At 34.8% G+C, this 72,089-nt stretch overlaps 3 protein-coding genes and 3 pseudogenes across 8 annotated transcripts in view; 3 read left to right on the top strand and 3 right to left on the bottom strand.

The window, feature by feature from the left end:
• Positions 1–15,813, top strand: part of LOC146909806 (Insulinase (Peptidase family M16) family protein) — a 17,504-nt gene extending 1,691 nt beyond the window's left edge. The window contains exons 3-26 of one of the 2 annotated variants that reach the window (XM_085726167.1): positions 21–88; positions 1,294–1,385; positions 1,478–1,551; positions 1,641–1,684; positions 3,177–3,228; positions 4,182–4,304; positions 4,392–4,504; positions 4,599–4,761; positions 5,649–5,741; positions 5,961–6,046; positions 7,965–8,051; positions 8,161–8,264; positions 9,144–9,246; positions 9,400–9,495; positions 9,582–9,771; positions 9,860–9,921; positions 10,870–10,974; positions 11,937–12,138; positions 12,277–12,485; positions 13,162–13,286; positions 13,388–13,439; positions 13,521–13,607; positions 15,144–15,266; positions 15,429–15,813. In XM_085726167.1, the coding sequence (XP_085582293.1) occupies positions 21–88; positions 1,294–1,385; positions 1,478–1,551; positions 1,641–1,684; positions 3,177–3,228; positions 4,182–4,304; positions 4,392–4,504; positions 4,599–4,761; positions 5,649–5,741; positions 5,961–6,046; positions 7,965–8,051; positions 8,161–8,264; positions 9,144–9,246; positions 9,400–9,495; positions 9,582–9,771; positions 9,860–9,921; positions 10,870–10,974; positions 11,937–12,138; positions 12,277–12,485; positions 13,162–13,286; positions 13,388–13,439; positions 13,521–13,607; positions 15,144–15,266; positions 15,429–15,671 (2,696 nt within the window). In that variant the 3' untranslated portion in view covers positions 15,672–15,813. Of the gene's footprint in view, positions 1–20; positions 89–1,293; positions 1,386–1,477; positions 1,552–1,640; positions 1,685–3,176; positions 3,229–4,181; positions 4,305–4,391; positions 4,505–4,598; positions 4,762–5,648; positions 5,742–5,960; positions 6,047–7,964; positions 8,052–8,160; positions 8,265–9,143; positions 9,247–9,399; positions 9,496–9,578; positions 9,772–9,859; positions 9,922–10,869; positions 10,975–11,936; positions 12,139–12,276; positions 12,486–13,161; positions 13,287–13,387; positions 13,440–13,520; positions 13,608–15,143; positions 15,267–15,428 lie in introns of both variants that reach the window. The other variant, XM_085726166.1, reaches the window with a different exon arrangement.
• Positions 15,814–20,747: 4,934 nt separating this feature from the next.
• LOC146909805 (disease resistance protein RGA2-like) lies at positions 20,748–29,023 on the bottom strand (annotated as a pseudogene). Its single transcript, XR_015018866.1, has 3 exons — positions 27,898–29,023; positions 21,352–22,907; positions 20,748–20,897 (listed from the first exon to the last, which is right to left on the bottom strand). The product of XR_015018866.1 is annotated as a disease resistance protein RGA2-like (transcript).
• Positions 29,024–36,261: 7,238 nt separating this feature from the next.
• LOC146909804 (putative disease resistance protein RGA3) lies at positions 36,262–39,604 on the bottom strand (annotated as a pseudogene). Its single transcript, XR_015018862.1, has 2 exons — positions 36,906–39,604; positions 36,262–36,469 (listed from the first exon to the last, which is right to left on the bottom strand). The product of XR_015018862.1 is annotated as a putative disease resistance protein RGA3 (transcript).
• A 2,337-nt stretch (positions 39,605–41,941) lies between these two features.
• On the top strand, positions 41,942–54,654 carry LOC146909803 (disease resistance protein RPV1-like). 2 transcript variants are annotated; one of them, XM_085722903.1, is made up of 6 exons: positions 49,291–49,877; positions 50,084–51,188; positions 51,468–51,743; positions 52,135–52,883; positions 52,946–53,248; positions 53,981–54,654. In XM_085722903.1, the coding sequence occupies exons 1-6, from the start codon at positions 49,303–49,305 to the stop codon at positions 54,177–54,179; spliced, it is 3,207 nt and encodes a 1,068-aa protein (XP_085579029.1). In that variant the 5' UTR covers positions 49,291–49,302; the 3' UTR covers positions 54,180–54,654. The 2 variants fall into 2 exon arrangements, with proteins under 2 accessions (XP_085579028.1, XP_085579029.1); XM_085722902.1 differs by lacking the exon at positions 53,981–54,654 and adding an exon at positions 41,942–42,059 and having other exon boundaries at positions 49,197–49,877; positions 52,135–53,252.
• Positions 53,986–60,331, top strand: LOC146909802 (uncharacterized). The gene is made up of 2 exons (XM_085722904.1): positions 53,986–56,423; positions 59,448–60,331. Exons 1-2 carry the CDS (start codon positions 56,274–56,276, stop codon positions 60,081–60,083), a joined length of 786 nt encoding a protein of 261 aa, XP_085579030.1. The 5' UTR covers positions 53,986–56,273; the 3' UTR covers positions 60,084–60,331.
• A 9,350-nt stretch (positions 60,332–69,681) lies between these two features.
• LOC146909801 (putative disease resistance protein RGA1) lies at positions 69,682–71,675 on the bottom strand (annotated as a pseudogene). Its single transcript, XR_015018861.1, has one exon. The product of XR_015018861.1 is annotated as a putative disease resistance protein RGA1 (transcript).
• Positions 71,676–72,089: the final 414 nt, after the last annotated feature.

Raw genomic sequence — 72,089 nt, 5'->3', positions numbered from 1 at the left:
TTGTGTTTTTTTGTTGACAGAGCACATGCTGTTTTATGCCAGCGAAAAGTACCCTGTGGAAGATAGCTACTCCAAGTATATTACTGAGGTACCGTAAGTTTTATATGTCCGTTTTTTCCAGGGAAAGATATTTCACATTGGCATTTTCTTACCACTTTGCATGGAGGCGTGGTTGCCAGATTTTTAGCTTTTTGTTCTTTATAAACTTCAGCTCTTCGATTATTGATACTTTGGGGTAGGATGTTAGTTACTGTTGAAATTTTCCAGAAAAAATTATTTGAAAAAGGAAGATCAGGTTTCTGATTTACCTGAGTAAATTCTCAGAATGATTCAGTGTGCACAACATTTTTACGATCTCTAGTTTCAGGAAACTTGGAAAATAATTCAAAATATATGCAAATCATATTTAAACAGTTTTGACAATAGCATATTTATAAGGAGATATTTCCCTCGATAAGAGAATTTTTTAACACTATCCCTCAAGCCAGAGCGGGTATACAATATTCAGTAATATTTATATTTATTACAGATAAAGGGGCTTTGAGGACCATAAAGAGATTTCATGAGGATATTTGCATGCCGATTTCTAGATTTAAATGATTGACATACACAATAATCATTTTCTTGATAAGAACTTTTTTATAGACCAAATCACAATCAATTTTTGTATATTTGTTCTTTTCATGAAAGATTGAATTCGAGGCGATTTGAAAAACTGCTTGATTGTGAAAATACAAGTTAATATAATCAACATCTCCAAACCTTAACTCACAGTGTAACTGTGCTACCCGTCTAAGTTGGATAAAAGCAAAATACAACTTTATATTCAGCCTCTAAGTCGGATAAAGCAACCACATTTTCCTTTTTCATGATGTGAACCGCTGCAAAAATAGAGTATCTTGAAAGTTGAAACCTTCTGTCAACAGGCAAACCAGTTCAAACTACATTAGAGTAGCCAACTACCCAAGTTTTCCTTCTGTCTTCACTTAACATGATAACAATCCTTGGCCCAAACATTCTTAATGTATTCCAAAATTTGTACCATGACATTTTTATTGTAAGGGTTTAGTTTCCCAACAAACTAGCTGCACTTGTCAGGATTCGAACAAGGTTCCTCTTGATGCATTAATATCTCTTTGTTCATTTGCGTGTCAATAGGTTTAAAGATGTTATATCTTTCGTATCATTGAATGGAGCTTAAAAACTGAAATAGTTTGTTTGTTTATTTTTGTTTTATTTTTAAGTTATTCTTACATTTGTTTGCAAATCACTTCTGTTTCTTCCTTCATGCAGCATGGAGGAAGTACCAATGCTTTTACATCTTCTGAGAACACCAATTACTTTTTTGATGTAAACACAGATGGTTTTGAAGAGGCTTTGGACAGGTAGATCCCATCTTTCTGATATCCATATTTATTTCCTTGTAACAAAATACTATTGTAGCAATTGTGAGTTTAGAGTATGGTTTGTCTTCCAGATTTGCTCAATTCTTCACTAAACCATTGATGTCTGCTGATGCCACCATGAGGGAAATTAAAGCTGTTGACTCTGGTTAGCTAATATTTTTACTTATTTGTTGCCTTTAGTTTTATTTCTCTTCTTATTTATCTGTATATTTTTATCTGCTTTTTTTGTTACAGAAAACCAGAAAAATTTATTATCTGATGGGTGGAGAATGAACCAGGTATTTGTTATTGCATTTACAGTGGGTTTTTGAGTATTGTTTGGTAAATTTGGTTGTTGGCCAAGAGCATTAAAATGTGCTGTTACAAAAAATAATTTCCTATAGTATTACTGTGGAGCAAATGATCTGTATTTTGTTTTAGGATGGATATTGCGTATAGTTTTAATATTCAACATCTTTTCTCTATCCATCAAACTTCTTTTGAACTGAGATGCTTGGCAGTTATTATTGCACTTAAAAATGCATGAACAGATTTATTGCAATCAGATGCAGAACATAATAAGTGCATGTTTTAGAAGGCTGTAGATTATGTTTCAGATATGTAAATAACTCATTTATTGCAATCAGATGCAGGCCATAGTTAGTCAAGGCCAGTGTGTGCATGCACTTATTATGTTCTTTTAACCACGCTGCATTAATTAGACAGTTTTTATCCTATTAAAATGTGACGCAGTCTTTCATTTGTTACAAATTTATTTTTCTTATATTATTGCTTTAAATATCCACTTTCTTGAAATGGTATTGTCTTTGTTTTCGTTTGTGGATGGGCTGTATAGCTTTTACAAATGCTGCTTCATTGTTGAATGTGACAAAACTCGAATAAACTCAATTTTTCAATTACTGATGCTTGAACTTGAGGCCAGGGTCTCTAAAATTATTTGGGCTGAGGATTCCTACAAGGATAAGAAATTAGAAGGATTTTTAGTCTTCCAGCTGGATCACTTGACCAGGCGTTTACAAAACTTGAGGGAAGGTCAATGGATTGCCTGTTTTGTTTCTCAACATAGGATTAACTACTTATTTGGTGAAATGTGTGTTTCGTTGAGCGTTTGGCAAACCTAGTTTTGAATGAACTTGATTATAAATAAACCGGTATAAATAAACCGGTTTAGTTAAAAACGGATTTGAAGTGAAGTGCTTTATGTTTGGATATTATCCACTTGAGTGTAAAAGGTAGATTGAGTTGCTTCTACAAAAATCACATTTCAGCCCTGTTAAAGAGTCCCACTTCGGATAAAATATGGCCTGAACATGAGTTCATAAGTTGGGGCAATCCTCACCTCACGAGCTGGTTTTGTTGGATTGTGTAAGACCCAGCCACGATTTCTAAGAATCCCCTAAACCGCGTTTGAAAAATGAATATAGCAAACATGTTTGCAAATATTGTCAAAAATCACATTTTTGAGTCTTGAAAACACAGTTTGGGTACTGCAAAGTGCAAACATAACCCAAAACACGGTCAAAGTGGATTTTGAGTGTTTTCTGTTGTTCAAGGAAATTGGACTGGTTTGTTGCATTTCCAGTTCTCTTAGTTTATCCTCCTCTAGTAGTTGCGTTTTCTTCAATTTGTACTTTGCTATGCATGTTGTGTTTTATGGCCTTGGAGAAATACTTATGATCTCTATGCATGTTATGTTTTACGGCCCTTCTTGGAGAAGTACTTATGATCTCTCTTTTTCTATCCTCTTGTGGAACATTACAATCTGTTTAGCTTCAGAAACATCTCACGTCTGAAGATCACCCGTATCATAAATTTAGCACAGGTCAGTGATTAACTTATATTTATAAATTCTAAAGCTTCTGAACTTTGAATATTTGCACAATGCTGGTTGCGATATTAATTTTTGACTATTCATTCTCTCAATGGGTATGTTGCAGAAAAAAGCTTTCTTAACTTTTCCCCCCTATTTTAGTTAAACAAAGAACTAATACCGAGCTCTGCTTTTTCTTTCTAATTTTTTTTTTAAATATTGTGAAATTATATTAATTCCCAAGGGTGCGTATGGAAGAACTTGGTTACAATTTTTTTAAGCATATTTATGACATAAACACTTGTTTAAGTGTTTGGATTTCAGTTTATTTCAGCAAGCTCTCCGAGATAGCCTATGAAAACATCTTAAACTTTATAAGAAAACAGTTTATTCTTATTCCCTTTTTAATTATATAAATAGCTTATACATAAGCGCTTATATGATGAGTACTTATACAATAAGTAGTTTACCCAAACACTTCCTAATAAGAATTTCTTTTTTGAAAATATTTGGCTGATTGAAAAATATGACAGTGAATGTCAAGTGCTAGATTTTGTACTTTTTCAGACTTGTATTTATTTTAGGTTTTGTAATTTAATATTAGACAAAGTATTTGCATACTGTTACATTTTAATGCTTCTCTTAACCTATGTTATTCCTAGTCCGTGTTCATCAGTTCCTCAAATTAGTCTCTGTTCGTGATTCATTTTTTCACAATGCATTGTTATATTTTTAAAGAAATGTTGCCTACCATTTTGTGCGTTTAAATGAATATTAATTTCATATGTGTGTGCATTAGTACTATGTTGTCAATATCATTTTGCATGTATCTACCATTTTACTTTTGTTATAGTTTATTCAATATTTTTTAATTAAGCTGAAATATTTGTCATTACTATCATGATTCTAATGTTCTTCACTTCATAACCACTACTTTTATTGCTCTAAAATATCTGTTCTGTTAGGGAACTGGGACACTTTGGAAGTTAAACCGAAAGCTAAGGGAATAGACACAAGGAACGAGCTTATCAAATTCCATGAAGAAAACTACTCTGCTAATCTAATGCACTTAGTTGTATATACAAATGGTAACATATATTTTGTTCAGAAAATACATGTTCTACATATTATTTCTAAATTCTCACAATATAATTATTGTGCATGGATATTTTCAGAAAGCCTTGATAAAATTCAAAACCTTGTTGAAGAAAAGTTCCAGGATATTAGAAACACCAACAGAGGTTGTTTTCGCACCTCTGCTCAGCCATGCAAATCAGAGCATTTACAGGTATTAGTTTTCTACTTGTTACTCAATAATAAATTCTAAACAAATCCATCAATATTGATTCTAATGCATATTCCATTTTGCTTTTCTGCTTTAGATTATTGTCAGGACTGTCCCGATAAAACAAGGTCACAAATTGAGAGTTGTATGGCCGGTGACCCCTGAAATTCTTCATTACATGGAAGGACCATGCAGGTATCTTGGTCATCTTATTGGCCATGAAGGAGAAGGGTCTTTATATTACATTCTGAAAAAATTGGGTGGGTACACTGTACCTCTGTTGCATATTTCATTATCAATTTTCTCAGAAATGTCACCTCTTTTGAAATGATCCTAGCTAAAAAATATCCAGATTTCAGAATACTACATTCTCTCCAGTCCTCTATTACCTCCGATGTCAAAATGGGTTTGAATATAAATAAAGGAGGACGGACATAATTAGTTTTATGGAAATAATTTTAGTGGGCCTGGGCTATTTTAATTTTGCAGTTATGCAATTTCTTAGCATAATCATCCTTTTTGTCCTTTCCTAATTTTCTTTTTCAGCAATCCCTTTTTTCCTCTCTAATTTATTTTCAGTATTGATTTTGAATTGAGTAATAACATTGTTAGCTAAAATAAAACAATAACTAAAAGAAGTAATAACAGTATTAGTTTTTTTAATTGTAGAAAAACTATAAGAGAAACTATTAGGAAAAATTTAGAGATTAATGAGTTGGATCCTAATATGCTTTATGACAGAACATTATGGCGTAATTTGATCCATGTAGCCGACCCCACTTAGTGGGATAAGACTTGGTTGTTGTTCTTGCAAATTCGTTTATGAAAAAAGAAAAACAAGTAATAACAGTAATAGCTTGTATCATATTATATTGAAACTTAATTTGTGGTTTATATTTATATAATTGCATGAACAGAATAGTTGAGTTAGTGCTTCCAAAAGAATCTTCTCTCTCTCTCTCTCTATATATATATATATATATATATGTGTGTGTGTGTGTGTGTGTGTGTGTGTGTGTGTGTGTGTGTGTGTGTGTGTGTGCGCGCGCATGAAAGACCCTCAATCTTTACATAATGATAGCAAGTCCTTTATGCTGCCATCATCATGAATATGAATATCTTTACTCAACTAAAATTTAATTTGCAGGATGGGCTACAAGCTTGTCTGCGGGTGAATCAGATCTGAGTTTGGACTATTCCTTTTTTAAAGTTGTAATTGATCTTACTGATGCTGGTCATGGTTAGATTTCTCTTTCTCTTCATCCTCTCTGTTTTTTTTGTACGTCGCTCTTCTCTTTTAAAAAGTTGAACTATGTTAACTCTTAAGCATGGATCGTGCTCTTCATGCAAAGCATTTCATAACCATTAATGCTCTTTTCCCCCCGACTAAATTCAAGTCATATTATGTGTTGTTTATTGATTCAATGAAATCATTGGTACTTTTGGCTTGGATTTGTAGAACACATGCAAGATATCGTTGGGTTGTTGTTCAAGTACATTAAGCTTCTACAACAGTCTGGTGTTTGCAAATGGATATTTGAAGAGGTATGGATATAGGCTATGTATTATGGTTTAATATTGTAAACAATTGTTCTTTTCTTACTTGCTTTGCTTTCTTTTTTACCAAGAAAGTCTATTACTCCCTCCGTCCCATAATAAGTGAGCCTTTTGTGAAAAAACATTGCACCAAAATAACTGACCCATTTCACTTTTCAATGCAATATTAATTACTTTTTTCCAATTATAACTCTAATTAATACTATTTTCATCACTCCCATTTCAATATATTATACTTTGCATTTATGATAATGGTAAAAGTACCAATACTTGAAAAAGAGCACTTAAAACCATTTTTCTCTCTCCTTCATTTATACATTTTTCATAATAAGTGTGAAATGAGCAAATGGCTCACTTGATTTAGAATGGAGGGAGTACTATTATTATTGTTATTAATAATACATGTAAATTACACACAAATAATAGTGTATGATATAATATTTATTTATTATATATTATTTCTAAAAATATATTGTATATTACCAATGGTATTTTTGTTGTTGTTAAATAGCAGCTACAGCTTAGCAAAATTTAAACAAATTGCTATTGTTTCGCCATACACTATTTAGTGCAAAATATTGCCAAATAGAGGCTATAAGGGTGCTATAGTACTGCTGCATAGTGGAATATGATGAAACCACTATATTGTGTGATTTGCGATTGACAACACTGGGGATTTTAGCAAAGGGAAATACCATTTGCCACGAATGCTGATTTCACAGGAAACACGAATAACACACAGATGACCGTTGTTTTCCACCAAATAACAATTTTTTTGTTTTGTTTTTTATATATTAAATAATATTTTTGATAACCACCTATGTATCGTTGTTTTTCGTTTTTGTTTTGGTCGTAGGAAATAGCATCGCTGTTTAGTAAACTTTATACGTTTTTATTTGTCTAGTCCATTGTCTTCCAAACAAGTCACAGTACAAAATGTTGTGCTGAGTGTGTCTCAAGAATTTGTCTTGTAGACGTTCTCTTTGCCATGTACCTCGATTCATATCAAATGCACCCAATATATAATTATGGTTTATGAGTGATGAAACCGAGCCTATGCCTAACTCATCCTTACAAAACCGGCTTGTATTGTGTGGAGTGCCTCCTCTGTATAAACTCTTATCAAGAGTCTTACGTATCCAATGTGGGATTTGGGTTTTTTCAATACACCCCCTCACGCCCATCGCTGTTGGGCTTGGTGCATGTATATAAATGGTGGGTGGCCCGATTGATAGGCTCTGATACCATGTTGAAATTAGGCCCTAACTCATCCTTACAAAACCGGCTTGTATGGCGTGGAGTGCCTCCTCTGTATAAACTCTTAGCAAAAGTCTTATGTATCCAATGTGGGATTTGGGTTTTTCCAATACACCCCCTCACGCCTGTCACTGTTGGGCTTGGTGCATGTATATAAATGGTGGGTGGCCCGATTGATAGGCTCTGATATCATGTGGAAATTGGGCCCTAACTCATCCTTACAAAACCGGCTTGAAAATTGAGGTTTTTTTTTCCCAATAATGAGATGTTTTCTTGATGTTTGTTTAAAATCTCGGTACTTGAATATCTTGAGTTTCTTTTCTCTTCAATTATTAAGATTTCTTTTTCAATTCAAAAAAGCTCTTAAAATAATTACTTCTAAGTAATGATTATAAACATTCATAAAGATTTTTATATGGTTTGAGTGTTGAGTTGACACTAGAAATCACTATCTTCATTGATGCGTATAAAAAAAAACTATCTTCATTGATGATAGTGAGTTTCTTCTATTGTTCGATTAGGTAGTAGGCATATAGCTCACTGTACAATCACTGAACTACATTAAATTTGGTATCAATTTCTCTTGTTTACTTTTCTGTTTGGCACCTGGTTTTAACGGATTCTAATGCAATTTCCCCTGTTCACGAAGCTTTCAGCGGTTTGTGAGACTAAGTTTCACTATCAGGACAAAAGTCCTCCTAGTGATTATGTCGTTAATATTGCATCAAATATGCAGGTATGCCATCGTTTTCTTTAGATCAATGACTTCTCAATAGAGATGTATGCTGTTTACATGAAAATTGTGATGGAAACCATTTTCTTAATGAACCTCTGTTATTTTACAGTACTATCCTCCAAAAGATTGGTTGGCAGGATCATCCCTTCCTTCTAAGTTTAGCTCTAGTGTTATCCAAATGGTGCTAGATCAGTTTTCTCAAAACAATGTTCGGTAAGTCTACTAAAACAAAAGCTGTAAATTTATCTACGTGAAGAATGTGAAGTACCCACCGTACTAAAAGCTCAAGGAGTTATTTCATCGATTGGAAATAAAAAAAATTGAAGTGTTAGTAGAGGTTCATAATATATTTATATAAAAAATATATTGCACAAGACTATTGCTTCATGTGGTTTGCAAGACTGTGATTGTAACCTACCTGTACACAGTACACATGCTCACAAATTTCATTTGATGGAATCTTGTCTTTGATTACAATAAGGCTAACACATTTTTTTTCTCCGAATTCACTCAAATGTTGGAAAGATAAGTAAATAGTGTGTTTATTTGTTGAAGAAATAAAAAATTAATAATCAATTGCTGAATGCGTATTGATCTTTTAGGTTCTCTGTCATAGTTTTTTTTTTTTAATAATAAAAAAATTAAAGAATGGTGTTTAAGGTCATTTTGCAAACATTGAGTTCCAGGGAGCATTATTGAACTTGGTTGTGTTAGAAGATATAAAAAATGCTGATGCAAAAGACTAATTTATGGAATTGAAAAATTGAATATACAATGTTCTTAGTTTTCAATGTAAAGATTGGTTATCATTGTGGTAGTATACTTTTGATGGTTGCAGATTGTGCATATCATATGTGTGACACCTCTCATTTGCAAGCTGCTAAATCCTGGCTGCACTTCTTGAATTCATTGAGAAATTTATCTTGTATTCGTATTAGAAACCTATCCACTAGTACCTGGAGTTCAAATTTCAGCTTCATTATCTAGTGTTTAAGCTATCTGTAAAAAGATAATTTTTTTCATATTTGTTTGTTATTCTGAAAAAAGTGGGAGGTCTTGATTAAAATTAAGCCAACCCATTCTGTCATGCAGAATCTTTTGGGAATCAAAAAGTTTTGAAGGACATACTGATAAGGTGGAGCCATGGTATGGAACTGCATATTCTATTGAAAAGATTACTGCCTCGACAATTGAGGTCTGTGTTTTTTGGGAAAATTGTTGAATTTTGGACTGGATTATTAATTTGAACCGTTTTCTTTTTGCAATTTGGGGTTAGTTATGACCACTTGTATTGTGAAATTTCCTGGAAAGAGGAACTTAATGGTCCTATGTATGTTTGTATTTGCAGGGGTGGGTGCTTTCTGCTCCTGATGAAAATATGCATCTTCCAGCTCCAAACAAATTCATTCCAACTGACTTGTCAATTAAAGTTGTGCCAGAGAAAGTATTGCATATTTTCCATTTTTATGTAGTTATCTATAATTTTCTCCATGGTGTTATCTGGGCTAATTTATTTATACTTTGAAGCAGGTGAAATTTCCAGTTTTGTTAAGCAGGTCATCTTATTCAGCATTATGGTACAAGCCAGATACATTATTTTCCACACCAAAGGCTTACGTTAAGATTAATTTCAATTGCCCACATGCTGGAAACTCTCCCGAGGCTGAAATTTTGACACATATATTCACTCAGTTATTGATGGATTACTTGAACGATAATGGTAGGTTGTAGTTTTAAGCTTACTTTGCTTTATTCAAAGTGATTGCTAAATTCAGGTTGAAGACGTACTTACTGTATTTCATTTTCAGCTTATTACGCTCAAGTTGCTGGTTTGCATTATAGCATAAGTCACACAGATGCCGGTTTCCAGGTATTTGGGTTTAGTATAATTTAGTTTAATCTACGTTTTTACAATTGATTTAGACAGCAGACATCATGTAGAACTTCCCTGTAGCGTTATTAATTCATAGATTTATGGTTTAACTCATCTCTACAAAACCAGCTTGTAAGGAAATGATTACCCAAATCTCTAGCCAATGTGGGACTTGAGTTCAACTCCAATAAATACACCCACTCACTCTCAGGGCTATTGGGCCTTGTTTGTGGATAATGTGGGTGGCCCAACAATGGATTTAAGATATGCTCTTTTAGATTTTTTGCGTAACTCATCTTTACATAACTGGCTTATAAAGTGGAGATTGCCCAAATATTACTCCCTCCGTTTCAAAATGAGTGTCGTTTTAGGTGTTTACACACATATTAAGAAATACAATGATTAAAAGAAAGAGAATGGTTATTTTACCAAATTATCCTTATTAACTATTGGTTAGTTTTAAAAGTAATACTTTGGAAGTAGTGTGCAGAGTATTAATTGGAGGGTACAATTGAAAAGAAAAAGTTATTATTGCATTGGAAACTGAAAGTGACATTCATTTTGAAACAATTTTTTTTGGCTAAAGCGACACTCATTTTGAAACGGAGGGAGTATTAACTCTATTTAGGCCAATCTCTAGTTAATGTGAGACTAAATAATACTGATAATCATGAATTTAAAAGCAAAATAGCCTCTAGTTAAATCTATTATTTAATCAAGGAGGGATGACGGACTCCTCCACTCATTATAACGAACTTGAGTTTTATTTATGTATCAGCTCTTCTGTATCTGAATAAAACATTCTACCCGTTGCTATTTTTTGTCAGCTGCTATGCATGATAAATATCGTGCAGCAATATAAATGAAAATAGAAAACAGACTAAGTCTCTGTTCATGTGTCTTTGAATGGGATTGTATTAATTGAGAATTGTCATCTTTTTTCAGGTGAACCTTCTTGGTTATAATCACAAGTTAAGGGTTCTACTTGAAACTATATTTGAAGAGATTGCAACATTCAGAGTGAAAACTGACAGGTTCTCAGTTATCAAGGTACTGCTCAAGGCTCTTCTCACATGCGATTTAGTTAATTCTTCGTTGCTCTTTTAGTCCTTGGCTCATGGAGTTTCAAATATAACTTATTGCATAATTGTCCCTGCTCCTTCACATTTTACTCATCCTTTAGGCCACCTGGCTTGTCTTCCTTTATTATCTGTCAAATAAATTTACACCACTCAACATCAAGTATTCTGACATATAAAAATTCAACCCTCTGAAAATGTAAGTTTCTTCAGAAACCGTTCTATTGGTTCCAAATGTAACTGTTTATCAAATTACCCAACCAAGGTGCAGGATGTGAAAGCACTGATTGTGATACGCCATGCTTATCAGTCAACTTTTTAGTTTAAAAACTGACCTCGTAGTCATTTATCCACATACAATGACACGTGCAATCTGCTGGTTGCCAATTTTAATTCTTTGTCATAAGATAACAATCCCTGCAAATATAGCTGATTCATTTTTAAACCAATTAAATTAATGTATAAAACCATCACGGTAAAGTTCTACCACATATCTTGAAAGAAGTATCTAATTAGATATATATTTAAAATAAACTCACTATTTTTCTATTTTTAATTGTCTCTGAACCCAATATACTGCAAGATCATTTCTTGTAAAATTTAAGAATATAAACCTTTTTAAGCATGATTACAAATTAATTCGGTCTAATAAATAAAACAAAACTAATTTCAAAATATGGTGCAATTCACTATCATACAATTTATCCTAGCCTATATAAATCCATCAAATTGACAGATGCTTATTTTAGTTGTATTTATATGAAAGAATAAGATCAATCCTGTGCTTATGTTGGTAACGAAAGAATAAGAGCTCATGATCAATATTTGATTTATGATTTATCCATTTCAGTATATTTTAAAATAAAAAGTTGTCTTGATTTTATATTTAGTTCATTCAAATCTATTTATTTGCTTTTTATACCTCTTTATCAGGAGATGGTGACAAAGGAATACCAGAATTTGAAGTACCAACAACCCTATCAGCAGGCTATGTACTATTGCTCTTTGATACTAGAAGATCAAACCTGGCCTTGGGTAGAACAGCTAGAGGTACTTCCTGGTCTTCAAGCTGAAGATCTTGCTAAATTTGTGCCAGTAATGCTGTCAAGGACCTTTTTAGAGTGCTATATAGCAGGTTTTTGGGCCTCCCTCTCTCTATCTCTATCTCTATATATATATATATATATATATATATATATATATATATATATATATATATATTTATAGTTGGCTAGGTGCTTTTATTTGAGTTGGAGTTAAATTTCCTATACAGGAAACATCGAAAGGCATGAAGCAGAGGCAATAACTGGGCACATCGAAGATGTTCTTTTTAAGTGTTCAAAACCTTTATGCCAACCTTTATTCCCATCTCAGCATTTGACAAATCGGGTTGTTAAGCTTGAAAGTGGCATAAATTACTTTTACCCTTCACAGTGTCTCAATCCCGATGATGAGAATTCTGCTCTAGTGCACTATATACAGGTAAACTTGCTTGTTTATAATAGTTATTTGGTGTTCATTTTTATTAATGTATGTTTGGCTTCCCATACTAGATCCTGTTAGACCCACAGTTATTAGGAGAGGATACAATGGAAAACATTAAAAACAAAACTCTCAATATGAGCTGGAATATAACAGAATGCATGGAGAGGTGGCGATTGGAGATTTGTGGAGTGTGATTTTGTAATAATGGGAAATTAGGTGTGGTGGTTATAAACTGAGTGCGGGGGGATTCTATCCTATCGTCTTCTTTCTTTTTATGCATTTCTATATTTGGTTCTATTTCAGAGTTACAGAGGGATAGACCTCAGACTAAGGAGCAGAGCTCCACTGATCATCAGATTCCATTGATCTATATAAATGTTATTGTTTTATGTGATGCGAAAATATCGCTCAAGTTGAAGGGAATTTTTTATTGAAAACCATGTCTTTCTCTATGTGGATTAGACCATCCATCTTGCTGAATAACTGATGTTCTGTGGCAATGTTCATTATTTTATAAGGAGTGATCACCAAAATTCTCATTCTTTTCTGCGTGTGTGCGTGTGTATAGACTAATTTTTCTCCTACCTTCTGGCCTAATCATTTGTTTGGGCAAATTGTTCATCATTGTATTTTGAAGTTACCGTTGCTTGTAACCCTCACGAGAAATTTGTAGGTTGGTCGAGATGAGTTTAAGCTGAATGCCAAACTTCAGCTTTTTTCCCTTGTTGCAAAGCAACCAACCTTTCACCAGCTTCGATCAGTTGAGCAGCTGGGCTACATTACTGTGCTCATGCAGAGGTCTGTTGATATGTAGCAGCCTTTTTTTTTTTTTTGAAAACTCAATATTCAGCATGAAAGAATAACACTTGTTTTTAACTCTGGTTTTTGAACTTGTCTAGGAATGATTGTGGTGTACGTGGACTACAGTTTATCATTCAGTCCACAGCAAAGGTATTTACCTATTTGGAGTATAGATATTTTGTAATTTACATTCTACTACCTTGATGCTTAATCTTATTACTCACTTTTTAGGCTCCTGGAAGCATCGAACAGAGAGTTGAGGCTTTTCTCAAGATGTTTGAGACTAAACTTAATGAGATGACAATTGAAGAATTCAAGGTTTGATTGGCAGTTTTAATGATGCTTTAGTTAGTTGTTTTCTAGATCTGTTGCACTTCAATCATGATTGAATACTTCTTCGCCATATTTTTGGTAGATGAGCCAGAGCTACTCCCCGTGTTTGTGTTTTGAATTAACTTCTCACTTTTACATATTTGGTCCATGTCATAGATTCGACAAAGTTTTACGTTGGCTGTCGAGGCCTAACACAACCATTACCATGAATTTATTTGTGCCTGTTCATGTACTTATAAGTTGGGTATTCATACAGATGTGTTCATTGTTCAAGTCTTAGAATTTAGGAATTCATACACATTATCCTGTATAAGGGACAACAACATTCTCACATCATTTAGTTCACTGATGTTTTAGACTAATACAAGACTCTAAATTGTAATCAAATATGGAAACTAATATGACAATCATCCTAATCCTTATCAAATAAGGGGTTCATAATTTTTTTGGACACCAATCCTGAGAATAATCAAAGATACTTATAAGATAATTTCAGGACATTATAAGATATTCTTCGTATATTTTATTACTCCCCCTCAAGTTATAGCTTTACGAAGGTTTAAAGCTTGTTACAAATACACCTTTTAGGAAAAAGAAATGTAATAAATAATTATAGTTGAAGACTTCAAACCTGCGGGTCCACAATGATTCTTTGGGACGGTGGTGTCAAACAATTCTTTGGGACAGTGCTATCATTCCTAAGATTAAAGATACAAATCTAAGCCAAACAGAAAGTGTACATTGGGGCGACTCAGATAGTGTGTATAAGTCATCAGAAAAAGCTATGAAGCTCACTGAATAGGTGCTGTTATAGGATGATAGCTTGTCATCAAAGACGAAAAACATTGAACAAGTCCAAATCAGTATAAGGGAGAGGAAGGTAACCACACCAGTGCAAGTTGCAGCATGTAAAGAGGCTTAATGAGCCTTGAAGCGCTCATGAAAACCAAATGTATGACAGCTGTATAATAGCATGTGAGTGAGCTTGCAATGTCAGGTGAGGGTCAAACTTCACTAGTTAGTAGATTGGCAGGTGCTTTGTTTGAAAACTTGTCAGAAAATAGCAGTTTGGTTCATATTGTGCTGCAATGACTACACACGACAAGGCAGACCTGAGACTTGTCGTGATGGATGGAATTTGAGGTAGCGAAAAAAGTGCATGGCCGAGGAGTTTGAAAGTCAAATATAAAGAGAGAATTTGGGAGAAATAGGACGACCAAAATTTAGACAGAATTATAGATGTCATTGTTTCTAGTATTCCAGAGGTTAGGAGCTCGACAACGGAATTGTGACAGTACAAGTCATTGAGGATGTTGAAGTATGAACAAAATACAAGTGTTTATGTTAAATAAGCAAGCAGATAAAAGAATGAACAAAATTGTTAAATAAGCTGCGAAGCATGTCACTTTATTTGTTTAAGTTGATAACCAAATATGTTTTTACAAACATTGCCATAGTCTGTGTTGATAATTGTGTTCTAAATATCAGCATTCATCTGACTTTTGATTTGATTGTATGCAGAGTAACGTAAATGCTTTGATTGATATGAAATTAGAGAAGCACAAGAACTTGAGGGAAGAATCAACCTTTTTCTGGCGAGAGATTAGTGATGGTACTTTGAGATTTGATAGGAGAGACTTTGAGGTATGACTGCAAACTTCTAATTCTTATTTTCATATATCTATTTGGGCGGGTGATTTGGCTTGAAATGAATACTAAAACTCAGAATATAATTTAATAATGAGTTTTTAGCTATAGCATATACTTGAGCAGGATTAGTGATTCTATTCTGTGGCTTTGGAACAGATTGAAGAATTAAGGAAGCTCACTCTTCAAGAGTTGATAGATTTCTTCAATGAATATGTCAAAGTTGGTGCTCCTCGGAAGAGGACTTTAAGTGTTCGAGTTCATGGAAACCTCCATTCTTCTGAATACAAATCAGAAGCCTCAAAACCACAATTTGCTAGAATTGATGATATTTTCAGTTTTAGAAAATCACAGTCTCTCTATGGTTCATTTAAAGGTCTTACTGGGCAGATGAAATTGTAGCTGGTGGATCCTTTAGGTTTGTAAACTTCTTCAAGCTTATAGAAACATTTGAATGAATAGTACCTGTAATATCAGCCAGTTTGAACGAAACGTCTCCTTTTAAGTTCTCTGAAATGATAAGTTCCATATAATCGGATTTGAATGATTGGGTCAGTTATTTATTTATGTGAATAAAATATGAATCTCATTTCAACTACCTTTATGATGAGGGAGGATCAAACTCTTGGAGCATATTCTCCAATGCGAAAACATGATCTAAAAAACAAACAGAAATTACTAGAAGGCATCCAACATGGGAATAATCTCCAAGCGATTGAACTCTCACTCTCTCAACAATGCTACTCGAAATAGACACCGGTTGATCAAACATCAACTGTTGGATCAGTGGGAATACAATGAAACCAAAAATAAACAAAAACTAAGCTCTCAAGAAACTAACTTCCATTGCATCGCATCAGCAAGAATAGTTAAAAACAGTTGAGTATAGGAATGGAATGAAGCAGTGATTAACCATTTTAAGTTACTCAACTACTTGTAACATGGGAACACACACCGATCATGGAAGCAATTATTTCCTTTTTCCGTCACTGATTCCTGAGAATCTAAAGCTTCCTTCTGGCTCTCATCTTCTACAACACTATCAACTACTGTCAAAATCTTTCTTACTGAACATGAAAGTTTGCCTCTCTTCTGCATTAAAATATAAATCGGCCTGCTCTCTCTTACATGGAAATCACTTGGGAAGGTGCTCGTAGTTACACTGTAGGATATGAGAAAATAAAACAAATTACACATAGTCTAATATATCCTATAATTAAAAAAATCAATTATAATAATCACACTATTAGACCATATCGTAATAACATAATATATCATATCATCATCATGTTCATCATATCATATAATATTATATATAACTTTCAATTGCAGCTCTGATGTTCCCTCGTAAAAAATCAATTATAATAATCACGCTTTGAAATGACATAAAAAGAAACGTAAACACAGCATCAAACACTAGTTAAGGAAGATTTATTAACTTGTCTTGCTTCATACCAAACATGTTCTAATTATAATTTTAGTCCAAAGATGTTCGATCTAAAACGAAATAAATTGAATTTCACCTTCAAAGCTAAGTGAAACAAACAGTAATGTTTTTAACTAAGGTACGGTAGATCATTGCTGATAATGGGTGATCCCTCTCCCTTGCAGGATCCTCTTCTATATTTTTTATTATAGAGGGGGGCTCCTTATTTCTTGGTTCCATATCCTTGATAATGAGTGATCCATCTCCCTCCCGTCCCGAGACTCCTCACATTTTCGACACAATTCAGGACAATCGTCAATGGTCAAAGCTTCGAGAGATTGCATGCCAAATGGTAGTTCAAACATTAAAGCTTCCCCAGGGCACACAAATTTACAAGTATCAAGGTCTGTGAAGTCTCTACAGCTCCTTCAATCCATGCAGGTAAGTAAGGATTTAAGGCTTCCACAAGATCGGACAATCAATGTTTCAAGAGAAGTGAGTTACCCCATTGAACAAAGAACTCCAAACAGTCACAATATTTATTCAAAACTTAAAGTTTGAATATTTGTCAAGTTAGCAAATACATTCTGCGATAGCACAGACTCTATTGTAAACTTGCCTAATCTCTAGGCAATGTTTCAAAATTCATTCATTCACTGAGTGACAAAACTTGCAAACTTTGGTCTTTGGATACATGGGAAATTGATTCTTATTTTAGTGATTACAAAAATAGATTGACATTTACATAATAAAAGTATTATGTATCAAAAGAAATGTATATTATGTTACCTTCCACTCGATATACCACGGCATAGAGTTGAAACCTTCAAATTTAAATTGTTGGAGATAAGGCATCATCTTTAACACCGGATTCTAATCTAATTACCTAGGACAATAACTTTCTGCAGAAAAATAAATAGCACACAAACAGATTAAATTCACAACTGAAAAACCAAGAAGTTCTTCAACCTCCACACCCCTTAATTCATCCAACCACATCCATTATGACATTAATGTGAGTTTAATCTTTGTTTACGAAAAATCATGGGACCAAATGTGTAGAATTTCTCACAGGCAATTGCAAGGAAAAGATCTTAATTATTCAATTTTTACGACTATAACCATGAAATTTCATCCTTGCGAATGAGAGGGTTTTGTAGTTTAAAAAATAAATTAAAAAAACTGCTTGAAAATCTAGACCGTCTGATAGCGATCAAATGACTAGTTTGAAAACCAGTGAATCTTCCAAGTATATAAACTTCCTCACTTAAAGAAACACTTGATTGAATGAACACCAGTGGTACAGGAAAAACTTCAAATTTTACAAGCTGCATTTGAACTGAGGCATGCTAACCAACCGTGGCAATTCCACAATTCTGGAATTTTAGCCTCAATGTGGAAAAGAGCCTTTAGACTACAGTTGGAAGGAAAATTTTTTTGCAAATGCTTCAATGCATTATTTTTAAACTATTTTGGTCAGGGCTTAACACTCCAGCAACAACTAAATAATGATTGAACAAAGGCAATCAATGATATATCTCTTCAAATATATTGAAATCAGTTTTTATAATTTAAAGAGATGTCAAATATGCTTTTCTAGTCTCAAGAATACACACTGTTGTGCCTGTTCTCGACTTGTCTGACACTAATCAAGATCAATAATTTTTTTGTTAATCTTTCAAACTTCATGCATCTATAGATTGATGCTACTTGCAAAGGTTTGCAGTTGGATTATGCTGCCAACTTCCAACTTGTTTGGCTACCTACTTAAATTACGGTCAGCCTTTGTTTATAATATGGCTGACTAGCTATAGCCTCATAACTCCACCCGTTCTCAATCCCACGCTCATACCTGAAAATGAAAAACATGTATCTCAAAAAAAAAAAAATCTATTTTACTATTTGAAACTATAAAACTATAGGGAAAGTGCAGATAGCAGTGCAAGATTTTAAATTTTATTGCTGTCACATATCGTTTAAGTCATGATATTTGATATTACGAAAAAGTGCAGCCGTAATTGTGATAACAATGCAATAAGCAGATTTGTTTGAAATGATATAAAAAGAAATATAGATACAGAGTCTGGAACACTTGTTAAGGAAGATATAGTAATTTGTCTTGTTTCATACCAAACATGTAATAAATAGAAGAATTAAAAAAGGTCTCGAAGGCCAAAGATGAATTAAATAAATATTAATGTTTTTACGTAAGGTATGATGTAGATCAGCGTTGATAAAGAGAGATCGCAGCTGCTCTTCTTTTGGTTCCGTAAAGTATTGTATATCATTGTTTTTAATCAGTGATCCCGGTCCCTCCCGAGGCTCCGCTTCTTTTGGTTCTCCAATGGAAACACGCTTAATATGAGAAATCATGGGCCAGTACTCACCAGAATGCTGCTGAAATTTTTGACATAATACAGGACAACCATCAATGGTCAAAGCTACAAGGGAAGCGAGGCATTGCATGTCACTTGGTAGAAAATTCAAACCAGGACAACCAGAAATGTGGAGCATTTTCAGATGATTCATTCTTGTCAAACACTCGGGAAGCATCGAAAGCATAGGAATATTGGTAATTATCAAGGTTTGTAAAGTTTCTGCAGCATTTTCAAACCATTTAGGCAATTGTAGCCTTAGAAAATTCTTGACACGAAGAAAATTAATCCTCCATCTTTTCGTTGCATTTTGAAGATTCTCTGGCAGGTTGAGCTCAAGCTTCTTACAATCTATGACTAACAGCACCTCTAGTTCAGATAGACTACAAAGAACGAACAATCAATCCTTCAAGGGAAGCGAGCTTTACCTCTCCGAGCAAAACCTCCAAATTGTCACAATATCCAAAGCTCAAAGTTTGAAGATTGCTCAAGCTTGCAAATTCGTTTAGCGAAAAAGCAAATTGCTGTGTGGTTATATAAAGTTGTCGAAGGCTGATTAGTTTGCCTAATCCTTTAGGCAGTCATTCAAGATTCGTGCAACCATTTTGATTCAACATATCCTGCTTTCTGAATCTGTTTTTTTATGCGTTGTTTGAGGATTTTTTGCAACTTCAAAAATATATGTCAACAGATTTTTCTTTAATGATAATGTCCATATACGAAATATCTGGATTAAAAAGTAAATTTAGGTGTCATTGATGAAACCAACATTTATCTCTTATATTATGTTCACTTGGTTGTAGAGAACAACATTAGTTGTTCTCGAATAATACCATGATCTTAACCAATCCCCACTTAGGCTTTTATTTTACACCGATGGCATTTTAAGGAGAAATTAGTTTGCACCGACAGTGTTCAAAATACACTTATCTAAATTACTGAAAATATTCAAGCAGACAATGGTAAAAAACCGGCCAGGAAATTTGAGTAAGGGCTGAAGGCTTTAACTGAGGCCACAATGCCAAGTATGACAGAATATCCTTAGACATGCTTGAAAAACCCTCTCACCCAATACACATTAGTTATTCTACACTATTTAAAGGTGTAAAAAATTCAACTTAACCGACATGTAGATAAAAGAAGAAAAAATAAAATTTGGAGTTGTTTATAGGGATGGAATGATGCAAATTATGCGAGGGATGACATTTTCTTAGGTTTCTTCACATTTAGTTCATTGAAAATTCAAACAGATGGCATAAAAGTTACAGAGATTAGAATAAGAAAAGAGAGAAATAACAAGATATGAATAATTAGGAGGAAGAAGTAGAAGTTTTGGTTTTGACATGAATACAACACCAACCATATTGGCACACAGTAATAGAGAAGATTCAACACCATTAGTCTCAATTCCTTAAGTGGTGAAGAATATTAACAAAAGCTATAGCCATTTAAATTACCTTACATCAACAAATTATAAATGCTGAGTTTTTTTTTTTTTTTGATATATTCTTCAAGTTCTATAAATATATATGGATGGAATGAAACAGTAAAAATAATTTGAAGTAATTGAACTACATATCAAACGTACTGATGGAAACAATTAATATCCATTCCCACTACTAATTAAATAGAACCTAAAGCCTCCTGCTGGTATCCATTTTCTCTAACAACATCAACCATTGGCATGCTTTACCTTGCTTGACCTCCTACCAAATATCTATTGCCTAAGCCAGTAAGATGTCCCATCTACATGTTTCCATTAACACTTGGCCTTTTGTCTCCCTCTTCTGCGGCAGACTCTAGTCTCATCATCTCCTTGAATTGACCCTGAAAATGAAGAACATGTCTCTAAGAAAATCATCTCTTTTATTTTGATTCTCGTTATTGCATTATATATTGTCAATATCAAAACACTATCTTACTATTTTGAACTATAAAGTTATAGACAGTGCACATTGCAGTGCAAGGTTTTAAATTATGATTGCACTCAGCTTTGTGTTAAAAGTCATGTTTTTCTAAATAACAAAAAAAATGCTGCTAATGTCACCGCAATTGCGATAATAATGCATGGATGAATCTTACTTTACTCATAAGAAAATGGTCTAAGGGTTGCAACAAGCAGCACCTATTTGTTTGATATGACATAAAAATTAACTTAAATACAGTCTATAGTACTAGTTGAAGAATATTTATTAACTTGTCTTGCTTCATACCAAACATGTTCTAATAATTGAAAAATGTCTCAAATCATAGTCAAACAAATAGTAATGTTTTCACGTACAGTATATCATCATCATTGCAAAAGAGTGATTCCTCTTCCTTATGAGGTTCTGGATCTACAATGGAGACACGTTTAATGTGAGAAATCAAGGGCCAGTACACTTCTGAACGTGGCTGACATCTTTGACATAATTCAGGACAACCATCTATGGTTAGATCTTCTAGGGAAGTGAGGCCTTGCATGCCCATCGGAAGACAATGCAAACTAGGACAGTCACCAATATGGAGCATTTTAAGACGAGTCATTCTTGTGAAACACTTGGGAAGCCTCCAAAGCATAGGAATATTTATAAGAATCAAGGTTTGTAATGTCTTTGCAGCTCTTTCAATCAATTCAGGAGACGTCTCTAGACTCGGAAAATTCTCAAGATGAAGAAAACGCATCCTCCATGTTTTCATTGAGTTTTCAAGATTATATGGCAGTGTGAGCTCTAGGTTCTTGCAATCTATGACCAACAGAGCCTCTAATTCAGAGAGATTACAAAGAGGTAAGCATATAAGTCTTCCACAAGCACGAACAATCAATGTTTCAAGGGAAGCAAGTTGTCCCTCTAAAAGCACGACATTCACCAAATTATCACAATATTCAAAACTCAAAGTTTGAAGATTGCTCAAGTTTGAAAATTCATTTAGTGACAGAACAGATTGCTTTGTGGCTATATACAATTGTCGAAGGCTAATTAGTTTACCTAATCCTCTAGGCAATGTTTCAAGATTCATGCAACCAGTGAGTGACAAAACTTGCAAACTTTGGAGTTTACAAACTCGCAAGTATTTGTATCTTGATACCCATGTATCCAATATAATTTCACTGTCAAGACCCACTCCTTCGATGGGAAATAATATGGTTCTCACGCTTCTGGACTTCGGAAACAAAGCACTGCTAAGTGATCCATTTTCTACTATTGAGAAATTCCTCACTTGTTGAGATATATTCCGAGTATGGGAGTCTACTACTACACAATCATCTTTTTCAACATACAATGCAAGATCGTGCACCAAATCGTGTACTTTGAAATAGTAGAAGTGGCCAAAGTCCTCAAAATCTTGAAGAAATGACCTTGAACGTAACTCATCAATATAATCTCTTGTAATATTCTCTGGCCTTTGATTTCTATCTTGTGATTGCAGTGATCCAAGTGCCACCCAGAGTTTGCTGATTTGAACACTAGTGAAGCCAAAACGTTTTGGGTAAAGGGAAAAGTATGTGAAACAGTGCTTCAAATGGGAAGGCATTTGATCATAGCTTAACTTAAGTGCGGGTAAAATGTCATCATTGTTTTGTATTAAACTCCATATCTTAGAGTCTCTGACAAATATCCACTTGGTTAAATCAAATTTTGAGAACAATGAACTTCCTAATGTTCTCACTGCTAGTGGAACTCCATGGCATTTTTTCACAATTTCTTTTCTGATCATCACCAGATTTGGATACTTTTCTTCTTCTCCTTTCTTAAATGCCCATTTAACAAACAGAGATAAACAATTGTCGTCTAGAGAAAGACCATCTAAAACATAAGAAGGGAAAGTACTCATTCTTAGAAATCGTGGTTGGGCCTAACACAACCCCACAAAACCGGCTTGTGAGGTGAGGATTGCCCCCACTTATAAACAAATTGTCAGACCAACTCCTAACCGATGTGGGACTCTTAACACACCCCCTCACGCTCAGGATTGGACATCTGAAGCGTGAACATAAATGACGGGTGACCCGATAACGGAAACCTGACAACAGGTGGCCCAAAATCGTGAAGAGGCTCTGATACCATATATTAGAAAACGTGGTTGGGCCTAACACAACCCCACAAAACCGGCTTGTGAGATGAGGATTGCCCCCACTTATAAACAAATTGTCAGGCCAACTCCTAACCGATGTGGGACTCTTAACATATAGTGATAAGATAACTTGGAGAGCAAGTTATCTAGATAGCTTGGAGAGCAAGCAAGTTAGTTAGGGAGTTAGTTACTCCAACTCACTCCTATAAATACCTCACTCTATTGTACTCATTGACATCTTTTATCAAATCTATTGATTCTCCTATGAGTCTCTATGGTTATCTTCCTCATGAATACTACTATGCACTCTCTCTAGCTGATCACTATGACCTTTATCCCTGGGATTCCATGATTCATAACATGGTATCAGAGCGATACCCTAGGGATGAAGATGATGATGTTGCTTCCGCTTTCGATTCAGAAATTGGTGAAGATGAAGATGAAGAATCTGATGTAGTTCTCACAACAGCAGCTTCTGCCTCTTCCATTCTTGAATCTTCAGCTTCGCACAATCACATCGTTTTCGGTAGTTTTGATTCTCCAATTGTTCCGGTTTCTTCTCCTTCAATCGAACCAAAATTCGATGGATTTTCCGTCAAGATTGGTGAGATTTCATGCGTTCTTGTTACTTCTTGCAACGACATCGTCGATGATGATGATTATGTGTTAGTTGTGCACGAAGATGATGAGAAATTGCAAGTTCTTGAACCTGAATTGAAGAATCGCTGCTCTGATTTCGTTGTTTCTGAAGCGTCGGAAGAATTCGTCATTCACACACCTCCGGTGAGATTGAGGAGCTCTGTTTACGGCATCGCCACCGTGAAGCCTTTGGCTTCGTGGTTGTTGATGACACCTTGTCATCCTAGTTTATTAGGCAACTTTTATGTAATGTTTGGGTCATTTTTGATGTAATTATGGGAGCTAGAAGCCACAAAGGAGGAAAAACACAAGTTTGAGGAAGTCAGAAATCGGTTACCGAAATCAAGCATCGGTGACCGATTTTGCTGCTGATTTTCACACTTTCACCACTGGAGTTTTCGGTTACCGATTGAAGTAATTCAGCCACCGATTTGAGAACTGCAGGCACGCGTTTTGGGCTTAAGTGAGCAATCGGTAACCGATTTTGCCTGTGTCTATTTAAAGGAACTCGGTCTCAGACTTAAAAAAAGAGACGATTTTTTGGAGATCAAAAGGCATATAAACACATAGGAGAGCGATTTGGAGCGACTTGGAACATCATTGAAGGAGTTTTAACAAGGTTTATTCATGAATTCACCTTGTAATTCTTCTTTTATTGTTTATTGCTTGATTATGTGTAACTAAACCCTCCTTTGTTGGGGATGAGTAGACCTAGATGAACATGTTTGTTGTGACCTAGTTTATATTATTGATTGAAATTCATATGATTGTTTCTCTTATTTCCGTTCTTAATGCTTTTTATTGTGTCGGCCGCCTTTAAATTGATTTACTGTTTATTTTGTGATACGGAAGTGGAATTGGTAAACGCTTTGAAATAAGAAATCCTTGCCTTTGTAATCTAGGAATAGATACAAACCCTTGGAATCATTAAGAGAATTCTTGTTCGTTAATGCTTAACCCTAATCTTAAAATTCACTAAGGAATTAGGTCTTTATTTTAGGTTTAAAGTTTTTGTCACTAAGGAATTAGGGCAAGAATAAATTAGATAATTCGGTAACAATCATACGAGTCGATTCAATAGTTGAGACTAAGTTATTAGCTTTTCATGGTCATCTAGCGAAACTCATCCCTAGCATCTTTCTCCCATTAATCTTAATCACTTTATTTTCCGTTAATTTAACTATTGTTTAAAAACCAAAAGATTAACCTTTTGTTCGATTAAGTTCTAAATACAATTCAATAGCATAACGCGATCCTCGATTTCGACACTCGGTCTTACCGATTTAAATTTACTACTTGAACGATTTCGTACACTTGCGAAATACGCCATCAGTTGTTCTTCGGAAAACAGACTGTGTTGGAACAAAATGTGTTTAACAATGAACCTCAAAGAGTTTTGATGATAACAAGGTATTAAAAATTGTAAACTGGACTAGCTAATATTTGTTCAAGTGTACAGGACCACAGTTAAAAAGTTACATCATTAATTGGTTATGAATGAGCAAATAAAGAGCAAAAGAAAATGAAGCTTAGACGATTCTGAAGGCAATACGCTCCTGAAAGTTGAAAGCGCTCCTGAAGTCAAGCTGCTCCTGAAGATAGTAAAAGCGCTCCTGAAGAAATAGTGCTCCTGAAGAATAGTGCTCCTGAAGACAAGAGGTCCAGAAGCCACATTATCAGAAGCTGCATCATCAGAAGCTGCATCATCAGAAGCTGAAGAAGCTGCATCATCAGAAGCTGCCTCATCAGAAGTCATTTCACCAGAAGCTGAAGATCAACTGGATTTGCAGAAGATTCAAAGATTGAAGAATCTACACTGCAAAAGCTGTCTATTGGACTCGAAAAACACAGCAGAAAATTAGTGGAACATTGCAACGGTCATTTCAAAGGTGTTTGAAGGCATGTGCTTGCAATTTGGACGAAAGCGTTGACATTGTACTACTGTACGAACTGTACAACCACCTTCTCCACTACTCTGTTTTGTGTCCACGCTACAAGACAAGAAAACATCTTCAGAATACGGCTCGCCTGCAAAGATGTTCCTTTGGATAAGGAATGGATTTCAAATTTGTTCTTCATAGGACAACAACCAAATCAGGCAAAATATCATTGGTGAAAGATCAAGCTTCAACAACGACTCTTTGGTGTGCTGGCAATTTCACAACGTCTCTTTCACACCTCTATATAAAGGAGTGAAGACTTATAGTTTTGGTAATGCAAGAACGCTGAACGAAAGACTCACAACATTTTTACAAGTGCCAAACCTCTGCTGAAATTGTTCTGCATCACTTAGAATTTCTGTGTCTCAAAGTCATATCTTTGAAATTCTTAAGTCCATTGAGTCTGTATCTGATTTATATTGTGAGCACCTCTGATTGTATATCAAGTGTTCAACCTTAAACAATTTTCTGTGTAATTTTGTTTAGTTAGGAAGTCTCTTGCAGTTGTGCTTGAGCAGGAAGTCTCTTGATTGTGTTCTTGAGCAAAGGAAGTCTCTTGATTGTGTTCTTGAGCAAAGGAAGTCTCTAGCTTGTGTGCTTGAGCAAAGGAAGTCTCTTGCTTGTGTGCTTGAGCAATTGTAATCAGATATTACTCTTAGTGAAATCTCCTTGGAAGTGCAAGGGGGACTGGACTACTTCCGGATTGTGGAAGGAACCAGTATAATTGCTTTGTGTCGTTCTTCTTCTCTCTCTCTGTTTTATTCCGCTGCATTTAGATTCTGATCATCACTTCAGAAGCTGTCTCACTTAGCTTCTGATCAGTGTGTTCAGTTTTTAGGAGAAACGAAGAATTTTTCAAAACACAATTCAACCCCCCTTCTTGTGTTTTTCTCACCTTCAGACTGAACCGCTTGTTTCCTCCGACAACAATCACCTTTCGCTTTGCACGCTACATGACGAGTTTATTGTGGAATTCGATCCCGGCGGAAGAACGCTTTTGTCGTCGCTGTTCTCTGCTTTCACTGTTCTCCGATACCGTTCCTTCCGTTTGTGGTGGATACCTTGGGATAGAGGAAGGAAACCGGTTATTCAGGGTGACACATCTTCGAGACAGGCTTCGTTCTTTCTGATAATCGACACAACAAGATTTGAGCCTTTTGGAGTTCGTCTTCTTCTTCCTCTATACATTGTGAATTCGCTTTCTGATCTGAGATTCCTTGTTTGCGGCTTCGTATTGTTATCTGATATCGCAAATTCGCGTTTCGATCATCTCTGATTCATCATTCGAGTTGCAGAAGCACTTTCCAATAATTGCGTTCATGTTAACAGAATCGAATTTCTGGATGAAGTGTGTCTGGAAGAAGAGCGTTTTCAGAAAGCTATTTTGGTTGGTCACGCGCGTTTGCCGTTTGTGTTCAATTCAGATTCAGATTTCAGAAGCATGTTTCAGAAGCGTTTTCAGAAGCATGTTTCAGAAGGTGTTGTGTCGTTTGTATTCAATTCAGATTCCGATTTCAGAAGCATGTTTCAGAAGCGTTTTTGTAATTCAGAAGCGGTTTTTTGGTTCAGAAGTGTTTTTCTGCTTCAGAAGCGTTTTTTTGTTCAGAAGCGTTTTTGTGGTTCAGAAGCGTTTTTTTTTGTTCAGAAGCGTTTTTGTGGTTCAGAAGCGTTTTTTTGGTTCAGAAGCGTTTCTGTGTTTCTCTGTTCATCCTCAATGTTTCTACTGCAAATTCCCAGCAAAGGCAACTTCTGATTGTGCACATGGGCTTCACTACTCTGTTGGACTAAATCTGGGCCTTATATGTTTTTCAATCTTTTAAGTCATTTGCTAGTTTACCTCCAATTTTACTTAGTTACTTTAGTAAGAATAAATTGTAATTTTCATTGTATTTCAAACTCAAATTGGTGAGTTTTCCCACTTTGAGTTTGAGGGGAACTATTAGAATATAGTGAGAAGATAACTTGGAGAGCAAGTTATCTAGATAGCTTGGAGAGCAAGCAAGTTAGTTAGGGAGTTAGTTACTCCAACTCACTCCTATAAATACCTCACTCTATTGTACTCATTAACATCTTTTATCAAATCTATTGATTCTCCTATGAGTCTCTATGGTTATCTTCCTCATGAATACTACTATGCACTCTCTCTAGCTGATCACTATGACCTTTATCCCTGGGATTCCATGATTCATAACACCCATCATTGAAGCAATTGAATTACTACGTGTTGTCACTATGATTTTACTTCCTATTGCCCCACCTTTTAACAAGTCTGTTAATTTAATCCATTTCGCACGATCATTGTTCCATATATCATTTAATACAAGCAAAAACTTTTGATTGGAAAGCTTATATCGAAGTCGACTTTGTAACTGCTCAATATCTAAGTTGTTAATGTTATCATGGTAAGCAAGAGCAGTCATTGGAGTCGATTCTGAAGCAGAGTTGATGATTTTTATTATTATCTGCCTTATGTCAAAATCATCTGGGATACACACCCACATCTTCAATTGGAAAAGATCTTCCATCCTCTTATCGTTGAACACCAGTTTCGCGAGTGTGGTCTTCCCCAATCCTCCAATTCCCACTATGGGAATAGCACACAAACTTTTATCACCATCTCCATCACCCTGAGGATGTGGTTGCATCAAAAGCTTCATAATTTATTCCCTTTCGTTGTCCCTTCCTATCACATCTAAAGCATCAACATGGGAATGAGTCATTTCTCTCCTTTGTACAACAAATCCAGGATCAATACTGATTGTTGCAAGACCAAACCTGGTCCCATCGGCTGCTACCTTATCCAATCTGTCCCTAATCTCTTTGATTTGATGCGCCATCTTAGGACGGAAAACAAGGGGATTAGAAGAAGATAAGAAGTGGCGTACCTTCATCCGAATGCTGCTAGAAGCTTCCACGGCTTGCTTTCTCTTGTGGTGCAACTCAAATCCATTGAATACATCTTCAGCATCATAGCATATATTTTGAATTTGCCTCAGCCATTCACGCAGGCCATGCTTTTGGTCTTTCTTCTCTTCAGCATCCAATAGTAGACCTCTGACAATTGACAAAGTGTCTTTGGTCCCTTGGAGATCTTCATACACACCATAGGCACGAGAAGCTTGCTCGAAAGCATAGGAAGCAAGCTTTCCAAGCAGTGAATCAGCAATATCGAACACAAATGATTCGGCCATGTCAACGTTAGCAAGGAAATAGCAGAAATAGATTTTGGATGTAAAAGTTTGTGGTTGTGTTACTAATTGTGCCTTTAGATCAATACTTGTTTATAATAATATATACTGAAGTCGACTAACAAGGATAGCCAATGCATTAAAAGTCGTCTTAATTTATTTGGTTACATTATTATTGTTAGAAAAAGGAAACAAGTTGTTCACACAATAATTTGTTTTAAAAGAAAACAAGGTACAAGCTCACGTAAGTAAAATAATCACTGAGCAGCGCAAGAAGTTTGAATTAATTTGTTTGTTTGAAGGAAAGTTTGAATAATTTAACTTGCAAATAGCACCACTCTATTATTATTATATTTATTAATTCACACCCTCAAAGTAATACTATTTGTTCAAAGTCGTTCATTTTTTTTCCATGTGCCACTCTATATTTCATTGTCACTACTCTCATTCTTAATGTTTTTCCTGTGTGGCACCTTTTTGTATTATTCCATCTATGTCTAAGCCAATAAATCCTATTAAACTGTGTATTATATTCTTCCAATAAATAAAAAACGTAGGTTACAAAATTAATTTTCCTAATAATTTTGTCCAATGGTGTTTTATTTGTCTACTCTATGTCACATCATCACTTTGATAGCCATCTAATTCACTCCTAAAAATTTAGAATCCATGATCTTTCTATTTATTTGTACGTCACTCACAATTCTATATATATATATATATACACACACATAATGACACAAACTCAATCGTTACAAGTAGTATAACATTATCCCTTTAATTTAATTGATTCCTCCATCTTCTATGCCGATAAGTTATATCATCGTAAGACAAGCAAACAAATAACATTAAGAATTAAGAATGAGAGTTTCACTCTTAATAAGGCTTGTCAAGTAGAGGTTCAAACAAATGCCTGGTGCATACAATGTCATTGAGGTTCATTCCATGAAGAAACATGGAGCAAAGGTTACATTGCATGATTGCAACACTTATAGTGGTTCCCTTACTGCGATGCGACACTCACTGTGTTTCTAATATATATTTTTTTTGGGTTGTGTTAACCGGTGCCCCCGGGGCACTGGTTAAGGTATCTAAAAAAGGAAATATTAAATAAAAAAAGACACTTTTTTTACTTTTGAAGTCTTGAGTACACAATTTTCAATGCAAAAGCTTCTACATTTGGTTCCTTAACCAGTGCCCCGGGGGCACCGGTTAACATTTTCCATTTTTTTTTTTGGATGATTTCAATTCCATGAAATTAAATTGTATTATATTCTCCATTGCATTGGCTACAATTCAGGCATGTATGATGTAATAAAGTAAGGCTTAGTAACTTTACATTTGAATATAATAGATCCAAGTCTCGAACCCCGTCTAGATTTATTATTTTGTGTCGGCCTTTTTTTATGACCAACAATATCTCCATTGCGTTTCAAATGCAATAGTGTATTTTGAGGTCTCACCTGATCTGGTTTATTTATCCATCTCTTTCCTCAATTCTCTCTTATATGGATTTTTTAGTTTTTGAGAAACATTACCATGTTGATGTATCTCTAATGGATGAAAAGCGTGCCTCTACATTTGATTTGATGAAGATTGACACATATACCTTATTACTTTATGTTATTTTTCCTACAACTATCACCTAAACACGCAAAAGTGCACTGTTGGAATTTAGAAAAGAAATTAAACAAGACTTATGAGATCTGATAAACTGAAAACTCACTCATTTCATTCCTTCTAACAACCTTTAAATACAAGAAACTCATAATCAGAAATAAAACAAAATAAAACTGCCTATAAATTTGTAACAGACCAACATAAATTTGTAACCTCCCATAATTCCTATAATTAAAATCATAACAGTCATAACCATAGGAATATGCAATAAACTCTAATAATAGGTTCTGATCCATATTCTCAACACTCCTCCTTGGATCAGAAGCTATTGACACCAAGCTTCTCTCTCAAGTTCTCAAATCTTCCTTTTGAAAGAGTCTTTGTAAAGATGTCTGCCAATTGGTCTTCTGTCTTGCAATATTGTAACAAGACTTCTCCTTCCTTTTGGACTTCTCTAAGAAAGTACAGCTTAATATTGAAGTGCTTAGTCTTCCCATGAAAAATAGAATTGTTAGAGATTGCAATTGCTGCTTGATTATCTACAAGCACCTTAGTTGGTTCTGCTTGAGCCATCTGTAGATCAACTAGAATTTTTCTCAGCCACAAAGCTTGATTAACAGCTGCAGCAGCAGCAATGAATTCTGCTTCTGCAGTTGACTGTGCTACAATATCCTGTTTCTTTGAAGACCAAGAAAACATTCCAGAACCAAGTGTAAAACAATAACCTGATGTGCTTTTCATATCATCCAATGATCCTCCCCAATCACTGTCAGAAAATCCATGAAAATTAAATTCTTGATTGTAATTGAACCATACTCCATAGTCAAGAGTACCTTTGATGTATCTAAGCACACGTTTAGCAGCTTGAAGATGCACTTCTTTTGCACAATGAATGAATCTTGAGAGAATGCTCACAGCATGCATTATGTCAGGCCTTGTTGCTGTAAGGTACATGAGGCAGCCGATAAGACTTCTAAAATCAGTCTCATCAACCTTTTCTGCACCATCTTCCTTGCCTAGCTTCAATTTAAGAACCATTGGGGTATCCACATGCTTACAGTTCTCCATCTGAAACTTCTTCAAAATCTCTTTTGCATATTTCTTCTGATTGATAAAGATTCCTTTTTCATTTTGTTTGACTTCCATTCCGAGAAAAAAAGCCATTTCTCCACAATCAGTCATTTCAAAGACCTTCATCATATCTTGCTTAAACTCTTCAACAAACACATTATTGCTTCCTGTAACCAAAAGATCATCCACATACAGAGAAACAATTAAAATATCAGAACTCAAGCACTTCACATAAAGAGTTGACTCACTGAGGCTCTTTGTAAAGCCAATACTCAACAAGTACTCATCAATCCGGCTATACCAGGCCCTTGGAGCCTGCTTCAAACCATACAAGGCCTTTTTCAGCAAATAAACCTTGTCTTCCTGCCCTTTAACTTCAAATCCTTCTGGTTGGTCAACGTATATCTCCTCTTGCAAATAACCATTGAGAAAAGCAGATTTCACATCTAGTTGAAACACCTTCCAACCCTTTTGAGCTGCCAAAGCAAGGGCCAATCTGATTGTATCAAGCCGAGCCACTGGAGCAAATGTTTCGGAAAAATCAACTCCAAATACTTGAGCGTATCCCTTCACTACAAGTCTGGCCTTGTGCTTGTTAATTGATCCATCTGCATTGAGTTTGGTTCTAAACACCCACTTCACACCAATAACATTTTTGTGATGGGGTCTAGAAACCAATTCCCATGTTTTGTTCTTCTCTATCATGTTAAGCTCCTCCTGCATTGCAACAATCCACTTTGGATCCTTCTTGGCTTCTGCAAAATTTTCAGGCTCTAACACAGCAACATTACACTTTTCATAAATGTCAGAAAGCAATCTAGTTCCTCTAACAGGTGGATCATCTATAAATTGATTCTGTTTATCTTTCTCCCAACTCCATTGTTTATCTTCAGCAAAATGAACATCTCTACTTATTAGAATCTTACCACTTGAGCTTCAGATTGAGCCTGCTTTTTGTTCTTGCAAATTTTTGCAATGTGTCCAAGCTGGTTGCATTTGTTGCAGCGTATGTCAGGCCTCTTCCAGCATCTAAAATGTGGATGATTTCTTTTTCCGCAATGCTGACATGCAGAATTATTTGTCTTCTCATCATCAGCTTTACTGCTCCCTTTGTTGGAACTTTCTCCTTTCTCAGAGTTGTTCCATAGGCCCTTTTTCTTCTTTCCTTTGTGACTTTGATTGAGCTTCAGTTTAGCTTGCAATGCACCTTCAATTGTGCCTTCCTCCCTCATAAGTCTCCTTTGTTCTTGGGCTTGCAAAGCATACACCAATTCTGACAAAGTAATTGTTGACATATCTTTGGAATTTTCCAAAGATGAAATGGTGGATTCAAACCTTTCAGGAACAGTTACAAGGATTTTTTGGACTATCCTTATATCAGAAAACTCACCTCCTAGCAACCTCACATTGTTGACAATGCTTAGAAGTTTGTCAGCATACTCCTTGATTGTTTCTGACTCCTTCATCCGCTGCATCTCAAACTCCCTGATCAAATTCAGCACTTGCATCCCTTTGACTTTCTCATTTCCTTCATACTCTTGTTTGAGAAAATCCCAAATTGCTTTTGCTGACTTCAGAGTCATGATTCTTGTGAAGATTGCTTCGGAAACAGCAGAAAATAGATAAGACCTTGCCTTCGATTTTCTCTGCTTTCTCTCCTTATGGTTTCTGATTTGTGCCAGCGTTGGATTGTCTGGTAATGGCTCAACCTCGTAATCATCCTCAACAGTGTAACGCCCGTCTTAATTATTTGATTATTTAAAAATATATTTATATATATGATTTAAGTGATTTTCATGATTGATATGTGTGAATTTTATGATTCATGAAGTTGAGTGGTTTATATGATTTATAAATGAATTATGTGGGGTATTTTGTTGTGGTGAAGTTGTTATGTTGTTATGACTTATTTTATTATTAAATAAAATAAGATATGATAAATAAAATAAAAATATTAGAAGTTGGGTTGTGATGTGTAAAGAGTAAGTTTAGAGGTGAGAAGAGTAATACGAAAGGATAAATAGGGCAAACAGAAGTTAGAAACGTTTTTACGTGAAACACTTTTGGAGGAAAGGGAGAAAAGTCAGAAAAGAGGAGAACTAGAGGGAGAGCTGCGATTTCATCATAACCAGGTAAGGGTGAGACTAATTTTCAATATTATTAAGAGTATGATTCTATAGGATGAATTTATCATGATCAGGTTAAGTTTTGGTGAGAATTGAGAATTAGGTTTAAGAACAATTTTGATGATTGAACCATGAACAGATGTTAGATTGATGCTAAATTAGTGTACAGAACTCAGATATACCATAAGATGATAATTAGATGTTGAATTGAGGTTAGAATTAGGAGATTAAGTGAAAAGTTGGAATTTTTAGGTTTCTGGCCGTACTGACATTCATCGCTCGCACCTGCGAGCAAGAACACTCGCAACTGCGAGCTAGAACCCAGAACTCGCAACTGCGAGCAACGCAACTCGCAACTGCGAGTGACCTGTGAGCTCGCAACTGCGAGCAGAATAACTCGCCACTGCGAGTAAATACGTAGGAACCCAGAATGCACACTTTGCTCGCCATTGCGAGTGAAGTTACTCGCCACTGCGAGTTAGGCTGTTAGTTGCCCAAAATTGTCCCGATGCGATCCTTTCGCACGTGTAGTCTTGAGATGACCTTAGAAGTAAGTTAGAGAGCTGTTTAGGATGCTTTCATAAGCTCCAGAAGTCTGTTATGGTGACTGAAACTAGAAGTGTTGCGGCATGAAATGCTATAATGATGTTTTATGATATTTATATTGATGTAATTAATTCTTTATGTGAATGTTAACACATTCAAGCGTTGTTAATTGTTGTATGTTGCTGCTGTTTTCTGTTGTCGACTGTTAGTGTCTTGAGGTTGCATGAGTCGGTCTATGTTGTTGGAATTTAAGAAGTCGTCCATGATTATGAGTCGTATGAGTTGTACACGTCGTTGTCTAAGTTGTTGGAAGTTGAGTTCATTGCATACTCATTAAAGTTGGGGGCTTTAGGCCCGGCAGCCTTTGTGCTCATTAAAGTTGGGGGCTTTAGGCCCGGCAGCCTTTGTGCTCATTAAAGTTGGGGGCTTTAGGCCCGGCAGCCTTTGTGCTCATTAAAGTTGGGGGCTTTAGGCCCGGCAGCCTTTGTGCTCACACGTTGAAGAGCCTATTATGCTCATTTTGTTGCTGATTGGTACCACATGCATTTGCATATCAAGAAGTTCATGATGTTTAAGTTGTCGAGTTGTTGTCGAGTTGATAGAGTTGCATGGTCAAAGATGAGTCGTGTTGTTAGGTTGTTGTTGAGTTGATAGAGTTGCATGGACAAGGATGAGTTGTGTCGTCAAGTTGAGTGTTAAGTTGATTATGATTTGTGATGAAAATTAGTAATGGTATTCGATGATTGTATTTGTTATGTAATGAAAAATATGCTAATTATTAATTGTTGATATGTTATTAATGTTTAAGTTGTTAAATGCATTTTATTAGATTATATGCTTAATGTATTGATTATGAAATCTCACCCCTTCTGCGTATATGTTGCCTCGACCGTGGGTAATGTGCAGGTAATAAAGACTAGCTGTGTTCGTGAGTAGACTCCTCACATCGTGTCGTCTAGGATGCTCTGATACGTAACGGGATGGGGATTGTCTGATGCTTGTTTTCCTTGTTACGTATTTTATTTAATAAATGTTGAACATTTTTATGAAGACTATCTGAGATGTTAAGTTGTGGCCTTTTATGCCAAAGATTTTATGTGACGTTGCGAACTAAATTTCCGCTGCATTTGATTATTGAATTTTATAAAGACAGGTTGCTTAAATAAATAGTATTTCCTAGTATTATATTTGTTGTTAAATGATGTATTGATGTATGTGATGCTCCGTTATGTTGATAAACTCTGATAATTTTTATGAAATTTTTAAGTCGGGAAAACGGGGTGTTACAAACAGCCTCCCAAAGATCATGAGCATCAAGATAAGCCTCCATTCTGGTTGCCCATAGGTGATAATTCTCACCCTCAAAGATTGGTAATTTTATGGCTGAGTTATCAGAGTGCATTTTCAACTCTTTGGTAAGTGTTTGGGTGTTTAGTGGAACTCTCAACCTCACCAGGTCCCTCAAGAACAAGAATGCTCTTGATACCAATGTTGGAATTTAGAAAAGAAATTAAACAAGACTTATGAGATCTGATAAACTGAAAACTCACTCATTTCATTCCTTCTAACAACCTTTAAATACAAGAAACTCATAATCAGAAATAAAACAAAATAAAACTGCCTATAAATTTGTAACAGACCAACATAAATTTGTAACCTCCCATAATTCCTATAATTAAAATCATAACAGTCATAACCATAGGAATATGCAATAAACTCTAATAATAGGTTCTGATCCATATTCTCAACATGCACATTTTCATTTTCACAAACAATAGCAGAAAATAGATACCCAAATAAAAAAATCAAAACAGTACCAATATAATCGTTATTATATTCTCATGTCAATCTCGCAATTGTTACTTCAGAAAGGGACCGAAATTACAAATTGGCGGACTCCGGTGGTAATTTTCACCAAAACACTGTCCTTCCCTTGACAGTCCGGCAAACAATGCATGTATATGTCTATGGTTCATTGAATGTCTAAGACAATACTAATGATAGGTTTTCATACAAGCATATCTTTTAACTGGAAAAATAGGATGAAAGAAAATAATAATTTTCAATTATTTGGCTACATCAAATGTGCTGATGGAAACATCTTGAGAATCTTGTTGAATACTGGACCTTCTCAACCCATGAATCTTATACTGCTAATGTCCCTTCACATTCGCTTATCCCTTTTCAACTCCAGCTTCATCATATACCTAGTTCTGTAAATGGAGCAAACATCACTCTCAAAAAACTAATGTTACTTAATTGCTTTTTACGAAACTACATTTTGAAAATTCACATAATGTTACTTTTAGAATTCTGTGATCTCATTCTATTGGTAAAAATGACATTTTTACATAGAAGGGTGTAGTGTTGCATGAAGCTTTAACATAACAAACATTAACAACTCATGGAAATAACTAATGCGTAACCTACCATCTTACTTAGAAAACCTTGTAGAGCTCATTAAACTAGGTGATGGCAGGCATCATCAAGGTTGATAGTCAATTCTAGTTAAGTTTTGCTAAATTCATACATCATGATTACATCATTTATATACAAAATTCTAATTTCAGCTCAAGCCTTAAATTTTCAAGTGGAAAATAGTTTAGGAGGTGCAATCTACAGTTATTTGATACAAAATGATATGTTTACCTTCAAGGTCGATGTCTTCATTCCTCTTCCTGATCTCTTGACTTTCCAATAAAAACACTTTTGATGTGAGAAATCATGGGCCAGTACTCACCAGATTGTGGCTTAAATTTTCGGCACAACTCAGGACAATCTTCGATGACCAAATCTTCAAGGGCCGTGAGGTGATACATGTCACTTGGAAGACTAATTAGTTGAGGGCAACCAACAATATGTAGCCTTTTAAGATGAGTCAATGTTGTCAGAGACTGAGAAAGCGTCGTTAGATTAGGAAGTTCATAAATCAGCAAGGTCTCTAAAGTTTCTGCAGCACCTTCAATCCAACCAGGCAATGTCAAAAGCCCTGGAAAATCCCTAATAAACAAATGTTTCAACCTCAATTTTTGGATTGGGCTTTCGTTGTTCAACGACAAATTTAACATCTTGCAGTCTATAATTATTAGAGTTTGTAAATTTGGAAAAATGTAAAGTGGTAAGGAATCTAGGCTCCCACATTTATACAAAGACAATGTTTCCAGGGAAATGAGTTGTTGTTCCCTACTGAATAAAAACTTCATATTTTTACAATGATTAAAAGCCAAAACCTGAAGATGCTTCAGGTTAATAAATTCAGTCAATGACAGAACTGATTGTTTGGTGGTTATAAACAAATGTTGAAGGCTGACCATCTTGCCTAATCCTCTTGGCAATGTTTCAAGCTCTGTGCATCCACTGAGTATCATGACTTGCAAGTTATAGAGTTTAAAAATAGAATGAGGAAGTCTTTTGATTTTGCTGTTATTCTTGAGACCGAGAACACGCAGGTGCACCAACTTAGCAATTGATTTAGGCAGAGTCTCAAACAAAGAATCATTAAAATCTACATATCGCAGGTATTTATAATTGGATACCCATGTATTCAACAATGTTTCATTGTCAAGGCCCACTCCTTCGACAGGAAATAAAATAGTTCTTACACTTTTGGACTTGGGAAACAAAACTTTGTCAAGAGAATCCTTTTCAACAATTGATAAATGCTTTGCTTGATCAGATATATTTCGAGTATGTGATACTACCATTACAAACTCCTCTTTTGCAACATACATTGCAAGATCATGTATCAAATCATGCACTCTGAACTCACAGATGTACCCAAAGTCCTTGAAATCCTGAAGCAATGATCTTGAATGTAACTCATGTATATATTCTCTGGCAATATACTCTAGCTTTTCACTTCCATTTATGGATTGAACTAATCCAAGGGGTATCCACAAAATAGTCATTTCAACGACATTAAAGGTATAGTCTTTGGGATACAAGGCAAAACAAGCAAAGCATTGTCTCAAATAAGATGGCATTTGATCATAGCTTAATTTTAGTGCAGGTAGAATATCATCTTTCTTCTGTTCTAAATTCCATATCTCATGGTCTCTTACGAATAACCACTTATCTAAATCAAATTTTGAGAACAGAGAACTTCCTACCGTTCTCACAGCCAGCGGAACTCCAGCACATTTTTTCACAATTTCTTTTCCAATCTCTACTAGATTTGGATATTTTTCTTCTTCTCCATCCTTGAATGCCCATTTCACAAACAGAGACAAACAATCCTCTTGCGAAAGACCTTCCAAAACATATGAAGGAACAGTACCCATCATGGAAGCAACTGAGTTGCTACGTGTGGTGACTATAATTTTACTTCCTACTGCACCAACTTTGATGATCATCATTCCATACATCATCTAGCACGAGGATAAACTTTTGGCCAGAAAGTTTACGTCTTAGATGAATTTGTAGTTGCTCAATGTCACAGTGGTTGCTATCTTCTTGGGGAGCAATAGGAACACTTGGTGCAGCTGAAGTAAAAACGGAGTTGATAATTTTGATTATGATCTGTCTTATATCAAAATCAACAGAGACACACGCCCACATCTTCAATTGAAAAACTTCATCTATCCTCTATTCATTGTACACCAATTTTGCAAGTGTGGTCTTCCCCAATCCTCCAATTCCCACTATGGGAATAACACATAAACTTCTATGACCATTGCCATAACCTTGAGGATCGGAATCCATCAAAAGCTGGATAATTGCTTCCTTGTCATTCTCCCTTCCTATTACACTTGAAGGATCAACATGGGAATAGGTGATTTCTCTCCTGTGCACAGAAAGTCCGGGCTCAACATGAATTCTCACAAGTCCAAACTTGGTCCCATCAGCTGCCACTTTATCCAATCTATCTCTAATCTCTTTGATTTGACGTGACATCCTAAAACGGAAAGCAAGTGGATTAGAGCAAGAAAAGAAGTGGCATACCTTCAACCGTGTGCTTCCAGAAGCTTCCAAAAATTGCTTTCTCCTGTCTTGCAACTCAAATCCATCCAATACATCTTCAGCGTCATAGCAGATGTTTTGAATCTGCCTTAACCATTCACACAAGGCATGTTGTTGGTTCTTTTTCTCCTCAGCATCCAGCAGTAGACCTCTGACAATTGATAGAGTATCTTTGATCCGTTGGAGATCTTCATATACACCATAGGCACGAGAAGCTTCTTCATAAGCATAAGAAGCAAGTTTCCCTAACAGTGAATTAGCAACATCAAACACAAATGATTCGACCATATCCATGTTAACTAGGAAATAGCAGAAATGAAGTTATGGTCGCAAATTAGTAATTGTGCCTTCAGATCAACTAACAAGAATAGCCAATATTCTACCAAATTATTCTATTCATGGGGGAAGGGAACAAATACATTAAAAGCTGTGTTTATTTGTTTATATTATCATTGTTAAAGAATCAAATAAGTGGTTTACACAATATAATATTTTTTTCTAAAAAAAAGAGAGAAGAAGCACAAGCTCACCTATGTAAAATAAGAATTAAGCAGCCCAACATGCATGTCTGAATAATTTAGAATGCCAACCTCCAATCAGCATATATATAATAATAGCAACAGGAAGGGCCACCAGCATATATAATATCGTTAAGGTTGGTGGGTGTGACATTTGGCTTTTGTTGCGTGCATGCCATCATGTGTTGGACTGTATAGTTTTTCCCATTATCATGTGGAAATAGGTTTTTTAGCTAGCCAAAAAAATTTCATGGACACCCAATTTTCCCTGCACATGCTATACTTAGTTAATTCAACTACATATAATTAATCACATTTCCACAATTTTGAATTCAATATAAATTAATCATCTATTCAGTTGAATTAACTACATTTTTGAACGTGATGTCAGGGAAAATATGAGTGTTTGAATATCATTACAATTTGCTTGCTGAGTTAGAATTGGAAAGTAAAGTATAGCATGCTGAACAATATTAATTAAGGATTAAATTTGACCTATGTTATAGATTTATTTTTAGGCATACCTTACCTTTTTGAAAGTTTGTTAGGACTTGTTAGTTTAAGGATATGTTTGGTTCGAGGGTTTTGGAGGGGAGGGGAGGGAATATTTTTAATTTGACATGTTTCGTTTAACTTTTAGAAGGGGATGGGAGGGGAGAGGAGGGGAGCAAAATCCTTTTAAGACCCATTTTTTGCTTTCCCAAATCGAAGTTTTTCGGAGGGGAAGGGAGAGGATCTTTTTAAAAATTTATTGCATTACCAAAATTATCCTTAAATTAATTTAAAATCTCAATATTATCCTTGTAACAACTTTTATTTTTATTAGGATATTATTATTGTAACAACTTTTATTATTATTATTAGGTTATGGTATCCTTGTAACACCTTTTATTATTATTAGGTTATGTTATCCTTGTAACAATTTTTTTTTTTGACAAGTTGTAACAACTTTTATTATTATGTTATTTATCACTCTTATTTGTTACCTATAAAAACAAACATTTTCGTATATTTAATTTTTATTTTTATTTTTGAATAAATTTTCGTATATTTAATTAAGTTTAAAGTTAAAACAATAAATTACTTTTAAAATACATCTCCTCTCCTTGTGAACCAAACACATTTTTAATTAAAATCTCTCTCGTTCTCTCGCCTCCCCTCTTTTGAACCAAACCATATATTTAATTAAAATATCTCACCTCCCCTCCCTTTCCCTCCCATCCAATAAAATCTCTTCCCTCCCCTCCTCTCTGTTGAACCAAACGGACCCTAAGTCTAAGATTTTATATTGATATCAAATCGATTTGTAAGGTGATGTCAAACTTTATAAACACTACACATGTGACAACAAAAAGTTAAAACTTTATTTTAACTTCCATTTGTTATCCACGTGTTAAATTCAAACGGTCAACTAACGAAATGGACTAACTTATGTCAACGTCGCGTTTTTTACCAACTTAAAATTTTTAAAAGATAAAGGACCAACTTGAATGCTAAAATAAGCATAAGAGCGCAAACATGCAATTATGCCTAAAATTTAATTTTTCTCAATATATACTTTTTGTTTTTTTTAAGAATTCTTAATAAATACTCCCTCCAACCACATTATATACAAAAAATTATATTTTAGGTTCACTGAATACCTATTTAGTATATATTATAGATCAAATGTATTAGATATTTAATGAACCTAAAAACTAATTTTTTTTTCTTATAAATCTGACCAAATAGAGTACTTATTATTTGTTGAATCTTAACATGTGTCAAACATATGACCCTATAAGGAAAAAAAAAACTAACAACTTAAATAACTTTCTACATATTATTTAATGTTTGAGACTTTTTTTTAAGGGATGTTTTATATAAAGATTCTTTAAAAAAAATTAATTTTATGTAGAGATATATTTAAAAAAAAAATTAAAATAATTAATGATTGAATATTTTTAAGAACAATTAATGATTTTTTTTTTGTTATAGAAAAATTAATGATTGAATTGATTTTTATGTTTGTATATTTTTGTTCTTTGAAATAAAGACGGGAGCAGTGAGTGGATAATTCTTACATGGTCAAGACGATAAATAGTGTTTTCAATATTACAGTAGGTGATTTTTTATCTTACAACTTTTATCCATTTGTGTATTTAGAAGCGATCTTGACACGTGTTTATTTGCCCCTGCGTGCTTTTCTTCAACTTCATTTTCTTTCTTACGTTGACCACACTGCCACTGTTTAGTTGACATTCATATCTCCTCTTCTGTTTCGTTTGGCGATCATAATTTTTCTTCTGGAAAAGGAATCTATCGCACACAGATCAATTCACATTAGGTAAGCTTAAAAAGGAAGTCTTACACTTAGTTACTTTATCACATTGTTACATTACATTATTTTATTTTAAACCACTGATTTTTTTTTTTGTTTATCCTCCGGGAAAAGAACTTTGTTAATCAGGAGTTGAGTCAAAAGGTTGTTGTTATATATCTTGTTTGTTGGGAAGAAGCTGCTACACTTGATACCTGAAATGTTTAATGATTATGCATGTAAAACTCAAAGTGTATGGGGTTGCACAGTTGAAGCATTTCCCATGTACAAAACACTCCCATCTTCATTGATGGTCTTGAACATTTTCTTGTTTTTGCACACATGGCGAGTAGCACCAGAGTCTATCCACCAAGAATCAACATCTTCAATCATGTTGATTTCAGAAATGACCGCAACAAAATCATCATTTGTTGCTCTTGAATTCTTTTCTTTGTTCTTCTTTTTAAAGAACCTGCACTCATTCTTGAAGTGTCCTTCTTTCCCACAAAAGTAACATTCACCTTTCCTTTTCTTTTTGTTGTTATTACCATTGTGGTTTTGATGAGACTTATCATTTTCATGATTTCTCTTTTTGGAAGATTTGCTTGAATTTCCTTCTTCCATAACATGAACCTTCTCTTGAGTGACATGATTCTTAATACCTTCTTGTTTTCGGTATTCTTCTTCTAAACGAAGGTGATTGCCAAGTTGCTCAAGAGAAATGTCTTCCTTCTTATGCTTCATGGTTCGTTTGAAATCTTTCCATGAAGGAGGAAGTTTGTCAATTATGGATGATACAATAATTGTTTCATCCATATTCATGTTATGTTGTTTGTAGTTGTTAAGAATACGTTCAATCTCATATAATTGTTCCATAACAGACTTATTATCTACCATTTTGTAATTATTAAAATGAGATACAAGGAATTTCTTACTTGTTGCGTCTTCACGCATGTATCTGGTTTCCAATTTGTCCCACAAGTCTTTTGCAGAAGGGCTGCTCTGGTAGATATCGAATAGAGAGTCAGACATACCATTCAGGATATGTCCCAAGCAGATGTAATCATCGTTGTCCCATTTCTGTCTATCTCTTGTCTCAGCAACGGTTTCATCATCCTTCTCTTCAGGCCTTGCCATGTTCAGAACGTATGCCACTTTCAATGTTGTAAGAAGAAACTTCATCTTCTTCTCCCAGCGGATGAAATTTCCCCCATCAAACTTTTCCAACTTAACAAAGTCAGAAGTCATTTCTTTCAATGAAGCAGCCATAAGAATCGAACCTAAAGATTGTTATATATCTTGTTTGTTGGGAAGAAGCTGCTACACTTGATACCTGAAATGTTTAATGATTATGCATGTAAAACTCAAAGCGTATGGGGTTGCCACACTAACCTTTAGGTTCGATTCGCCCCCACCAATAACTGTATATTGGATGCAATAAGGAATGACCGGCGAATCCCCTTCAGGATACTATGAGTTCCTTGACGTGTATTGCACAACCACACCAAGCGTATCTCCTGACAGTATTTTACAGATTTATGGTTCCAGCAATTCACTCATGCATTAGAGAATTGATGGATGATTTAGAGTAAGAGAATGATGAAGAATTATGTTGTTAATGTAACAAAATTTTGTCCAAAATTGTGTGTCAAATTAATGCCCAAATGCCAAGTATTTATAGTGCATTATATGACCCTTCACATGAGAGAAAGCACCCATTTAACTTGAATCAATGTTATGGTTCATTAAGCACCATTTTGCCAAAGGTTATGATCATTCACATTTGAACCAATGCTAAGGTTCATTAAGCACCATTTTGCCAAAGGTTATGATCATTCACATTTGAACCAATGCTAAGGTTCATTAAGCACCCCTTTGCCAAAGGTTCTAATGTATATGAAAGCTTCTCATGAAGATTTACAACTCTTGATCTAAAGTGATTCCATTATTTTGGAAATCACCAACAATCCCCCACCATTTTCAAAATACTAAATCTCATAAATCCGGAAATTCCATGCCTTCAGATAATGGTATCTCACGATTTGAACCATTACTTAGTAAGTTAAGTTTTCGCTCATTCCCAAATAGTATGGTAGGCAAGCTTTGAACCAACTATTCATTAGAACAAGTGTGCATAACTTACACATAGAATCTCGGTACCGTTGATAAAGAGACTTGTAAAATGACACATTAAGAAGGCCTTGTGTCATATATCCTTTTTCATGAGAATTTAAGAGTCAAGCCCTTGAACTCCGTGAAGCGGCCAAACTTCATTCTCACATAGGTAGACTATATCGGGAATGCCCCATAAGTATGCATTCCAGCAAATATATGCTATATGTCCATTAAGAGGAAAACCTCATCCTACCTTTTTTCTTCTTATGGTCCAAGTACTTTTACCCTTGGGATGTATCTATTGTCAAGTACTACAATTACTCTAATAGTGTACTTTCACCATTGAACCCAAGACTTGATGCTACTCAAGTGTGGGTTGAGTTTCCACTATTGGTAATCAATTAGATATGGGCTTGAGTCCCATCCCCAATGATGTCTTCAACACCATATCCTTTGTCAGACCTTTCGTCAAAGGATCTGCAAGATTCTTCTCTGTTCTTACGAACATGATGGAAATTACTCCATTAGAAATCAAGTCTCTTACATAGCTATGTCTTAAACCAATATGCCTTGATTTCCCATTATAAACTTGGTTATAAGCTTTTGATAGTGTGGATTGACTATCACAATGTATGGATGCTGGCGCCATTGGCTTTTGCCAAACTAGTATGTCATACAATAAATTTCTTAGCCATTCTGCCTCTTTACTCCCTGCAGCCAATGCAATAAATTCTGCAGCCATGGTGGAGTCGGCAATGCATGTTTGTTTCTTTGAACCCCAAGAAACTGCACCTCCACCAAGGTTGAAGATCCATCCACTTGTGGAAGCATGATCTTCAACATATGTTACCCAACTAGCATCTGTGTATCCTTCCAAAACAGAAGGCTCTCCACTATATGTTAAACAATAATTCATTGTTCCCTTTAAGTATTTTAATACTCTTTTCACAGCGTGCCAGTGTTCTTTACTTGGATTGCTAGTATACCGACTTAACCTTCCAACAGCATATGCTATGTCAGGTCTAGTACAAGTCATAGCATACATCAAGCATCCGATTACTTTAGAATATTCAAGTTGTGCCACCGGACAACCTTTGTTTGGTTGCAAACTGACAGTTTGGTCAAATGGGGTAGATATCGGTTTACAATCTAAATGATTGAATTTCTGAAGCACCTTTTCTATGTAATGAGATTGGGATAAACCAATATGGTTACCATCTCTTATGATTTTAATTCCTAAAATCACATCAGCTTCTCCTAAATCTTTCATATCAAAATTTTTGGATAAGAAAGCTTTAGTTTCTTCTACCTCATTTATACTTGTACCAAAGATCAACATGTCATCTACATATAAGCAAATCATGACCCCTTTTCCATTTTGGAATTTACTGTAAATACACTTGTCAGATTCATTTATGATGTATCCGTTGGCTAACACAACTTGGTCAAACTTTTGGTGCCATTGTTTGGGTGCTTGTTTCAACCCATATAAAGACTTAGTTAATTTACACACTTTATCTTCTTGACCTTTGATCACAAACCCTTCCGGTTGTTTCATATATACCTCTTCATCCAACTCTCCATTTAGGAAAGCAGTTTTAACATCCATTTGATGGATTACAAACTTATGGATGGATGCCAGTGCAATTAGCATTCTGATTGATGCTATTCTTGCAACAGGTGCATATGTATCAAAATAATCAATGCCTTCTTTTTGTGTAAACCCTTTAGCAACTAGTCTAGCCTTGAATTTATCAATGGTACCATCCACTTTCATTTTCCTTTTAAAGATCTATTTACAACCTATCGGTTTGGATCCGGGTGGGAGATCTACCACTTTCCAAGTTTGATTACCCATAATTGAATCCATTTCTTCTTGAATAGCTTCTTTCCAAAAGGCTGAATCTTGAGATTTTATAGCCTCTTCATATGTTACCGGATCATTCTCAAGGTTAAAGCAAATTGGTCCATAACTATTTATGGATTTACCTGTTCCTTCTACAAGAAACATGAAGAAATCAGATCCAAAATCTTTCTCTTTCCGGATCCTTTTACTTCTTCTAAGTTCTGAACCATCCAATGTGTCTACATTAGATTCATTGTTTTCTAAATTTTGTACATTAGAATGAACAATATCCTTGGGATAAGAAATTGAGTTAAATCTATCTTCTTGAAAAATTGCATCTCTTGACTCAATTACTGTATTAACAGAATATGAGTCATTCGATTCAATAGTCAAGAATCTGTATGCTTTGCTATTTTCTGCATAGCCTAAAAATACACATTCAATTCCTCTTTCACCCAATTTCTTTCTTTTTGGTTCAGGCACTTTCACAATTGCTCTACAACCCCAAACTTTTAAATAATTAAGAGTCGGCTTCCTTTGTTTCCAAAGTTCATATGGGGTTATTTTGTTCCTTTTGTTTGGAACCCTATTGAGGATGTAACATGCTGTTAGCATTGCTTCACCCCAATATCCTTTAGATAATCCAGAATAGGACAACATGGCATTAACCATTTCTACCAAAGTCCTATTCTTCCTTTCCGCTATTCCATTTTGTTGTGGGGTGTATGGTGCAGTTACTTGATGCACAATACCAGTGGATTCAAAATAACTCGGATGATAGAACTCTCCTCCCCTATCACTTCTAAAGCATTTAATGAAAGTTTCATGCTGAAGTTCTACTTGTGCTTTAAATATTTTGAATTTATCTAAGACTTCATCTTTTGAATGCATTAAATAAACATAACAAAATCGAGTGCAATCATCAATGAAAGTAACAAAATACTTTTTACCACCAATGGTGGGCCAACCATGTAAATCACATACATCTGAATGAATTAAATCTAGCACCCTAGAACTTCTTTTAACACTTTTAAAAGGTTGTCTTGTAATTTTAGTCAACATGCAAGTAGTACATGAATCAAAGTTTTTATCAAAATTAGGAATTAGATTTGATTTCATCATATCAATTTTCTAAAATTAACATGTCCTAATCGCATATGCCATAAATCACAAGACTCAACAATATAAGCAGAAATCATATTATTATTATTAATATTTGCAACATTACATTTGAACATATTCTCACACAAATATCCCTTTCCTACAAACACACCCCCCTTTGAGAGGATAAATTTATCTCCCTCAAATACAGATTTGAACCCATTCTTATTAAGTAATGGTACAGAAATCAAGTTCTTCCTAACTTCAGGAACATAAAATACATCTTTAAGAGTAAGTGTTTTTCCAGAAGTGAATTCAATCTCTATGGTCCCTTTTCCTTGGACTTGCACAGTTGAAGCATTTCCCATGTACAAAACACTCCCATCTTCATTGATGGTCTTGAACATTTTCTTGTTTTTGCACACATGGCGAGTAGCACCAGAGTCTATCCACCAAGAATCAACATCTTCAATCATGTTGATTTCAGAAATGACCGCAACAAAATCATCATTTGTTGCTCTTGAATTCTTTTCTTTGTTCTTCTTTTTAAAGAACCTGCACTCATTCTTGAAGTGTCCTTCTTTCCCACAAAAGTAACATTCACCTTTCCTTTTCTTTTTGTTGTTATTACCATTGTGGTTTTGATGAGACTTATCATTTTCATGATTTCTCTTTTTGGAAGATTTGCTTGAATTTCCTTCTTCCATAACATGAACCTTCTCTTGAGTGACATGATTCTTAATACCTTCTTGTTTTCGGTATTCTTCTTCTAAACGAAGGTGATTGCCAAGTTGCTCAAGAGAAATGTCTTCCTTCTTATGCTTCATGGTTCGTTTGAAATCTTTCCATGAAGGAGAAAGTTTGTCAATTATGGATGATACAATAATTGTTTCATCCATATTCATGTTATGTTGTTTGTAGTTGTTAAGAATACGTTCAATCTCATATAATTGTTCCATAACAGACTTATTATCTACCATTTTGTAATTATTAAAATGAGATACAAGGAATTTCTTACTTGTTGCGTCTTCACGCATGTATCTGGTTTCCAATTTGTCCCACAAGTCTTTTGCAGAAGGGCTGCTCTGGTAGATATCGAATAGAGAGTCAGACATACCATTCAGGATATGTCCCAAGCAGATGTAATCATCGTTGTCCCATTTCTGTCTATCTCTTGTCTCAGCAACGGTTTCATCATCCTTCTCTTCAGGCCTTGCCATGTTCAGAACGTATGCCACTTTCAATGTTGTAAGAAGAAACTTCATCTTCTTCTCCCAGCGGATGAAATTTCCCCCATCAAACTTTTCCAACTTAACAAAGTCAGAAGTCATTTCTTTCAATGAAGCAGCCATAAGAATCGAACCTAAAGATTGTTATATATCTTGTTTGTTGGGAAGAAGCTGCTACACTTGATACCTGAAATGTTTAATGATTATGCATGTAAAACTCAAAGCGTATGGGGTTGCCACACTAACCTTTAGGTTCGATTCGCCCCCACCAATAACTGTATATTGGATGCAATAAGGAATGACCGGCGAATCCCCTTCAGGATACTATGAGTTCCTTGACGTGTATTGCACAACCACACCAAGCGTATCTCCTAACAGTATTTTACAGATTTATGGTTCCAGCAATTCACTCATGCATTAGAGAATTTATGGATGATTTAGAGTAAGAGAATGATGAAGAATTATGTTGTTAATGTAACAAAATTTTGTCCAAAATTGTGTGTCAAATTAATGCCCAAATGCCAAGTATTTATAGTGCATTATATGACCTTTCACATGAGAGAAAGCACCCCTTTAACTTGAATCAATGTTATGGTTCATTAAGCACCATTTTGCCAAAGGTTATGATCATTCACATTTGAACCAATGCTAAGGTTCATTAAGCACCATTTTGCCAAAGGTTATGATCATTCACATTTGAACCAATGCTAAGGTTCATTAAGCACCCCTTTGCCAAAGGTTCTAATGTATATGAAAGCTTCTCATGAAGATTTACAACTCTTGATCTAAAGTGATTCCATTATTTTGGAAATCACCAACAGTTGTTAGAGTAGCTTGATAAAGTCTAACTAATAATTATTTCACTCAACTCAGGTTTTACTGAATAATTCGTCTTTGGTGGAACTTATTGACCACTTGAGTCAAATTGCTGAAAAACTTAGTTACTAACTAAGTTTTCCTCTTTTGATTGGATGGAAGGATGGAAACATATCTCCAGCAAGAATTTGGTGACGTGAAAAGAAAAAAGTTTCAAGTGTTCTTAAGTTTTAGAGGGGAAGATACTCGTGCATCATTCACTTCACATCTCTATGCTTCTCTTCAAAATTCTGGAATTAACGTTTTTAGGGACGATGATTCGCTTCAAAGAGGAGATCACATTTCAACATCACTACATCGATCAATTGAAGAGTCTCAAATTTCTATTATCGTTTTCTCAAGAAATTACGCTGAATCTGGATGGTGTCTTGAAGAGTTGGTGAAAATAATGGAGTGTTACAGAACCATAGGACAAATCGCTCTCCCAGTGTTCTATGATGTAGATCCCTCTGAAGTACGTCACCAAACAGGCGAGTTTGGCAAAGCGTTTGAAAGTCTATTGACTAGACTTTCAAACAAGGAAGGAATTTATGATAGGTTTGGAAAAGCAGTTCGATATCTTTTCAACAGTTTGTCAATCTATAAACAAGAGTCTCCCAAACAAGTGCTGAGATGGAGTTGGAGAGCGGTGCTTCGTGAGGCAGCAGGGCTTGCAGGATTTGTAGTGCTAAATTCCAGGTAATGCAATTCCACTCATCAAACATTCTTCTGGGCAAATGATTTTGCATATAAAAAATAACCTTTTGAGTTATATTTTGATTTTTTGGATTTTTTATATCATTTCTCCAATATAATTTTGACATATGGGTGAATGCATAGATACATATAGGATGTATGTATGCCAGTACATATATGCATAAACCTCTATTTGGGTTTTTGAATAGGAACGAAAATGAGGCCATCAAGGATATTGTTGCAAAAGTTACATGTTTGCTAGACAAGACAGACTTGTTCATTGCTAATAATCCAGTGGGAGTTGAAACTCGAGTACGAGATATTATTCAGCGGCTAGACATCCAAAAATCAAATGATGTTCTGCTACTAGGAATGTGGGGCATGGGAGGAATTGGAAAAACCACCATTGCAAAAGCCATCTACAACAAAATTGGCCGCAGTTTTGAAGCTAGGAGTTTCCTAGCAAATACTAGGGAGGTTTGGGAGAAAAATGTTGGACAAGTGTCTTTACAACAACAACTTCTCTTTGATATTTGCAAAGAAACGACAACCAAGATACAAAGTATTGAGGCAGGAAAAATTATATTAAGAGATAGACTCTGTGGTAAAAGAGTACTTCTTGTACTTGATGACGTGAGTACATTGGATCAATTTAATGCTTTGTGTGGAAGTCGCCAATGGTTTGGTGCGGGGAGTAGAATAATTATCACAACTAGAGATAGGCATATACTTAGAGGGAATAGAGTTGACCAAGTATACGCAATGAAAGAAATGGATGAAAGTGAATCAATTGAGCTTTTTAGTTGGCATGCATTCAAGCAAGCGAGGCCTAGAGAAGATTTTGCACGAATTTCCAGCAATGTAGTTGAGTATTCTGGGCGACTACCGTTAGCTCTGGAAGTCCTTGGGTCATATTTGTTTGATAGGGAGATAATAGAGTGGAGGTGTGTATTGGACAAACTCAAAAGAATTCCCAATGACCAAGTACAAAAGAAGTTAAAAATAAGCTATGAAGGTCTAAATGATGACACGGAGAAAGAAATATTCCTTGACATAGCTTGTTTCTTTATTGGGATGGACAGAAATGATGTTATACATATATTAAATGGAAGTGAACTTTTTGCAGAAATTGGAGTAAGTGTCCTTGTAGAGCGAAGCCTTGTAACAGTTGATGATAGGAACAGGCTTGGAATGCATGATTTGCTGCGAGATATGGGAAGAGAAATCATTCGTGAGAAATCACCAAAGGAGCTTGAGGAGCGTAGCAGGCTGTGGTTTAATAAGGACGTGGTTGATGTATTATCAGAACAAACTGTAAGAATTCATATGCTTATTTTTTGTTCTGGTTTCAAACTATCTAAGGCTTAGAGAAGTAAAACAAACATTTGAGTCAATTTTTTACATTTAAGTGTTGTTGATTATCACAAGACCTTCGAAAATTAGTTTGGTTGCAATTTGAAAATTAGTTTGGTTTATGAATTATTTTATGCTTTTTGGTTTCTACTGACATAATCAGTTTCATCACAAGTTTTCTTATCTGTCTTGTATCTTTAATCCTTGCATATTTTACTTTTTTCTTCATTATATTTATAGGGAACAAAAGCTGTTGAGGGTTTGGCTTTGAAATTGCCAAGAACAAAGAGAAAACGCTTTAGTACTAAAGCATTTAAGAAGATGAAAAGACTCAGATTGCTTCAACTTGATGGTGTACAACTTGATGGGGACTTTGAGTATCTTTCAAAAAAATTGAGATGGCTTTCTTGGAATGGTTTTCCTTTAACGTGCATTCCTTCAAGCTTTTATCAAGAAAATTTAGTTTCCATTGAGTTAGAAAACAGCAATGTCAAACATGTGTGGGAAGATCCCCAGGTATTAATTACCGCCTAAATCTTGGTCAAAACCTTTGATATAGTTAAAAAAAGGGAAACAAAGGGTCCCAATCTTGAATATTAGGTTAAATAGGATTTAAATTTAAATTTCAAACGAATATATCATGTCAAATTTTTGAACTCTTTGCAGAATGCTTAGACATGGCTTTTAATAATTTCTGCAACATCATATACATAAACGTAGTCTTGTTTCAATTTTTCGCAAAAGTAAATCCAAACCAATGTATATCGGTGTTAAAAACAAATGATGTTGTAATAAAGTAAATATTTTAGTATCCATTCTCAAGGTTAGTGATACATTGTAATTTCTTCCATTTATTTTTTATTTTTCTTCTCTAAGTTTTCTTGATATAACATTTCTGTTCTTGTAGAGGCTGGAAAAGCTGAAAATTCTCAATCTTAGTCATTCTCCTTATCTGACAAAGACTCCAGACTTTTCAAACATGCCTAACCTTGAAAAACTAGTACTCACAGATTGTCCAAGATTGTCTGAGGTTTCCCACAGTATTGGACATCTCAATAAAGTTCTTCTAATAAATTTGGAAGATTGTATTAGCCTTCAAAGCCTTCCTAAAGGTATCTATAAGTTAAAATCACTTAAAACTCTTATTCTTTCTGGATGTTCAAAGATTGACAAATTGGAAGAGGACATCGAACAGATGGAATCTTTAACCACCTTGATTGCAAATAACACTGCAATAACAAGAGTGCCGTTTTCAGTAGTAAGATCTAAAAGCATTGCTTATATATCTTTGTGCGGCTATGAAGGATTCTCACGTGATGTGTTTCCATCTATCATTTGGTCTTGGATGTCACCAACAAATATTCTCCCGTCCCAATTTCAAACATCTACTATCATGTCATCTCTTGTTCCTCTAGATGTATCACATAGCAGTTCCCATGCACTGTCATCAATTTTGACGTACCTTCCGAGTCTTCAAAGTCTTTGGGTGGAGTGCAGCTCAGAATCTCAACTTTCTCATGATGCAGAAATAATTTTGGATGCCTTATATGCCACTAATTATAAGGAATTGGAACTAGCTGCGCATACATCGCAAGTATCAAGAAATTCCTTGAAATCTTTTTTCATTCAAATGGGAATGAATTGCCATACTCGCAGGTTTCACTCATTCTCCATTGTATGTACTTTAATGTTAATTTTAATATACTATTCAATTAAATTTTGATTCTATCTTCCCTTGTACAGAATATGACCGTCAATGAGTTTGGTGGTTGTTTGCTCCCTGGTGATTGTTATCCGGATTGGTTAACCTTCAATTGCAAAGGTTCTTCTGTAATTTTTGAAGTCCCTCAAGTGGATGGGCGTAATTTAAAGACAATAATGTGTATTGTCTGTTCTTCAACTCCAGAAAATATACCATCAGATGGACTTAAAAATGTGATGGTAAAAAATCACACAAAGGCTACCATTCAGCTCTATAAGAGAGAGGCATTAGTCTCATTTGAAGATGAGGAGGGGCAGAGATTAGTATCTGTTGCGGATTCGATGAGAAAACTCACACCAATAACAACTTGATGTGTGGAGCAAGGGATAATAAAGCAACCAATAATCAAAGTGAATAGAACAGTTATAATCACAAGCCAAAAGTAGAAAACTACACAGCAAGAGAAAAGAAGAAGAGAGAACACAAAGAATCTGTTTACCCAGTTCGGTCCAAATTGACCTAGTCTGGGGGAGAGAGCAGCCCTCCGTTCCACTATATGATGAGTAACGTTACAAAAGAGATGGATTACAAGAATAAGTCTCCCGCCTAATTCTACCCAAATCCCAGCCTCTTCCCGTAACCAAGAGACTCAATCCTAATAGTGTTTCCCAAGGTGAATCAACCCTCAAAACCTAGTGTTTGTTCCAAAGAGACAAACTCTATACAAACCCTAGTTTTGTTGTTGCCTTTCTAAACCCTTGTTTCAGCCCCCTCTATCTTAAGGTTTACACTGATACAATGCCTATATTTATAGTAAAAGAAACTCCCATAAAATTGTACCAAATCTGGCCCAAAAAATACGTTTCTGAAAAATAACAGCATGCAAAATCGGGCCCCGATTTTTACCATTCGGGCGCCGATTTTTCCAGTACCAAACTGCTCCCAAAGACAACCAAAATCGGGCCCCGATTTTTGCCATTCGGGCCCCGATTTGTACTTTCAGCAAACATCAATTTTTGCCCTCCAAACTCCAATTTTGAGTCACTTTCACAACAGTATCGAGTATAGAACCTGGTGATAAAATGGAGGTTGTTGTTGTTTTTGAGAACAATTTCATTGTGAAGAAGACAGTGATTTATCTCATTTATGATGAACGAATTAGCGAAACCATGGAGCGAAGTCATGAACGAACAGATAAGAATGTTACTGTTTGTTGTGATGGTGAAAATGAATGCACTTTGGTGGATTGATCAATTTTAGTGTCGGGCAGAATTGCAGGTTTTATGTGCATAGATTGGATGCTACTCATTGGTGTTGGATTTCACTCTGAAGCCCTGATCTAAATGCTTTAAGGGGGAAAAGATACTTGACAATTTGGTCAAGAAAATGAAATATATGTTCAAATATAATTTGCAGGTGGAAATTAACCATCTCATTCAGTATGTGTAGAATCTTGGCCATCTCAATATTTTTCAGGAAGATTTTATCTATGTTGTTTACTATGTCTAAGATATGTGTCCATCCTATTCTCCAAATGAAGATTGTGGCCTGCTGTTTAATCTTGTTAGTTGGTGCTGCTGGAGCTCTTAGTGGGTGGGTGCTTTCAGTTTTGTTTTTCTTTTGTTGGGCTTTACAAGTAGTTTTATCTCACAAAAGATGTATTTATTGGTTATCTCATTGTAAAATCATCTCTTGATTAAATTTGAACATTTATTTTTGAGAACACTCCTCATAAAGTACACATGGTATATATTTTCTGCACAGATAGTATGAAGTGATAATGTTTTGTGTGTTTTCTCCATTTAACAATGAGCTGCTGCAATGATGGGAGAAACAGTATTGCATCGAGGAATTGTTGGGATGAGATGTGTGGGACAAGATAAAAATAAGATAGATTCATTAGGACAGAGCTAAGTTCAATAGGAAAATGAAGCTTGGCTCCTCAATGACAAATGCTAACAATGAATCATTAGCCTAGTCAAAGAAAGTAGCTGAAGACATGCTTGAAAAGTGTACAAGGTCATCTTTAAGGTGGAATTTATTGTTATAGACATGGGAGAAGGTAAAGGTTCTCCTTTGATCTTGGGAAAACCATATTCGGTAACAGTTAGTGCCCTGTTTGAAGTATTTACAGTATTTTCATTCATTAATTTTCTGAATCGAAGATACCAGTTTCTATCACGTGCATGGTTATAAGCGAATGTTTGGTGTTGGTTGTGGAAAGAGGACTATAAGGAATTGGCTAAGAGAATAACTGGATGAGTTTGTATGGACTAAGGATTGGTATCGGTTACTCTATACTGTCTCGATGGAATTAGAGGCAATAGATGGTGGATTTATTGGTTTAATGGAGGAATGGAAAGGGCATGTTTGATGTATGCACATAGACGTTTAGAAAAACAAATATTTTCCTGTCATGGTTTTAAGACAATGGTGTGAAGAGGATTAAGACTGGTGTTATTAAAAGAGGATGGAAAGACTAACATTGGATGCAAGGTCAATGAGGCATAGTGATCAAAACAATCAATTCACTAAATGTTGTGGTTATATAAAGTTGTCGAAGGCTGACTAGTTTACCAAACCCTTTAGGTAATGTTTCAAGGCTAGTGCAACCACCCAGTGACAAAACTTGCAAAAATTAGAAGTTTGCAAATATTCTGAATCTGCCTCAGCCATTCACGTAAGCCATGCTTTTGGTCCTTCTTCTCGTCAGCATCCAATAGAAGACCTCTGACAATGGATATAGTGTCTTTGATCCCTTGGAGATCTTCATACACAGCACACCATAGGCTCGTGAAGCTTCTTCATAAATATAAGAAGCAAGCTTTCCAAGCAATGAATCAGCAATATCAAACACAAATAATTCGGCATGTCAACGTTAATCAAGAAAGAACGGAAATATTGGAGTTGTGATAGTAAAATTGTGAGTAACAAGAATAGCTAATATTCTACCAACGTACTATTCTTCTATTCATGGGGAAGGGAACAAATACATCAAAAGCTGTGTTTATTTGTTTGCATTACCATTGTTAGAAGAATCAAATAATAATACTAGTAGTACTAAGCAGCACACCGAATTTGAATAATATTATGCATGATTAATGTTGACGTGGCATTTGACTTTTGTTGACTCTGCATGGTTTCCCATTATGACGTGGGAATGTGCTTGGGCCGGGTTGCAACCATAGAAGGCCCAACTCTGTTATCCTAAAGCAGCCCACAGTGTAACATGTGTCTTTTTAGGTGTATGCCAGCGAAGGTTCTGCTCCTCATATCTATCATATCACAGATGAATAAATTGTGCAAATACATACATTATTAGCTTAATTAAGGAGAGAATTGAAATGGCAGAGCATTTTGCGAAACAGGGAAAGGAATATGCAGATTCAAGGCCAAGTTATCCACCACAACTCTTCCAATTCATAGCTTCTAAAACTCCCTCTCACGACCTTGCTTGGGACGTTGCCACAGGAACCGGCCAAGCTGCCAAATCTGTGCGTATCTTCTTTTGCTTTTTTTCTTATCCTTCTACATCATATATCTTTCTTTTTTTCGGTGATAAATACTAGCATATATCTCTTCTTTTGCTGTTTTCTTATGTACCTAAGCATAGTTTTAAAACTCGGCTCGGTCATCGACTCGGTGGGGGTACTGGGTCACTGGGTCAATGGTCGAACCACTGAGTCGTTGGTCGAACCACATGACTGAACCGGAACCACTCGGATGACTCGGTTAGATAACTCGGTCCTTAGATTAAATTTATATATTTATTTAACCGGATTAACTCAGATTGAATCGGTGACTCGGTCACTTTAGAAACTAAAATAATGACCCCTGTAAAATAAGATAAAAACTATCCAACAATAATAATTTCATAGGCTATAATTACTCAAATTCAAAACACAGTCATAACTCAAATTCATGGTTGTGTTGATGCTTCAGAAGAGGCCATAACTAATCACAGATACATATACATACATAATCAGAGACATTTAATTTAACATTTACAAAACTAACTAAATGAAACAATCAGAGACATACACAATAACAACAGAAGCAGAGACATTTACATTTACATTTACTTTTGTGTGTGAAACAACAACAACAGAAGCATATCACATACATAATAACAGAAGATCGATCACATAATAACAACATCAGATTCAATTTCTTCAACAAAAAAACAACAACATCAGATTAACAATCATATATCTACATTATAACATGAAATTATGAAACAATCAGACCCAAAGATTTGTTTTCACGTAATAACAACATCAGATTAACAATCATATATCAACATTACAACATCAGATTCAATTTCTTCAAAAAAGAAGCAAAGAAGAACAATCTGAAGAAAAAAAACGTTTGTTTTCACGTATTTGAGAAACAGGGAGTGGAGCGATGGCGACGGTGACGTGGAGACAAGCGACGGCGACGGCGATGGCGTGGAGGATGACGTTCTCGGTCGCTTCTCTTCTCTTCTCTCTGTGCTCTCTTGTTCTTCTCTGTGTGCTTCTCTTCTGTGATCTGAAGTGAATGAAAATGAGGAACTAGGTTTTACGTTTTATTTTTTTTAATTGCCAATCCTCAAAACGACGTCGTTTTTCATCTCAGTTAAGTAAAAAAAAAAAAAGAAGAACCGGTCTGACCCATGACTCGGCCGAGTCACCGGTTTTTACCGGTTTTGACCGAGTTAACTGCATGGCCGATCCAAAAGTTGGCTCGAACCGGCTTACCCACCGGTTCACGGTCCAACCGGTCCGACCGGCCGGTCCGAGCCGAGTCTGAAAACTATGTACCTAAGTTGTTGTGATTTTTATTAATAGTCACTAGACTATTGGTAGTTGCAAAGACATTGATTTGCTCGAACTCCGTATTCCTCACTTCAACATTGTTTTAGTTTCTAGCTAGTAGACTACTTTCCAAGTTTGTCATTGCTATTGTAAACAAATAAGTTTATCATTGTTGATCTATTAATTCGTTGATTTACTTAGAGATATGTTAACACAACTTGTATAACTAAGAGACAAAACTCAGACTTTAAATTTTAAGAATATGCCCTACATATTTAAGAAAACCTTGTGGGGTCCGACCTACTTCTATGCAAAGTAGGTTGACCCTCCTCGTTTAGGAATGTCCCGTTTTTAACCAGTCAAAAATGGGTGGGCAAGACGAACCAACTTAGGTGGTCGGGTTCAAACCGTCACGCTGCCTCTTAGGGGGCTGGCGAGTTGGTGAATCGGCTTGTCACATAAATTTTATATTATTTCTATTCACATGAATCGACATTATCAAAAAGAATAATGTTTTGAGTTATTATATATATAGAGAGAGAGACATGATCCGTTGACACCAGGTGTAAGTCATATGACTTGCACCAAATCTCAACCATTGAAATTAATAAATTTTACAGCCACGATGAAAAATTGGATATTGGCACACGATACAGTATTTCCCCTTCCTGGACATGTTTGTCTCAAGCATATCTCTATCCTCATCGGAAATCTCCATCACAACCTTTAGTCGATCGGAAATCTCCATCCCTTCATGGACTTGATGGTGAATCTTTTCTAATGAACAAAAAGTATTTCCTCAACACCAACCACATCCTTTAATTTTGCAAAAAGTAATCATATACATAGCACAAAACCATTCATGTTATGAAAAGAAACGCTAAAAGGGTAATATAAAAGATTAATTGAAAAATAATTTTTGAAATTACTTTGATTGATAAAATTGATTCAAATCTCATAATTGTTCATCTATTTGATGTCCAATTGGCAACGAAATGGATCTCAAGCAGCAGTGCATCGCTCTTGTTCCTCAACCATTGGAGAAGAAACAGAATTACAGTTGGAGAAGAAATTAGGCTGAGGAAGGGGAAGGAGTTTATGGTGTGCCAATATCTAATTTTTTATCATGACCGTAGGATTTATTAATTTCAATGGTTGAGATTTGGTGTAAGTCATCTGGTGTCAACGGATCCTGTCTCATATATATATATCTTCATGAACATAACAAACACCAGACAAATAGTTTTGTGTTGTAATTCATATGGTTTCTTAGTAAAACAAAAATGATATTTTTTGAAAATTAACTCGTGGGCTGGTCTGCCCCGCCTCACTTTTTCAGTGGATTAAATGGAACAAGTCAACTTAAGAGGTCGAGTTCAAAACCTCAACTTAACCCATAAAAAATAGTGGATTAAACGGTCGGTCTCGTCGGCCTAAACCCGTTTTGCAACCCCTACTTCTACCCCTAATAGTATAATATGATGTAAAAATTAATTTTTATTTCATAATTTCAATTTTTGTAATCACTAGATCTAGATCGTTAGTGAAAACTATTTCAACTCTGAGTCAATTAGTGAGTACTAACATTGAATTTGCATATGTATGTTTTTATGTTATACTACCTTCTTACCAGCTACATGGAATGCTTCTGAATTTGTCAATTTCCACAAACATGATACCATTTTTGTTTTTACTTTGATAAAATATAGTTTGTGATTTCAGTTAAGTACACTGTACAAGAATGTCATAGCCACAGATGCTAGTGAGAAACAACTTGAATTCGCAACCAAGCTCCCTAATGTACGATACCAACACACCCCATCAACCATGTCCATTACTGATCTTGAACAGATGGTTTCACCTCAAGGAACCATCGACCTTGTGACCATTGCTCAAGCTCTTCACTGGCTTGACCTACCAACCTTTTACAAACAAGTCAATTGGGTTCTCAAGAAACCTCATGGTGTCATAGCTATTTGGTGTTACACTTCACCAAGAGTTAATGATGCAGTTGGTGCTTTACATGATAAGTTGTATTCTCTTGATGCAAAACCTTATTGGGACTCAAGACGTGAATTACTTGAGGATAATTATAGAAATATTGATTTTCCATTTGATCCTGTGGAAGGAGTTGATCATACAGGACCGTTTGAGTTTGAGGCCGAGACTGTGATGGATTTGGATGACTTCTTGAATTATATAAGATCAAGGTCAGCTTATCAGACATCAAAGAATAAAGGGGTTGAGCTTCTTACGGATGATGTTATTGAAAAATTCAAACTTGCTTGGGGAGAAGATGGAAAAAAGATTGCCAAGTTTCAAGTATATTTGAGGATTGGAAGAGTAAGGGATGCTTGAAAATATGCAAATGATTGTACTTCTTTCTTATCCCTTTGAGGGTGGTGTGATAAGAAACATCTTTGCTTTGATACTACTTAAATAATTAAGCTAGATAATTGATTGAGGCCTTCTATTGTAACTTGGTATGACGACGAATTTAAGTTTTTTTTTGTTTCAATGTTTCAACAAATTTATCATAAAAATGATACAAAATAAACAGGTTTTGTGATACTACTGTCAATTTGAAAGTTTCTTTTAAGTACTCAGCCACAACATGTTCTTCAATTGTAAATTTGTTAGAAAATTATAGTATTGGCTCAGCTCTTGCCTTAGCATTGCGATTGATAATGCTTTCAGTCACTCTATTTCGTCCATTTACAATATAAGATAGAACTCTTATTTTGGCTCTCAAACATCATATTTAGAGAAAGCAACACTGTTGTAAGATACATTGCGCAAGCTAATAGACGGAAATCCTTCATGCACGTCACCACGTCCTTCTTTGGAATCAAATAAACGAGGGTATCATTAATTTCAACGATTTTTGAAGGATTTACTAAAAATAGAAATTAGATTACTAAAAAAAATTGAAGGATTAATAAAGTGAACCTTTTTGGTTTGCAACTCTAATGAAAGAGGAATGAATGAGTGAATGAAATTATGAATGAAAGTTTGAGTACACGGTTGAAATTCAATTGAAAAATGCTTTATTGTACGAGAGCAAACCATATGCACGACAACCCTTGGATTTTTTTATCTTTCCATTAACTAATTCATTTCTCTCTCCCCATGTTTTGCTGTCCTGCGCATGATTTCCGCCATCTACGGTCGTGGGCTTTCGTCTCGTACTGTATAGCACTTCTGATTTCAATTATCTCTTTCGGTCTCTTACAAATGGCAATGAACATTCTAAGGAGTCTTGTAAGATTTTAAATTTGTTTAGTTATATCAGTTGTGCACCAAAATATAAATTTATTGAATCTTACATTGGTATTTTTTTCTTCAAGAAAATATGCTCATGTTTAACAAGGAAACGAAAATGATGTAGATATAAAATTAAGGGCAAGTTGCACTCACCTCCCCTGAGGTTTCATTGAATATCACATACACCCCTTCTAGTTTTAAACTCAACACTCACCTCCCTTAATTAATTTTTCAATTGACACATACCCCCCCTCTTTTCTAACGGCACTTGCCCTCTGTTAAAAAATAATATCACTCACATTATAATCCCTCAAAAATATTCCCTTGGCAATATATTGGTTCAAGCTTATAAATGTTTTGAGATTGAAATAGTTGATGTTTATCATCTTCATGTTACATTTCTTTGTTTTCAATTCCTTTTGTAATTGGATTTTCGATGGTTGGATTCTAAATTACTCCCTCCGGTCACTATTATAAGCAAAAATCAACTTTTTAGGTTCATTCATTAAATGATGTATTTGGTCTATATTATTGATCAAATACATCATTTAATGAATGAACCTAAAAAGTTGATTTTTGTTTATAATAGTGACCGGAGGGAGTATGTGTTTGATAGTTATCATCTTCCTATCTTTGCTTGAAATTCGATATATTGACATTCCACTTGGATTATTCATTTTCTTATTTCCTCTGTCACTAGCTAGCATTGTAAACATTTCGTTCCAATTTCCAATTTTTTGTGCAATTATTATTCAAATTGTATCTTTAACATTCCTTTTGAAGCCCTGAATACAGAACAAATTAAAGTGACATGCTTCAGTTTCTCCATCAAAGATAAGGAATCGATCGGAACCACAACGATAGAAATCTACTGCAAAACTGCTTTTCTCTGATTCTTTTGATGAAGCGTTCTGGCCTATGACTTGTGAAGCTTCGTTGGTTGATTTGGATTTTTTTAACGATATTGATAACAGTGTTAATCTCAAGGGATGTAAGTGTTGAGTTTAAAACTAGAGGGGGTGTATGTGATATTCAATGAAACCTCAAGGGAGATGAGTGTGATTTGCCCTAAAATTAATAATAGGTTTCTTACTTGGTATTTTACTAGTGTTTATAGTAATGTACCTAGTCTATAAAATGTGTAAAATTCCTCAAACTTCTTCACAAGATCCTCCACAACCTCCACTAGCGACACATAACAAAATGGTCAATTTGAGTGAAGTTGTGAATGAGGTTTCATACAACATATCTGCAAATCTTTCATTTAGTCAAATAGATTGTGCAATATGTTTGGAGGAGTTTATAAATAATTAAACAATATACAAGTTGAGATGCAGACACGCATACCACGCAGATTAATTACGTGTCCACATATTTGTCAGCAGATAATCTATCTTGCCCGATATGTAGACAATCAGTTATACATTTTTTCGATAATTAATTCATTTAATATGGTTTGTGAATCAAATGAGCTAAACTTGAGATGAAAATTAAGTTTGTTAACTAAATGAGTTGTATTTGACACACACACACACACACACACACACACATATAATTTGGCTTATTTACCTCATAAGTTAACTCGATTATAAGTATATGCATGTGTCTGTGCGCGTGCGTGCGTGCTTGCGCTTGCGTGTGTTGAATTTCATGTACTGGCGCGCGTGGATGCTTGCGCTCGTGTTTGTTGAATTACTTGTACTGGTTTTAGTGTGTAATTTTGTATTATTATTTTTGGTTCATTGTAGCTTGCTATATGTTTATTTTTTTATATTTATTTCCATATGTATGCATGTAACATCCATACATTGCTTGGAGTGAATGAGTAGAGCTAACTACTTGATCAATCTGTATAGTAGAGTAACTTGAGTCTCTAACCCACTATATAATTTAAAGAATAGATGTGACAAATAAGAAGAAGAAACAATAATCACAATACAAAATTGAAAAGCGGCATCCATGAATTGCCTAGAGAAATTGATGATAACCTAAAATCAAAATGCATGCAACATATATGTAATAGAGATGCATAAATTATGTATTTATACACATAATGATCATGAATAGAACTCAAAAAGTAAGATGATACTCTTATTTAACTGACCCCAAAAAATGGGCCAACAATCATACGAAGATGTTGATTGTTGATACCCCTTTATTTTTTATAATAGTTGTTAGTCTATTAGGAGTTTTTATTTGGTATTACCCACTAGTTGTTATCCTAATAGTTGTTAGTCTATTAGGAGTTTTTATTTGGTATTTATATGTAATTATTCAAAAACTTATGGCTCGTCAACCAAGATATGTGACTCCACTGCCACAAAATCTTAGATTGGCATGTCATAAATAATGCAGCTAATCCCTAGCAAACAATGTTAGTTACAAGTTGTTGGAATTTTATTTTATAATTTATTTTAAAATTAGTTATCGATTAAGTAGTTTATTTTTTGACTTGGTCATATTTATGACAGACCAGTCCCAGATTTTATAGCTGCATTATTTATAATAGCCAATCTCATATTTTATAGCAATGGGAACCCATATCTTGGTCGACGAGCCATATTTTTGAATAATTACAAATAAATACCGTGTTAGAATTCCGAATAGACTAGCAACTATTAGAATAACAACTATTATAAAAAATAAAGGGGTATTAACATCTTGGTGTGATTGTTGGCTTATCTCCTGCTGAAAATTAAATAAGGGTATCATATTATGTACTTGTGTGTTGTTGTAGCTGATGTGTGAGAAGGAATAAGGGGAAAGAAGATATTTTCTTTCACAAGCCAATCTTCATTTGACTTTTCTAGTTACACTTGGTTCTTTAATTACTATAAGTTCTAACAATTTTCATTAACCATGAACAGTTAGTTGCTTCTAAAAACTCATCATGGTTATTCTCCCACCTTTGTTTATAACACGTCACTTAACTTTAAATGCAAATGATCGTCGTTGACACTGATACGTGATACCGATAAAAATGTCTTAAATCATTTTTGTCGATAAAATAACTTTTATCCGAGTATTCTATACGTCGTAGTTTGATCGTAATTTCAATACGAGTAGAAAATTATTTTTACTACATTAATCTATCATAAATAATTTTATGAGTCTATACAAAAAAAAATTCGTACAAAACGAAGTTTGTTTTAAAAATTAAGTGCTATCAAATTTCCTTTTGTTGAAGAGATTGATAATTAAATTATCGAGAAATTTTACAAAATTTTTATCATGAGTCGCTATCGTGACAAAAACCATAAAATATTTGAGTAGCGATAAAAATTTATCGTCAAAGGTATTATTTATTTTTATTTAATCATATTTTAAAATAGATGAAGTAACATAATATTATATTATTAATATTATTTATTTTCAAAATTACGGGTCTTGCAATCATTATGTGTATAAATACATAATTTGTGCATCTTTATTACATATGGTAGGATAGAGACTCAAGTTACTCTACTATATAGATTGACCAAGTATCTAGCTCTACTCAATTACGTCATACAATTCATGGATGATACATGCATACATATGCAAATAAATATTAAAAACTAAACACATAGCAAATATACATATCCAAAAACAATAATACAAAATTACACACTAAAACCAGTACATGTAATTCAATACACATGAGCGCAAACATGCATGTGCGCCAGTACATGTAATTCAAAACATGCGAGCACACGCATGCGCGCTCGCACATACACATGTTTATACATATAATCGAGTTAACTTACGAACCAAATAATTTAGTTAACAAAATTAGTTAACAAACCTAATTTAGTTAATAAACCTAATTTTTAGCTCAAGTTCAGCTCATTTGATTCATAAACCAAAGAAAACGAAATAATTATCGAATCGAATTCCAAACTTTATTCAAGTTAACTTGGTTCATTACCTCCCCTAAACTTAATGAACTAATGTTGGACAAAAAGTGAAGAGAAGTTAAAGAAGACACACATATCTCATTTCCCTAAGGTGCAAGCAAAATTAGGCAATGTCCATGTGTCATGCATACATGTTTGTAAGCTTAGCAACCACATGTGGAGCATGTTTAATGGCAAAAGTGATTGTTATTTTATTATTAAGAGGTATTTTATTTTACATGTCATTATCTTAATATATGGGTGAACTTGATCTGTTAAAATTAGTTAAAACAATATAAGATAGAACAACACAATACAAGGCAAAACATCATATCATAAATTTTTATTCAACAAATTTTTGACTTATACAATTTTTTATGGACAAAAGACTATTTTGGTATTTTAGACAACTTGTATTTGAGACCAAAAATTTGGGTTGTGGTTTAATCATATTGTTGATTTCATTAAAAAATAGTATAGTTTGTTACAATATGAAAATTCAAAATACATGTACCTATAATTTTTATATATGCTATATATCTATATTTATACTAATATATAAAGAATATACATCAATTTACACTGGATTTTTTACTTCTATTTTTACCGTTAATTTAAACTATTTTGTTTGCTTATTTATCCCTTTAAAATATTATTTAAATTATTCTTTAAAAAAATTATTATTTAAATTATTAATTAAAAAAAGAAGTTAAACCCCATTAAAATTTGAACAACTACACTACAATAAAACAATATGTTAAGAGAATTCATGTAAAGATGAGCACAGTAATTAAAATCAAAATAATTCAACTGACGCAATAATTATATTTATTATAAAAAAATTCATATTTTAGTCCTCATTTTTATATATTGGACAAGATAGATTATCTGTTGACAAATATTCGGATATACAATTTATGTGGTATGCATGTCCACATCTTAACTTATATATTGTTTCATTATTTATAAACTCCTCTAAAAATATTGCACACTCTATTTGACTAAATGAAAGATATTTGTCAGTTTGTTAAATAAAACCTCACTCAAATCGACCACTCTATAATTATATGTCGCTGGTGGAGGTCGTGGAAGATCTCATTGGGGGGGGTTTCCAAACAAGGGGAAGGCTTTCCCCCTTCCCTTCCCTTCCCCTCCTAAACCTTTCCTTCCTCTCCCCTCAAAACTCGCAAATATGCAAATCCCTGAAGCTTTGTTACAATTTTTTTTTTGGTGAAGAAGCTTTGTTACAAATTCCTTATACTTTCTGACGTCAAAATTTCCAAAATTAGTAGGAGTATCACTCAAATACTCTTCAATATATGAGTCAACAAAAATAGAAGTTAATTAATTAATCGGATATTTATCAACTTCTGCAAATTAATACTACACACGGATCTCATAATTTGATTGCTCCTTTGAAATTACGACATCTTCATATTATCATATGTAGTTGTTGTTGTTTTGGAGGTTTTTTTGTGGCGGTCGGGTTTGAATCCCGACCTTACATATATTATACATTGTCCATACCAATTGAGCTAGGTTTTACCGTTGAAGGTGGAAGAGAATGAGGAAAGGAGTAGGGAAAATACTTGGGTGACATTAAGTCACCGTGACATTAAATCTGGGCCACACAAATGTGCTGTGTTGTGTGGCCCAGATGTGTTGTATGTGTTGTGTGGCCCAGATGTTGTGTGACAATGTGTGTTGTGTGGTTCAGATTTAATGTCATGGTGACATAATGTCACCCAAGTGCTTCCCAAGGAGTAGGCTCAAACTTGTACAATATAATTTTTCCTGTTTCGAAAAAATATGACTCGTGCATTCTTCCATTCTTTATTTTATTATCTTATTATGAGTGTTGAAAAATATTATGTTTTAGTATGTGTTTGTCACATGAATAATGAATGATAAATAATAGTAATCATATTTTATAAAATAAAAAATAAAAATTTTAACATTAAGGTAAGTTATTAACCATGAGATAATTTTAAGATGATATAATTGAAGGAGTATAAAAGACAATTTATTGTCATTATATCTACAGAATAATACTCTCTCCGTTTCAAAATGAGTGTCGTTTTAGGTGTTTACACACATATTAAGAAATGCAATGATTAAGAGAAAGAGAATGATTATTTTACCAAATTATCATTATTAACTATTGGTTAGTTTTAAAAGTAATACTTTGGAAGTAGTGTGCAGAGTATTAATTGGAGGGTAGAATTGAAAAGAAAAAGTTATTATTGCATTGGAAACTGAAAGCGACACTCATTTTGAAACAATTTTTTTTGGCTAAAGTGACACTCATTTTAAAACGGAGGGAGTATCAAAGTTGGTGCACTTTCTTTTCTTTTCTTTTTTTGACTAAAAAAGTTGGTGTACTTGAAAACAACATTTTCTGTGTATGCAATCATGAGAACCTCCATTCTTATGAAAACAAGGAAAAAAACTTCCGAATCCCATGGTAGCCATTTAGGAAGAACTTCAAATTTTACAAGACCTTCAATTGACATGCTATATACTGAAATTTCAACCTCAGGGTGGAATATAAGTGGAAAAGAGCCTTTCAGACTACAATTTTCTGAAAGAAAAAGTAATCGCATTTGGAAATGATGCAATCAAGTGATGTATGAGTTGTATCTCTTCAAATATATTCAGACCAGTTTTCATAATTTGAAGAGATGTCAAAAGTGCTTTTCTAGTCTCAGGAAAACATATTGTATTGTGGCTGTTCCCAGCTTGTTTGAGACTAATCATGATCAACAAATTTTTGGTTAACCTTTCAAATTCCATGCTTCTATAGATTGATGCTACTTGCAAAGATTTGACAGCTGAAGTACGCTACCAACTCCCAACCTGTTTAGCTAATGAAGAACAGAATATTTGAAACCTCTACCTGTGTCCATTAACATTCAGCCTATGCACCACCATCTTCTAAGGTTACAGTTAACTTTTTTCCAATTCAAAACCTCAGGGCTGAAAATGAAAAACATGCATTTCAAAAAGAATCTTTACTATTTGAAACACTATGTCATTGCATATTATCCCTACCAAAACAACTATTTCTATTTGAAAAAAATAAATTATAGTGAAAGTGCAGATTATAGTGAAGATTTTAATTTTTTTATGCGAACCATTTTTAGTCACGATTTTTTTTTTATTACGATAAAATGCAGCTGATAATTGTGATAAGTGATAACAATGCAATTAGACACCTCAATAAAAAATTATATTAATCAGAAAATCATATCTTATCGTAATATAATATAAATTATATGAATTAGAGAGTAAAATCATATTGTAACACCCACAACGTGGCTTTCGATATCCCGCCAGTTGGATGCAAAAGGTTCCCGCCAGTTGGAACGGGCACTATCCGTAAGGATGACCCCACGTTAATAAGAGGAACCGAATCACATCAGAATGAGAGGGATCCGGAGGCCGTGTAGGTATGAGACTACATGGTTGAAGGGAGGCTTATAAGAATTGTTAGGTACTACCCATATCAACAAGATGCATCTTCTTTTCGGTAGCCTCCATAAGAACTCCACAGTTAAGCGTGCTTGGCTTGGAGTAGTACTAGGATGGGTGACCTACCGGGAAGTTTCCCGGTAAGCATGTGAGTGAGGACAAAGCATGCTGAAAAGACTCGTGTTGGTTTGTGGGGTTAGTCGGCAATCCTGAAAGCAGTCTGGGATGTTACACATATTGTAACATAATCAAATCATATTGTAACACCTTCATAACATAATATTTGAATTTCCATCTGCATCTGTGATATTCCATGGTAAACGAATGTACCTTGTTTTTCTCACCACAAAATGCTCTAATAATTGTAACAAGCAGCACTATTTGTTTGAAATGATATAAATGAAATGTAAATAGAGAATCTACAACACTAGTTAAAGAAGATTTATTAATTTGTCTAACATCATACCAAACATCTTCTAAATAACAGAACTGAAAAGTGTCACAGAGCTATGTTAAACAAATTGTAATGTTTTTACCTAAAGTACTGTGGCGGATGATCCTCCCCCCTGATTGGTACTTCTACATCATGATACAGATGCTCCTCCTCTTCTAGTTCTCCAATAGAGATGCGTTTAATATGAGATATCATGGGCCAGTACTCACCAGAATGTGGTTGACATTTTTGACATACTTTAGGACAACCATCTATGGTCAAAGCTTCAAGAGCAGTTAGGTGTTGCATGCCACTTGGAAGATAATCCAAACGACGACAGTCGGCAATATGGAGCATTTTAAGACGAGTCATTCCTGTCAAACACTCAGGAAGCTCCCAAAGTGTAGGAGCATTTATAATTATCAAGGTCTGTAATGTCTTTGCAGCATCTTCAATCCATTTAGGCAATCTTTGTAGCCATGGAAAATTTTCAAGATGAAGAAAACGCATCCTCCATGTTTTCATTGAGTTTTGAAGATTTTCTGGCAGTCTGAGTTGTAGCATATCACAGTCTATGACTAACAGCGCCTCTAATTCAGATAGACTACAAAGAGGTAAGGATAAAAGGTTTGAACAAGAACGAACAATCAATGCTTCAAGGGAAGCGAGTTGTACCTCTCCAAGCACAACCTCCAAATTGTCACAATATTCAAAGCTCAAAGTTTGAAGATTGCTCAAGCTTGCAAATTCATTTAATGACACAACATATTGCTTTGTGGTTATATACAGTTGCCGTAGGCTGATTAGTTTACCTAATCCTCTAGGCAATGTTTCAAGATTTGTGCAACCACTGAGTGACAAAACTTGCAAAAGTTGGAGTTTGCAAATTGAATGGGGAAGTCGTTTGATTTTATGGTTATTAGAAAGGTTGAGAACTCGCAGGTGCTCCAATTTAGCAATTGAATTTGGCAGAGTTTCCAATGAAGAATCACTTAAATCTAAAACTCGTAAGTATTTGCATCTTGATACCCATGTATCCAACAGAATTTCACTGTCAAGACCCACTCCTTCGATTGGAAATAATATAGTTCTCACACTTCTGGACTCGGAGAACAAAGCTCTGCCAAGTAAACTGTTTTCTACAATTGAGAAATGCCTTACTTGTTGAGATATAATCAGAGTATGGGAGTCTACTACTACACACTCACTTTTTGCAACATACAATGCAAGATCATGCACCAAATCGTGTACTTTGAAGTAGTAGAAGTGGCCAAAGTCCTCAAAATCTTGCAGAAATGACCTTGAATGTAACTCATCAATATAATCTCTTGCAATATTCTCCGGCCTTTGATTTCCATCTTGGGATTCTAGTAATCCTAGTGCCACCCAGAGTTTAGAGATTTGCACACTAGTGAAGCCAAAATCTTTTGAATAAAGGGAAAAGTAAGTGAAACAATGCCTCAAATGAGATGGCATTTGATCATAGCTTAACTTGAGCGCAGGTAAAATGTCGTCTTTGTTTTGTTTTAAATTCCATAATTCAGAGTCTCTAACAAATATCCACTTGTTTAAACCAAATTTTGAGAACAAGGAACTTCCTAATGTTCTCACCGCTAGTGGAACCCCTTTGCATTTTTGCACAATTTCTTTTCCAATCTCCATTAGATTTGGATACTTTTCTTCTTCACCGTCCTTAAATGCCCATTTGACAAACAGAGATAAACAATTATTTGGAGAAAGACCTTCTAAAACATATAACGGGAATGTACTCATCATTGAAGCAATTGAGTTACTGCGTGTTGTCATTATAATCTTGCTTCCTATTGCACCACCTTTTAACAAGTCTTTTAATTTAATCCATTTTGCACGATCTTCATTCCATATATCGTCTAATACAAGCAAAAACTTTTGACCAGAAAGCTTATATCGAAGACGACTTTGTAGTTGCTCAATATCAAAGTGGTTAATGTTTTCTTGGTGAGCAAGAGCCACCGTCAGGGCTGAAGCATATGCAGAGTTGATGATTTTAATAATTATTTGCATAATGTCAAAATCATCAGAGACACACGCCCACATCTTCAACTGAAAAAGTTGATCCATCCTCTTATCATTGAAGACCAACTTAGCAAGTGTGGTCTTTCCCAATCCTCCAATTCCCACAATTGGAATAACACACAAACTTTTATCACCATCATCATCACCCAGAGGATGCGGTTGCATCAAAAGCTTGATAATTTCTTCCCTTTCATTGTCCCTTCCTAACACATCTAAAGCATCAACATGAGAATGGGTTATTTCTCTCCTTTGCACAACAAGTCCTAAATCAACACTGATTGTTGCAAGACCAAACCTGGTCCCATCAGCTGCCACCTTATTCAATCTATCCCTAATCCCTTTGATTTGACGTGCCATCCTAAAACGGAAAGCAAGTGGACTGGAGGAAGAAAAGAAGTTGCTTACCTTCATCTTGGTGCTACCAGAAGCTTGGACAACTTGACTTCGCTTGTCTTGCAATTCAAATCCATCGAATACATTTTCAGCATCCGAGCATATGCTATGAATCTGCCTCAACCATTCTTGCAGCCCATGCTTTTGGTCCTTCTTCTCCTCAGCATCCAATAGTAGACCTCTGACAATTGACAAAGTGTCTTTGATCCCTTGGAGATCTTCATACACACCATAGGCTCGAGAAGCTTGTTCAAAAGCATAAGAAGCAAGCTTTCCAAGCAGTGAATCAGCAATATCAAACACAAATGATTCAGCCATGTCAGTGTTAGCAGAAATATTGGATTTGTGGTCGTAAATTAGTAATTGTGCTTTCAGATAACTAACAAGAATAGCCAATATTTTACCAACGTATTCTATTCATGGGGGAAGGGAACAAATACATCAAAAACTATGTTTGTTTGTTTGCATTATCATTTTTAGAAGAATCAAATAAGTGGTTCACACAATAATACTCCCTCCGGTCCTATTTATAAGAGAAATTTGGGTCAACAAAAGTTGACGTATCTGGTCCAATTTTTTAACCATATACATTAACTTTTGTTGACCCAAATTTCTCTTATAAATAGGACCGGAGAGAGTAATATTTTTATGAAAAAGAAAAGAAGGCACTAGCTCACGTACGTAAAATAAGTATTAAGTAGCACACCAAGCAGGGGCGGAGCTACCTTGCAGCCAGGGGATGCAAGTGAACCCCCTCAACTCTTGAAATTTATATCAATTTTTCTATGTTTTGTTATTTTGAACCCCCTCAAAATTCTATCTTGCACCTTATTGGCTCATGCGCAAACTCTATCTCTTCTCTCAAATATCAAT

This window comes from Medicago sativa, chromosome 7, assembly GCF_051527215.1.
Source record: "Medicago sativa cultivar Bolivia chromosome 7, Bolivia_mono, whole genome shotgun sequence".
In the NCBI taxonomy this organism is placed as follows: Eukaryota; Viridiplantae; Streptophyta; class Magnoliopsida; order Fabales; family Fabaceae; genus Medicago; species Medicago sativa.
The sequence above is the reverse complement of the archived record's forward strand: the minus strand, read 5'-3'. Positions and strand labels throughout refer to the sequence as shown.

Bases quoted from the DNA above. Each gene is read 5' to 3' on its own strand.
- LOC146909803 (XM_085722903.1), top strand. From the start codon at position 49,303: ATGGAAACATATCTCCAGCAAGAATTTGGTGACGTGAAAAGAAAAAAG. The intron at 52,884-52,945 runs GTTTCACTCATT...ATTCAATTAAAT, and splicing joins ATGAATTGCCATACTCGCAG to TTTGATTCTATCTTCCCTTG. The intron at 53,249-53,980 runs ATTAGTATCTGT...AGTCACTTTCAC, and splicing joins GAAGATGAGGAGGGGCAGAG to AACAGTATCGAGTATAGAAC.
- LOC146909802 (XM_085722904.1), top strand. From the start codon at position 56,274: ATGGCAGAGCATTTTGCGAAACAGGGAAAGGAATATGCAGATTCAAGG. The intron at 56,424-59,447 runs GTGCGTATCTTC...TTGTGATTTCAG, and splicing joins CCGGCCAAGCTGCCAAATCT to TTAAGTACACTGTACAAGAA.